This window comes from Nycticebus coucang, chromosome 21 (genome assembly GCF_027406575.1).
Source record: "Nycticebus coucang isolate mNycCou1 chromosome 21, mNycCou1.pri, whole genome shotgun sequence".
In the NCBI taxonomy this organism is placed as follows: Eukaryota; Metazoa; Chordata; class Mammalia; order Primates; family Lorisidae; genus Nycticebus; species Nycticebus coucang.
The window spans coordinates 900,479-972,567 of NC_069800.1; positions in this window are offsets into that span (position 1 = coordinate 900,479).

The window sequence follows — 72,089 nt, forward strand, 5'->3', positions numbered from 1 at the left end:
TAGCCAGCATGGGTAGCCTCTGGTTCCAGGTACTTGGGAAGCAAAGGCAGAATGATCACTAAGTTCAGGAGATCAAAGCTACAGTGAGATATGACTGCACCACTGTACCCCAGCCTGGGCAACAGAGAAAGACTGTAGCTTAAAACAAACAAACAAACAAAAATGAAAACAAAGAAAACTCTGACTTGAAGATGTAAGAGGTACAAAGCTTTCAAAGCTACTGTAGTGAAAGAGCTTCTAAATTATTTGAACACAAGCATGGACAGAAACTTCAGATATACCACTTATTTGAAATCAAAGTTTCAAAACAAGTAAAAACACTGTATATTATTCAGAAAGGATTTGAATGCTTGTGCAAAATTCTCTGCTAAAAGCTGAAGATTTAACAAGACAAACGTTGTCCTATCAAGAACTTTACCACTAATGAAGTAGTCCCTTAATGCAAGGCAGCAAAAAGTTATTTAATGCACTTGTTATCGGCCACTTGCAGGAGATCTGCAATGTAAGGATCATCTGGTGGGGAGCTGAATGTGAACTGACTTCAGAGGAAGGAACTGGTTCACCGATTTACATATGCTGATGCCTAAAAGCAATGCTTCTTTTCTTGCCACCTAAAAAAATAAGTGAGTGTCTTAAAAAATTACGAAGATGAACAATGCCTCAGAATCAAATAGTCCTGGTTAATGTTTTGTTATAAAGTATGTCTCTAGTTCATATTATATACTGATAAAGTATTTTCTTCTTTATATGTAAATACCCACCCCTGTCTTTACCCAAACAATGCATTCTTGACAACCTCAATAAGACATGGTTATAAAACAACTTTTATATATCTGCATTTTTAGCATATACAGCCAGACCGCATTGCTACACTTCACAAATGTTTTTTTTTTGTTTGTTTGTTTTGTTTTTTACAAAATGAAAGCTTGTGGCAACTGCAGGAAACAAGTCTATCCATGCCATTTTCCAATTGCATGTGCTCATGTTTCTGTGTTGTATTTTGGCAATTCTCACAATTGTTCAATTTTTTTCCTTATAATTTCTGTAATGGCGACATTTGATGCTATATTGTAAATGTTTTGGAGAGCTAAGAAGCAGGGCCATATAAGACAGTAAAATTAATTGATACATGCTATGCACATCCTGACTTCTCCCCTGGCCATTCCCCTGCCTCTTTCCCTTTCCTTGGGTCCTATCCCCACAAACACAACCATACTGAAATTGTTGGCTCTATAATGGCCTGTAAGTGGTCAAGGTAAAAAAGTTACACATCTCTTTAAGTCAAAAGCTGGAAATGATTAAATTTATTGAAGAAGGTATGTCAAAAGGCAAGATGGGCTAAAAGCCACACCTTTGCCACAGAACTGTTAGCCAAGTTGTGAATGCAAAGAAAAAGTTCGTGAAGAAAATTAAAAGTGCTACTTCACTGAATACACAAATGTTCAGAAAGCAATGGAGAAATGATCTGTGTGGACAGATCAAACCAGCCACAATATTCCCCTCACCAAAGCCTAATCCAGAGCAAGTACTCCCTTGGTTTCTATAAAAGCTGAGAGAGGTGAGAAAGCTGCAAAAGAACATTTGGAAGCTAGCAGAAGTTGGAACACGAGTTTTAAAGTAAGAACCCAACCCCATAACATAAAAAAGCAAGTTGAAGCAGCAAGTGCTGATGAAGAACCTGCAGCAAGTTATCCAGAAGATCTAGCTAGGATCAATGATGAAGGTGGCTACACTAAACAGATCAGTGTAGATGAAACAACCTTCTACTGGAAAAAGATACTATCTATGACTTTCATAGTTAGAGAAGTTAACGCCTGGCTTCCAAGGGCAGACTAACTTTCTACTAAATGGGTAACACAGCTGGTAACTTTAAGTTGAAGCCAGTTCTCACTTACTATTTTGAAAATTCTAGGTCTCTTAAAAATTATGCTAAATCGACTCTCTCTATGCTGCTACACTGTATAAATGAATGCTGTATAAATGAACGACAAAGCCTAGATGATACACATCTGTCACAGCATGGCTTAGTGAATGTTTTAAACCCAATAGGAAAACCTACTGTACAGACAAAAAGTTCCTTTCAACATATTACTATTCATTGATCATGTACAAGGATTTGAATATTATTTCCATGCTCGCTAACACAACATCCACTTTGCAGGCCATGGATCAAAAAATAATTTCAACTTTAAAGTCTTATTATTTAAGAAATACATGTATCTCATAAGGCTATAGCTGCCAATGACATGACTTCTCTGATGGATCTGAACAAAGTAAATTGAAATCTTCTAGACAGGATTCACCATTCTAAACAGTAAGAACATTCATAATTCATGGGAGGTGGTGAAAATATCAACATTAACAAGAGTTTCAAATAATTTCATTCTAAGCCTCATGGATATCTTTTTTCTTTTATATGTTGGTTCTTTTATTATTTTCTTTATCACTGTGAATTTATACTTTTTTTTTATTGTTGGGGATTCATTGAGGGTACAATAAGCCAGGTTACACTGATTGCAATTGTTAGGTAAAGTCCCTCTTGCAATCATGTCTTGCCCCCATAAAGTGTGACACACACCAAGGCCCAACCCCCCCATCCCTCTTTCTGCTTTCCCCACCCCATAACCTTAATTGTCATTAATTGTCCTCATACCAAAATTGAGTACATAGGATTCATGCTTCTCAATTCTTGTGATGCTTTACTAAGAATAATAACTTCCACTTCCATCCAGGTGAATACAAAGGATGTAAAGTCTCCATTTTATTTAATGGCTGAACAGTATTCCATGGTATACATATACCACAGCTTGTTAATCCATTCCTGGGTTGGTGGGCATTTAAGCTGTTTCCACATTTTGGCGATTGTAAATTGAGCTGCAATAAACAGTCTAGTACAAGTGTCCTTATGATAAAAGGATTTTTTTCCTTCTGGGTACATACCCAGTAATGGGATTGTAGGATCAAATGGGAGGTCTACCTTGAGTGCTTTGAGGTTTCTCCATACTTCGTTCCAGAAAGGTTGTACTAGTTTGCAGTCCCATCAGCAGTGTAAAAGTGGTCCCTTCTCTCCACATCCACGCCAGCATCTGCAGTTTTGAGATTTTGTGATGTGGGCCATTCTCACTGGGGTTACATGATATCTCAGGGTTGTTTTGATTTGAATTTTTCTCATATATAGAGATGATGAACATTTTTTCATGTGTTTGTTAGCCATTCGTCTGTCGTCTTTAGAGAACGTTCTATTCATGTCTCTTGCCCATTGGTATACGGGACTGTTGGCTTCTTGCATGTGGATTAATATGAGTTCTCTATAGATCCTAGTTATCAAGCTTTTGTCTGATTGAAAATATGCAAATATCCTTTCCCATTGTGTAGGTTGTCTCTTTGCTTTGGTTATTGCCTCCTTAGCTGTGCAGAAGCTTTTCAGTTTAATGAAGTCCCATTTGTTTATTTTTGTTGTTGTTGCAATTGCCATGGCAGTCTTCTTCATGAAGTCTTTCCCCAGGCCAATATCTTCCAGTAATTTTCCTATGCTTTCTTTGAGGATTTTTATTGTTTCATGCCTTAAATTTAAGTCCTTTATCCATCTTGAATCAATTTTTGTGATTGGGGAAAGGTGTGGGTCCAGTTTCAGTCTTTTACATGTAGACATCCAGTTCTCCCAACACCATTTATTGAATAGGGAGTCTTTCCCCCAAGGTATGTTCTTGTTTGGTTTATCGAAGATTAGGTGGTTGTAAGATGTTAGTTTCATTTCTTGGTTTTCAATTTGATTCCAAGTGTCTATGTCTCTGTTTTTGTGCCAGTACCATGCTGTCTTGAGCACTATGGCTTTGTAGTACAGACTAAAATCTGGTATGCTGATGCCCCCAGCTTTATTTTTGTTACTAAGAACTGCCTTAGCTATACAGGGTTTTTTCCAGTTCCATACAAAACGCAGAATCATTTCTTACAAATCTTGAAAGTATGATGTTGGTATTTTGATAGGAATGGCATTGAATAGGTAGATTGCTTTGGGAAGTATAGACATTTTAACAATGTTGATTCTTCCAGTCCATGAGCATGGTATGTTCTTCCATTTGTTAATATCCTCTGCTATTTCCTTTCTGAGGAGTTCATAGTTTTCTTTATAGAGGTCCTTCACCTCCTTCGTTAGGTATATTCCTAGGTATTTCATTTTCTTTAAAACTATGGTGAAGGGAGTTGTGTCCTTAATTAGCTTCTCATCTTGACTGTTACTGGTGTACACAAAGGCTACTGACTTGTGGACATTGATTTTATATCCTGAAACATTACTGAATTTTTGATGACTTCTAGGAGTCTTGTGGTTGAGTCTTTGGGGTTCTCTAAGTATAAGATCATGTTGTCAGCAAAAAGGGAGAGTTTGACCTCCTCTGCTCCCATTTGGATTCCCTTTATTTCCTTGTCTTGCCTAATTGTATTTGCTCAAACTAATTGTTCCAGTTATAAGAGGAAAAGCTTTCAGTTTTACTCCATTCAGTAAAATATTGGCTGTTGGTTTGTCATAGATAGCTTCAATCAGTTTTAGAAATGTGCCACCTATGCCTATACTCTTCAGTGCTCTAATTAGAAAAGGATGCTGGATTCTATCAAATGCTTTTTCTGCATCTATTGAGAGGATCATGTGATCTTTATTTTTGCCTCTGTTAATATGGTGGATAACGTTTATGGACCTGCGTATGTTAAACCAGCCTTGCATTCCTGGGATGAAGCCTACTTGATCATGATGAATGACTTTTTTGATGATAAGCTGTAATCTACTGGCTAGGATTTTGTTGAGAATTTTTGCATCTATATTCATGAGTGAGATTGGTCTGAAATTCTTTTTGTTTGTGTCTTTTCCTGGTTTTGGTATCAGGGTGATATTTGCTTCATAGAATGTGTTGGGGAAGATTCCTTCTTCCTCAATTTTTGGGAATAATTTCTGCAGTTCAAGAATAAGCTCTTCCTTGAAGGTTTGATAGAATTCTGGAGTGAAGCCATCTGGACCAGGGCATTTTTTGGTTGGAAGATTTTTTATTGTTTCTTTGATCTCAGTGCTTGAAATTGGTCTGTTCAGGAGCTTGGCTGAGTCTAGGGAGAGGGTGTGATTCCAAATATTTATCCATTTCCTTCACATTGTCAAATTTCTGGGCATAGAGTTTCTGGTAGTATTCAGTGATGATCTCTTGTATGTCTGTGGGATCAGTTGTTATTTCCCCTTTATCATTTCTGATTGAGGTTACTAGAGATTTTTCTTTTCTGTTCCTCCTTTGTCTGGCCAATGGTTTATCTATTTTATTTATTTTTTCAAAAAACCAACTCCTTGTTTCATTAATTTTCTGAATGATTCTTTTGTTTTCAATTTCATTGATCTCTGATTTGATTTTGGATATTTCTTTTCTTCTACTAAGTTTAGGCTTAGATTTTTCTTCTTTTTCCAATTCCATAAGATCACTTGTGAGATTGTTGATGCACTCTCTTTCTGTTTTTCGAATGTAGGCATCTAAAGCGATGAATTTTCCTCTCAAAACTGCTACTGCAGTATCCCACAGGTTTTGGTAGCTTGTGTCTTCATTGTTGTTATGCTCAAGGAAGTTAATGATTTCCTGTTTTATTGCTTCCTGCACCCATCTGTTATTCAACAGAAGATTGTTTAATTTCCATGCCTTTGGGTGGGGTCGAGCATTCTTGTTAGAGTTGAGTTCCACATTTAGTGCCTTATGGTCTGAGAAGATACAAGGTAAAGTTTCAATTCTTTTGATTCTGTTGATATTTGTTTTGTGTCCCAGGATATGATCAATTTTGGAGAATGTTCCATGCAGTGATGAGAAGAATGTATATTCATCATCTTTGGGATGGAGTGTTCTATATGCGTCTATCAAGCACAGTTGTTCTAGGGTCTCATTTAAATCTCTTATATCCTTGTTTAATTTCTGTTTAGAGGATCTGTCCAGCTCTGTAAGAGCAGTGTTAAGGTCTCCTGTTATTATGGTATTATCAGATATCATATTGCTCAGACTGAGTAAGGTCTGTTTCAAGAATCTGGGAGCATTTAAATTGGGTGCATAGATATTTAGAATTGAAATGTCTTCTTGTTGTATTTTTCCCTTGACCAATATAAAGTGACCATCTTTCTCTTTTTTGACTTTAGTTGCTTTAAATCCACATGTATCTGAAAATAAGATGGCAACTCCTCTTTTCTTCTGAATTTCATTGGCCTGAAAAATTGTCTTCCAACCCTTGACTCAGAGCTTTAATTTGTCTTTTGAAGCCAGGTGTGTTTCTTGCAGACAGCAAATGGATGGCTTGTGTTTTTTAATCCAGTCAGCCAATCTATGTCTCTTCAGTGGGGAATTCAAGCCATTAACATTTATTGAGATAATTGATAAGTGTGGTAGTATTCTATTTGTCTTATTTTGTGAGAGTCCATTGCTTAGTTTTATCTTTTGCATCAGTGTGGAGGTTATGTTCTGTCCTTTAATTTCTGAGTTCTTACTTTGCTGCTGATCCATTGTGGTGGTCAGTGTGCAGAACAGGTTGAAGTATTTCCTGTAGAGCTGGTCTTGTTGTGGCGAATTTCCTCAATGTTTGTATATCCATAAATGATTTGATTTCTCCGTCAATTTTGAAGCTTAGCTTAGCAGGGTACAGAATTCTAGGCTGGAAATTGTTCTGTTTAAGTAGATTAAATGTAGATGACCATTTTCTTTTTGCTTGGAAAGTTTCATTAGAGAAGTCTGTGGTCATTCTGATGGATTTACCCACGTAGGTCAACTGGCGTTTACTCCTGGCAGCTTGAAGAATCTTTTCTTTTGTCTTGACTTTGGACAGGTTCGTCACAATGTGTCTTGGAGAAGTTCGGTTAGAGTTGAGGCGACCTGGGGTCCGATATCCCTGTGAAAGCAGTGTGTCAGAATCTTTGGTGATATTTGCGAAATTTTCTTTTATAATATTCTCTAGTATGGCTTCCATTCCTCTGGGGCATTCTTCTTCCCCTTCTGAGATTCCTATAACTCGTATGTTGGAACGCTTCATAAAGTCCCATAATTCTGACAGTGAACGTTCTGCTTTCTCTCTCTTCTTTTCTGCCTCTTTTACTATCTGAGTTATCTCAAAAACTTTGTCTTCTACCTCGGAAATTCTTTCTTCTGCATGGTCTAACCTGTTGCTGATACTTTCCATTGCATCTTTAAGTTCCCTAATTGACTGTTTCAGTTCCTTCAGTTCTGCTATATCCTTTTTATATTCTTCATATCGTTCATCTCTGATTTGATTCTATTTTTGGATTTCCTTTTGGTTATTTTCCACTTTATTAGCAGTTTCCTCCATCATTTCTTTCATTGTTTTCAACATGTGTATTCTAAATTCCCTTTCTGTCATTCCTAACATTTCTTTACAGGTGGAATTATCTGCAGTAGCTACCTCATGGTCCCTTGGAGGGGTTGTTCTGGACTGGTTCTTCATGTTGCCTGGAGTTTTCTGCTGATTCTTCCTCATGAGTGATTTCTTTTATCTGTTTCCTTGCCCTAATTTTCCTTTCACTTCCTCTTGCTCTTTAAGTTCTCGTGCCTGTGGACTAAGGGTTACAGGACCAGAAGGGTGAGAAGGTTGAAGAGCAAAAGAGGGATGAAAGAAAGGAGGACTGAGTGATAAGAAAAAAAAGAAAGATAGAGAAAGGAGAGGGGGTGGGTAAAAGGAATATTGACAAAAAGAAGAGGCACAGAAAGAGGGAGACAGAGCAATATAGGTGTACAGTAGGGTACTTTGACACAACCTTAAAAAAACCCACCTTCTGGGGGTTCCCAGTTGGGTGGTTCCCTTGAGGTCAGCAGCTCTTTGCTAACCTGATCAGACACAGTACCCCACCTCCACCAAGTAGAGAGGAAAGACAAAAATGCTATAAATCAAACCAAAACAAGCAAACAGAAAACTTTATGGGATAAAATTGGGTGAAAAACCAAATAATAGCGGTAGAAACACTAGCAAAAATGAAGTTCTAGTTATTGAAAAAGGCAGCAATGGGAAATTATAATTAAACTAGAAAAATTGAGAAAGAGAAAGGATCTGTATGGAAAAGGTTGAAATTAAAAGACAAAACAACGTCAACAACATCAAAATAAACAAAAAAAACAACCAAACCAAAAAAAAAAAAAAAACACAACCAAAAACAAAGCAGTATGTATATGTTATTGAATATTGTCTGGGCAACACGTGGTCTTCTGGGGTATGAGATGTTAATCACAGTTGTGATACGACTGGAGGCTGCCGATTTCTCAAACCCCAGCAGGTAGACACCCTAAATCTCTCTTCAGCCCACTTAAAATGCACTTTGAATTTGTAAACTTGCTGAGCAGAAGCTTTCCCAGGAAATTGCTTGTCACTGGAATCACTGCTGAAGTGGCTATCCACTTACCCAGTGTGCCAAAACCGGTCTCACTCTGCCCCTGAGGGTTAGGGCTGCAAGGAGGCTCAGAGCCCACCCTTAGGCTACTTGGTCACTGGGTTACCAGCTCCCACCCGATTCTAGCTCTGTGACTCTGAGGGTGGATCTTGCCAGGGCAGATCACTCACAATGGCTTCCTGTGACCCACTATTAGCCAAACACTATTAGCTCCGTCTGGCTCAGCGGCTCAGACTGGGGCCCTAGACAATGGCCAAAGTCCTCCACACTCCCGCTCAGGCTCTCCCCATGGCAGTTCAACTGAGTGCCAAGTCCAAAGACACCAAAACAGTTCACAGGTAAGGCCTTTCCGGTTTGCAGTCTCGCTGCTAGTGAACTTACAGCTGCGGGTGGGTTTAGATGGATTGAACACACGCGACCACTTGTTGTTTTTCCACTGTTTTAGTCCTCCTCTTGGGGTCCAGAAGTCTCTCACTAACTCCCTGTATCCTCACAGGGGTGATGATAGGCAGATACCACCAGCCAGAGATGCCTGGAGTCCTATCTCCCCAGACTCACAGTGCCCAGATGCAAGGAAGCTGTTACTCGGCCGCCATCTTGCTCCACCTCTGCCTCATGGATATCTTTGAGGGGTTCAAATGTCAGAGGATGAAGCCACTGTAGACATGGAGGAAAATATAAGAAAACTAGAATTAGAAGTGGAGATTGATTATATAATTAAATTGAGGCAATCTCATGATAAAATTTTAATGGTTGAGGAGTTACTTCTTATGGATGAGCAAAGAAAGTAGTTTTTTGAGATGGAATCTACTCCTGATGAAAATTCTGGGAGCACTGCTGACATGACTACTTAGAAACTTATTATAGAAACTTAGTTTATAAAGCAGAGGGAGTGTTGAAGAGGATTGAGTCCAATTCTGAAATAAATTTTCTTGTGGATAAAATGCTATCAAAGAACCCTGTCATGAAAGGAAAAGTCAATTCATGCAGTACACTTCATTGCTGTCTTACTTGAAGAAATTACCACAGATACCTCATCTTTCAGCAACTAACACCCTGGTCAGTCAGCAATATTCATAATGAAGTCAAGATCCTCTACCACCAAAACAGACTGTTAGCAATAAAGCCTTTTTGAGGTGAGGGCGGAAAGGGACAGGTTCCCAGTCCATCACCCAGGTTACAGTATAGTGGCATCATCATAGATCAAATTTGTGGGTTCAAATTAATACATTTTCTTGGTTACTCCTTTCTACAAATCTTGCTCTCTGTTCTTGGTAACCTTTTCTTTTCTTTTTTTTTTTTTGTAGAGACAGAGTCTCACTTTATGGCCCTCTGTAGAGTGCCGTGGCCTCACACAGCTCACAACAACCTCTAACTCCTGGGCTTAAGCGATTCTCTTGCCTCAGCCTCCCGAGCAGCTGGGACTACAGGCGCCCGCCACAATGCCCAGCTATTTTTTGGTTGCAGTTTGGCTGGGGCTGGGTTTGAACCCGCCACCCTCAGTATATGGGGCCGGCGCCTTACCGACTGAGCCACAGGTACTGCCCCTTGGTAACCTTTTCTATGAGTGGCTTCCCCGCAGATTTCTAGGTTCCTTCCACAACAGGGACCTAATTGACACAGGGAGTTTTAGGGACACTTCTGCAGACATCGAAAATACCCATGACAAATCCAGGTGTATTACTAGCAGAGCCTGCAACAAATATTTCTTCTCTTTATCTGCCACCAATTCTGGTTACCTAGGAAAAAATACCTTCTTACATCCTGCTTTGGGGATGGAGAGATAAGAATGAATATGAATCACTAAATCCTGGCGAGGGTCACAATAGTCCAGACAGATTTAAATCCTCCATGGACAAAATCATGGATTCAGCTTTCCCCACCCAGGGATCCTTGCCTTCCCCCATACCCTCCTTCCAAACATTGTGGCTATACTCTAAATTGCTAGCAAAAAAACATAAAAGATTAGGTTTGGGAATCCCACCACATACACCTTAGAAATTAACCATCTACATAACTCTGGAGACTTGACGTCTGAAAACCAGTAGATTTTTTTTTTTTTTTTAGGAAGGAGATAAGTTTAATTTATTTTTCTAAAAAAAGCTACTTTTGAAAAATTTATTTTTTCCAAAGTCTCAAAAACAGACAATATTTATAAGTAAAAGAGAGGCTAATTTCAAGAAACCAATCATGTCAAATCTTATAGACAATAGAAAAAGATACGCTTCAATTTAATTTTAATAATTTAATTTAATTTTGATCAAGGTACATTATTTGAACAATAATTTTTAATTCAAATTGTTAATATGTTATTTAGGATACTGCATCCTCATTTACAAGTGAAATATGTTTGTAATTTCCCTTTATAATTACATATTTTCTCCAATTTTAATATCAGGTATATCCAGAAGAAGTAGAATGATTTTGAAGTATTTGAAACCAGTACATTTTAGTTTACAAAAACATCCCCTAAATCTGTATGCTTTAAAAAAGCAAACAAATCCCCCAAACAACCAAGAAACCCCTTCACAGGGAGGTATCTCTGAACCTTTCCTCATTTAAAGCATACTAGCTGAGCCTGAAAGGCAGAGGGGAAGTTTGCAAAGGTGCTGGGAAAAGACTGGCTATCTTTCTACTCTTGGGGGAATTTTTGTTACAAAGAGAACTATCATTCTTACACCGAGAGGGCATTTTAATTTTTAAATGAATCCATCAGTTGCGAGCAGCATCAAACAGTCATCCTTGACCAGCTGGGCTCAAGCTGTCCCCTGGCTAATTTGGGGTTTGCAACTTTAGGCCGGGCTGGTGGCGAGTCCCCACGCTCTGAGTGGGTGGGATCCACATCCTCCCGCTGCCACGCGAACTCCAGCAGCGCTTGGTCCTGCCAGGTGGGAAGGCCCAGAAGACGCGGGCCAAGGCGCAGCACCTGCCTGGCCCACCCACCCCTCCCCCCCAGCCTCGGGACTCACCTGAAGCTCCTGCAGCTGTTCCTTCCTTCTGCAGCCACATGGCCCGCAAGAAGCACCTTCCTAGTAGGTTCTTTCCGCCGCCACCGGCTCTGTGGGTACAGTCCTTTGAAACAGCGCCACAGAGGATCCCGCTGCACAGAGGCAGCGCTCCTGGTAACCAGAGTGACGGCCCAGGCGGCACAAGTAGGTGAAGGCGAGCCGGCCCACTAGCGCTGTGCTTGGCCCCAGCCCAGAATGCAACAGCCCGGTTGGCGCGAGGACACAGCGCCCCCTGGCGACTGGCGGCTGGCTAATCTGAAACCTCAGAGGGTACCCGAGCCGGCATCTTTCAATCAGCAAAGGGTGTGGGTCGCCTGTGCGGAGGTGAAAACACCGCCCCAGCTCAAAAAATCTTTTTACAAAGCTAATATCTGCCCATAAATGTGAGCAATTTGTTTCACACAATCAAAAGAAAGTGAATGTTTTCCTGCATGCATGTAATAACCGTGCAGAATAAATACCCTAGACCCTTCAATCTTTGCTCACATGAGATAGTGTCCAGGCCAATCACTTATTTGGCTACCTCCTTTATTGTAGTTTCTTGGTTTTCTTAGTAAATCTTTTTTTTTTTTTTTTTGCCAGGGTTGGGTTTGAACCCACCACCTCCAGTACATGGGGTTGGCACCCTACTCCTTTGAGCCACAGGCACGGCCCTTCTTAGTAAACCTTATACTCAGAAATGATCATGTTAGATTAGGACTGAGTACTGGTATATACCTACTTCCCTTGACATATCCACACAGAACACTAGATGTCTGTCAACAGAGCTTGTTATCATATTAGCCTTTTTAGCAACTGAGTCTATATTCTCCACTGAATAAACAAGCGCGATCCTTTTTCTATGGTGTATAGGTTTGTAATATACCTGTAGATTATTCATTCACATCCTCCTGAATTCAAACAGGAGGTTTCCAGGGCAGAGATCAAACTTATTCTAATTAACATTCTAAAAATGATCTTTTTTATAGTGAAATAATAGAGAAATTATTAACTCATGGTGCTTCAGTAAGGACTAAATCAATCCCTCTTCCTGCTTTCTTTCTCTTTCTCTTAACTGAAAGCCTCTCCACTCAACCTCCAGTCCCAACCCATCTCTAAAAATAGCCGGGCTTTGTGGCAGGTACCTGTAGTCCCAGCTACTTGGGAGGGAGAGGCAAGAGAATCGCTTGAGTCCAAGAGTTTGAGGTTGCTGTGAGCTACAAATGCCACAGCACTCTACCGAGGGTGACAAAGTGAAACTCTGTCTTAGAAGAAATATATATTATCATACCATGATTACTTGCATGAAAGTTTATAATCTGTAACAAAATGATTCTGATTTCACTATAATATATATTCTAATTTCTGTGGCTTTTCCCACAATATTTTTATTAAAAAGCAACTTTATGACTTTGTATATTCTGGCCTGCTCTCACGATTTTTTTTTTTTTAGTTTCTCGTATGATATTTTAGTAACATTTATTTTATGAAATAAACCATCAGCTGATGGTTTTTATCACAACATGCCTTAGTACTTGCTTGCAAATTCAAGACTTGACTGTATATGCTTGGGTTTATTTCTGGGTTCCCTGTTTTTTCTGATTTGGGTTTCAATTTCTGTTTTCCATTTCAATTTTTATGCAAGTAATATAGTGTTAAAATAGCTTTGCAATATGACTTCATCTTTTTCTTTCTTTCTCATGATTGATTTGAGAATTCAGGACATTTGTTGATTCTGTACGAAATTTGGCATATTTTTAAAATTATTTTTAGTGGCATATAATACATGCACATATTTATAGGGCAAAATATAATGTTTTATTCATGCATAATACTATAATGATTAGACCAGGGCATTTAGCGTACCCATTACTTTAAACACATTATCACTTCCTTTGGATGGGAATATATAATCCTCCATTTTCTACCCATTTTGAATGATATATGCTTGTTAACCATAGTCATGCTACTGTGCAATAGAACAGCAGGAATTATTCTTCCTATCTAACTGTAACTTTGCACCCATCTCCCAAGGCATCTCCTTGCCCTGCCTCTATCAAACATCAGGCAGCCACTGTTCTACTTCCTACTTCTAGGAGATCCATGTTTTTAAGATTCTGCCATGTTTGTCTTTCTGTTCTTGGCTTATTTTATGTAACATAACATCCCATGGGATTATTCATGTTGTCACAAATAGCACAATTTCATTCTTGTTTAAGGCTAAATAATATTTCACTGTATATACATACACATATACATATACATATACACTAGATTTTCTTCATCCTTTCATCCATTGTTAGAAAAATAAGTTGATTTTGTATCTTTGGTATAATGTATAGTAATTCAGCAGACACGGATTTACTGATGTTTCTTTGGCATACTGTGTTTATTGTCTCTGGATATATGAACATTTTAATAGTGTGATAGCTGGATCACATGGTAATTCTACTGTTTTCCATAATTTTATTTCAGTTTCTATCAATTTAAATTACTTCAAAGTGTATAAAAGTTCCTCCTCCTCATGCATTCCAGTAATTGTTATTTTTTTGTTTTTTTTTTCAGTAGTTATTCTAATTGGGGTGAGATAAAGCATCTCATTTTATTTTTTTTTTTGCATTTTTTTCTGATAATTAGTGTTGCTCAGAATTTTTTCATATATGTGGAAGTTATTTGTGTATCTTATTTTGAGAAATGTCTGTTTAGGTCTTTTTCATATTTTTAACCAGATATTGGGGGGCTTTTGGTTTTTATTTAGACAGAGTCTTATTATTTCACCCTCCATTGAGTGCCATGGCATCATAGCCAAAAGCAACCTCAAAGTTTTGGGCTTAAGCGATTCTCTTGCCTCAGCCTCCCAAGTCGCTAGGACTATTGGTGCCCACTACAACACTTGGCCATTTGGGGGTTGTAGTTGTCATTGTTGTTTGGAACGCCCAGGCTGGGTTTGAACCGGCCAGCTCTGGTGAATGTGGCTGACATCCTAGCCACTGAGCTACAGGCACCAAGCCTTTTTTTTTTTTTTTGCTATTGAGTGTTTGAATTACTGAAAGTAATCCATTGTCAAATGCATAGTTAGCAAATATTTTCTCTTATTCATTATCTTTTCACTTCAAGGTTGTTTCCGTTTTATGCAGAAGTTTTTAGTTTGATTTAATCCCACTTGTCTATTTTTATTTGAGGTCCTATTTTTATATCTTTAATCTATATTGAGTTCATATGTCTATATATTGAGAAATAAGATTCTAGTTTTATTCTTTTTCATATGGATGTTTAGTTTTCCCAGTAGTATTTATTGAAGAGAAAATCCTTTCCCCAGTGTGTATACTTGAGGTCTTTTTATGAAGCAGTTGGCTGTAAGTGTGTGGGTTTCTTACTGTGTTCTCTATTCTCTTCCTTTGGTTTATGTGTCTGTTTTATGCCAGGGCCATGCTATTTTGACTACTCTAACTTCGTGGTATATTTTGGAGTCAGGTAGTGTGATGCTTCTAGTGTTCTTTCTAATGACAGTTGCTTTTTCTATTTGGGGTGTTTGTGGTTTCATATAAATTTTAGGAATTTTCTTCTTTCTATTTCTTTGAAAAATGTCATAGATATTTGGAGTGGGATTACACTGAAAGTCTAGATTGCTTTGAGCATTATTGTCAATTTGACAATATTAATCTTCCAATCCATGAACACAGAATACCAGTTCATTTATTTTATTATCTTCAATTTATTTCATCAGCATTTTATAGTTTTCTGTGTAGAGATCTTTCATTGCCTTGGTTAAATTGATTTCTAGGTATTCATGCAGCTATTATAAATACAATCTCTTTTTTGATTTCTTTTTAGATAGTTTGATACAAGCATACAGAAGTTATGCTACTTTTATATCCTGCACATTTACCGCATTTGTTTAATACCAATTATTGATTGTTTGAGTCTATTGGGTTTCCTTTTTTTTTTTGTTTGTGACAGAGTCTCACTTTGTTGCCCACCCTTGGTAAAGTGCCGTGGTGTCACAGCTCACAGCAACCTCCAACTCTTGGGTTTCAGCAATTCCCTTGCCTCAGCCTTCTGAGTAACTGGGACTACAGGTGCCCGCCACAACACCCGGCTTTTTTTGTTGTTGTTGTAGTTGTCATTGCTGTTTTAGCTGGCTGGGCCTTGGTTTGAAGCTGCAACCCTCAGTATACAGGGCCAGTGCCCTACCCACTTAGCCACAGGTGCTGGCCAAGTTTTGTGTGTTTGAGTATGTGGGGGTTTTTTGTGTGTTTTTTTGTTTTGTTTTGTGCTTTTACCTGACTGGGGCCAGGTTCGAACCTGTCAACCTCGGTGTATCTGGTCAGTGCCCTGCTGACTGAGCTATGGGCACCACCTGAGTGTATAGGGTTTTCTACAGATAAGATCATGTCCTCGGTAAAAACTGACAATTTGATTTCCCCTTTTTCAATTTAGATGCTTTTGATTTCTGTCTCTTGTGTAACTACTTTGGGTAGCATTTCCAGTATTACGTTGAATAAAATATTATAAAGTGGTCATACTTGTCTTTCAGCTTTGTCCAGTTCACTGTCATGCTAGTGGGTTTGCCCAATGTGGTTTTTATTGCATTCAGGTCTATGCCTGTTCTAATTTTTTGAGAGTTTTATCAAGAAGTTTTTATAATTTTTTTCAGATGCACTTTATTTATATATTTAATTTTTTGAGACAGAGTCTCACATTGTCACCCTTGATAGAGTGGCTGGTGTCATAGTTCACAACAACTTCAAACTCTTGGGCTCAAGCGATGCTCTTGCTTAAGCCTCCCAAGTAGCTGGGACTACAGTTGTGGTGCCTGCCACAACACCTGCCTATTTGTAGAGACCAACAAGGTCTCACTCAGGCTCAAGCTGGTCTCGAACATGTGAAATCAGCCAATCCACCCTCCTGGGCCTCCCAAGTGCTGGGATTACAGGTATGAACCACCGCACCTGGCCCCAGATGCACTTTCTTTCTTTTTTTTTTTTTTTTTGTAGAGACAGAGTCTCACTTTATCGCCCTTGGTAGAGTGCCATGGCGTCACACAGCTCACAGCAACCTCCAACTCCTAGGCTTAGGCGATTCTCTTGCCTCAGCCTCCCAAGTAGCTGGGATTACAGGCGCCTGCCACAACACCCAGCTATTCAGATGCACTTTCTTTATCTGTTGCAATGTATATGTGGGATTTTTGCCCCTGATTCTGTAGCTAGAATGTATCATTTTTATTGATTTACATGTTTGCATGTCTGGTATGACTGCTACTTGCTCATATGAAATGATCTCTTTAATGTGCTGTTGAAGTTGACTTGGTAGTACTGTGTTAAGATTTTTGCATATACCTTCAGCAGGGAAATTGGCTTGTAGTTTTCTTTTGTTGCTTTCTCCTTATTTTGGTTTTCTGGCCTCAAAGAATCAGTTTGGAAAAATTTCCTTCTCTTCAATTTTTAAAAATAGTTTGAGAAGAATCATTTAGTGCTTCTTTGGTAGAATCCAGCAGCGAAGTCATGAGATCTTTTAGATTTGGGTTTATGCCCAATTTCCTTTCCACTGGATATATTTGCCATCTTGGGATCCTTGGATCATGTGGTAGTTCTATTATTTTTTTCAGGAACCTCCATACCATTTTTCATGATGGCTTTAATACTTTGCACTGCCACCCACAATGTGAAAGAATGCCTTTCGACACATCTACACTAGCATTTGCTATTTTTTCCCTTAAAAAAATTATTCTACTTGGTATAAGGTGACATTTGATAGTGGCTTTAATTTGCATTATGGTCCTTGTGGTGTCCTAGTCCTGTGCCACAGCCTGTGCCACAGTCTGCTGGGCTCACTCCATCACTTTCACCTGGGGGGACTCTACCCGCCACCCTGGGAGACCTGGGAGGGCAGCCGAGAGCTCTTGGAAGGTGTCTCTCTACAATTTCTGTCTTCACTGCTTCCACCCTGTGCCTCAGCATCTTTCTCCAGAAATGAGCACGTTCCTTGAATGGCTGACAGGGAAGTCATGAAGAAGTGCCTGTGTCCTTCCTTGGGTGCTGGCCAGCTTATGCCGTCCTCCTGGAAGATGGCTGTCTAGGCTGCCCAAGAGCCCCAGAAAGAAGGAAGTCCCCACTATAACTTTCAGGAAGGAGAAAAGTGTTTTGAGTAAAGGCCCCCAGTATGCCATGCTTACCATTCCCTGCTAGGCCCTGGAGCTCTGCAGGGTGGGAGAGGGTCTCAGATTCTGGGTGCCCACACCCCTTGGCTGTCTGTGAGGCCCCTGGCTCAGCAGGTAGCTACTTTCCATTTCTGGTAAACTGTTCCCAAGGCCTGACCTGGCTTGTTATCCATCTGGGCTGCCTGCTGGTTCCGCCTCCTCCATGGTGGGCCTCACCTCAATATGCCTCCCTGGGTGCATGGGGGGACTCTTAGGTGGTGCCCTCATTCACTGAATGTCTCCTGAACAGGTGGAGCACTGTGGACCTCTCAGCAGGAGCAGGTGCTTGGTAAAAGCACTCAAGAAGGGGTCACATGGCCCAGCAGTGAGCATGCTCAGATGTGGGGAGACATGGTGTCCAGGCTCTTGAGAACCTTGTCCCACCCATGCAGGGTCCCTAAAAAGTCAACCATTTTCCTTTGCAGTATAGGCATCATGTGCTGGGGGCACACAGGGGCCACTACACTGGGCAGGGCTCAAGTGAAACAGGGCTTGGCTCCAACCTTAGCGATGACACTCCTGTACACTTGCATCAGCAGAGGCCCCTCATTGGAATCAGCCACGGTGGATGGAGAAAATGCTGCTGGCCCTGCTGGCCTCCCACACTCTTACTAAAGGTCTGGCCTCCAGGAACCCCTGCCTGTATCTCTTGGCTGAAGAACTGTGCGGGATTCCTTGGAGGGCACCATGTAAGGGCACCAAGGTGGGCCTGTCAGAAGAGTGGGGCCTGTCATGGCTCACCGTCGTTTCTCCTCACAGCTGTGGCTCCTGGTCCCAAGAGCATTGTTCACTGGGACTGGCATCACTGCACCTGTGTGGTGGATAGCAAATCTGGAAGCATCTGGCCACCTGCACAATGTTGGACACGCTGAGGAAGGGCTCTGGGCAGCCCCCACACAGAGCTCTCCTCACCAGCTCCTTCTGGCCAGGCTGTGAGGCAGAGTCCACTGCCAGGTGCACAGCGACTTAGCACGTGGAGGTGTATGGCAACAGGATAGGCGCTGACAGGTGCTCATTCTGCCTCTCTATGCTCAAGGTAGGCACTGCCGCTTGCTGGATGCAGTGGGTAGATGGCTTGGGCTCTTCTTCACTGAATCTACCAACATGGCAGAGTTATTGCTGTAGCCTGTGAAGGACAAAATTATGGCACCAGCCAGGAGACAAAATCTTCTGTGGTGACCAGTTCACCAGGCTATGGAGTTGGTGGTTCATATAGCAGCTAGGAAACATGGCTAAAGATTAGAAGCAATGGAAGGGGAGGGAGAGGGGAGGGGATGGGGTGGGAGGAATTATACGGGATAGTAGGGGGACCACACCTATGGAGCACATTGCAAGTACAAGTTGGATCTATCATGCGTAGAACACAAATGTCCTAATGCTATAATTGGGTAAATGAGGTGAAAGCTATGTTGATTAGTATGACGTAAGCTCTCCAATTTGTACAAATAATCAACACATTGAAAATGGCATAGATGTATTTATGATCTATGTACAAAACACTTAATTAAAAAATTATAATACAGATTTTAAAAAAAGAATATACGTGTCAGTTTGTGTAAATGGGCAGCTTCCCTGTGACTGTTGTACCTCTACATCTATATGAAAATAATTGCTGCTTCCCAGCAGCTTTGGGCTTTCTGACTTCCTGCACTGAGTAAAATTCTCCAGGAAGCTTAACTAGCCATCCGACATATTTACCAAATATGAATTAAGACCTCCAGTATAAAGTTATGGGACAAAGTCTATGTGAATTACATTAGATGTGAAATAGAAAAATTAGTATGAGCTATTCTAAACAATGTAAACCTAATTATTTTTTGAGTTTTTTATCCCATTCTTTTTATTAATGAACATAATGTGAAAATGTTTTGTTAAATTCTTTCAAGTTTAAACTGGCATACTTGATACGAAAAGTATGTATCAACCAGAATAAAGAGGTCTGTTCAGTTTTGCTTTTAAATTTCTTTAAAGAATATTTTCTGTGCAGTAGCCTTGCATTAGATTTGTTACATTTCCTTGTAAATATGTTCTTTTTGATACTATTATCAATGAAATTGCTTCCATAATTTCATTTCAGTAATTCTGATTGCTAGTATAAAACTACAAGTGAATTTTGGGTATTCCTCTGGTATTTTGAAAACTCGCTGAACTCATTTATTAGTTCAAGTAGGTTTCTGTGAATTTCTTACAAACTTTTACACTAATGTGAGTGTTATCAACATGAAAAGACAATTCTTACTTCTTTGTTTCCAGCAGGGAGAATTTATTTTTCCTTTTATATTGTACCTTTTCTGAATACTATGTCCAGTTTCATGAAAATAGAATAATAATGTTTTCCTCAGATATCAAGATGTGTTTACCTTAGAGGAGTAAGTGTGTGGATTTTTCACTGAATACTTTTAGTAGGTCTAGAAATTTTGTTCTATTTCTAGTTGCCAAAGAGCTTAATCATGAGGGCAATGGATTTGTAGAATTCTCTTCTGTTTCCAAACAAGAGATCTCTTTGTTATGATTTTTTGGGTACTGGATTGATTTTATTGTTCAGATATAAACCCCATTACATTAGTGTGGTACAGACTATCGCTGTAGGAGGTCAAAGTGGAGGACAAGAGTATAATGAGCTCATTTAATGGAGCTCTGGCCCATGCCTTTCAAGAAGACATCTATACGTGGATGAGGAATTAAGGCTTTTTCCTTAATGAGATTGATATTAAGAGATGTGTGAGTGGTTGAGTAGGAGTACTGCCCAAGTACCAGCGATCCACATTTGATTCATCCTTGCTTCTTTTAATGGTGCCTTCTTCCCGAATAACAACACATTTCTACTCTCTACAGAAGAAGTGTAATCATTTTTCTGCCAGAGACCTGGCTTCTGCAGATGGCATAGAAACTTGAATTTTAGACAGATTAGATATAATTCAGAGGGGTAAGGTAAAATTGAGGGGCATGGTAATATGTGATGAATTATTTTTCTCAGAGAAAGGTTTTCAGGCAATTTTGTTGCCTGAAATTTCTGGATCACATGTGGCAACAGGAAGCCTGAATGGACGTGTAGCTCCCTGGGTAAATCTCACTGACCTCTTGCAGGGTCACTTAATTGAGATCCCAAACAAAGTCTGGCTCCATTTTCAGTGTGAATATAAGGACATTCCCTAGTATGGTTCTCTCTCTTTTTCTGACCTAAGGACCAATTAATGAAAGTTGATAAATTTGCCTCAAATCCATCATTTTTTTGATGGTTGTGGGTCACAAAGAGGGGGTGCCTGGTCTCCCTGGTAATACCCTTCCAACTGCCCTGATTGGCTGATACTCTGATGTTACCTTCCATCCCAACAGTGAGCAGCTCAGTCCCTGGAAGACAACGCAGTTTTGGGTGTCTCTTATGGGCTCCCGAGCTGAAACAGCTTCAATTGGGAGGGGAGAAGCTGTACCCTCCAGTAACAGCTACTTTCAGGTGAGAGGGGGACTATCCTCAACTTCTCTCTGGCAATTAAGTAACTGCCACCTGGCCACAGGGTCCTAATTGGGCCACCAAAGCAGCCACACTCCAGTTCCCTGCCCACCCCATGTCTCCTGGATTCAGCCTGGGATCCAGTGAGTTCACTCATCTGTCTTCACCTACTAGGCATATTTATGCTAATCATGCTGCCTCTTTGGCCCTTTCAGAGGCTTGTGGTCTCTCTGCACTACCTTGAAGAAAATTGTCATATTTGTCTGCCATGACGACTCCCTCAATTCAGGACAGTTCCCCTCTGAGAGACAGAGGGAAAAGCTCAGCTCATTCTGTGTCCGTGGGCTTTTTCCCTGAGCAGCCTGCTTTAGGTGGCTTCTGTACATGGCAACTGATGGGAGAGACCTCATGCTGGGCACATGCACTCAGGTCCTAAACAAACTCACCATGCCAAGAGAGAGGTGGGACCCAAATGAACTATAATTCTTCAGGACAGAACTCACAGAAACATTGGTGGTATTAATGCAGAAGGAGGCCCGTGTTGTGATCCCGCCAATGCTAATGGTTGGTGGGCAGCTGAGAAGAGAAGGATAGTGTTCAAGATCCCACAAGAGTGAGATTCTGGGAAGGGCAGGTGGGGAGGATGAGGAGATGCAGCTGAAGGAGGGGGAGGAAGTGGCTGAGGTGGACATGAGTGAGAAGGAAGTGAAACCAGAGGAAGAAGAGAAGGAAGGTTATGGGAAAAGCAGGGGAAGTGGAGGGGGAGGAGGATGCCATATTCACAGTGCAACTTGACTTCAAGAGAGACTGTTAATTACCTACAGGTAGTCCCTTCTGCTCTCATAAAGCAAAAGTTTAATGAAATCGGTCAATGGAGCTCTGGCCCATGTCTTTGAAGAAGACATCTATATGTGTATGAGGAAATGTGGCTTTTTCCTTCGTGAGACTGATGTTAAGAGATGTGTGAGTGTTCAAGTAGGGGCACTGCCAGAGTCCAAGTAATCCCCACTTTTTAATTGCTTGAATCTCCTTGTTAACACCTGTGAACAGGTAGGCTGAATGGTTGTCTAGCTCCTGTGTAATCTCACTGGTCTCTTGCAGGGTCACTTAATTGGGATACAAAATAATGTCTGCTTCCATTTTCAGCGTGAATATAAGGACCTTCTCTAGTATAGTTCTCTCTCTTTTTCTGACCTAAGGATAAATTAATGACAGTTGATCACTGTCTCAAATCCATAGTTTTTTTGATGGTTGTGGGTCACAAAGAGGGTGTCCCTGGTCTCCCTTGTTAACGCCCTTTCAATAGCCCTGATTGGCCAATGCTCTCATGTTACCTTCCATCACAACTGTGAGCAATTCACTCTGTGGCAAACTCAGCAGTGTTAGGTGTCTCTTATGGGCTCTTGAGCTGAGGTGGCTTAAATTAGGAGGGGAGAAACTGTACCCTCCGGTGACAGCTACTTTCAGATGAGAGGGGGATGGTCTCCAAATACTCTCTGGGTGTTCAGTAACCACCACTTGGCCACAGGGTTTTAAGTGGGCAACCAAAGCAGCCACACTCCAGGTCCCTGGCTCCCATGTCTCCTAGATTCAGTCTGGGATCCAGTTAGTTGTTCACCCATCTCTGTTCACCTACCAGGGCTACAGTAGGTGAATCCTATACCCACCTACTGTATGCTGCCTCTTTGATACTTTCAGGGGCTTGAAGTCTCTCTGCACTGCTTTGAAGCACACTCTCCTGTCTAGCTGCCCTTCCATCCTTCAATTGTTTCTCCTCTGAGACAGCAGGAACAGCACCCCAGTCACTCGTGTACACATGGCTTTGTTCCCAGAGCAGCCTGCTTTAAGTGGCCTCTGTAGGTGGCCAGTGAGGTTAGAGTCTACGAGATCCCCACATTGGGGTCCTAGACAACCTCAGTGTCCCGTAAGTGTGGCTGGATGTTAACAAATCAAGGATCTTTAAGGTGAAAGTGATAAAAAAAAAAACAAAAACATTAGCTGTTTTGATGGAGACAGAGTCCTGTCCAGTGATCCTGCTCATGTTAAGTCATTACTGGAACTATGAGAAGGATGGTGCCTGTGATCCCATTAACAGTGAAATCTCAGTAATGGGAAGAGGAGGAGGAGGTGGAGGAGGAATGATGTACTTTTAAATATCATGGAGAAGGAGTATTAAATGCAACATACTTTTAAACCTGGTGATGGAGGAGAAAGAGGGAGAGGAAAGGAAGGAGGACAGGGAGAGTAGGTGAGGAGGGAAGAGGAGGAGCAAATGGAAGAGGTGGAGCTGGATGAGGTGAAGGCAGCTTAAGAGAAGGAGAAAGTGGGGGGAGGAGGACCATAAACATACTTAATGTCCCAAAGGATAAGGACAAGTCAAATTTCTTGAGGGCAGAGTCCACAAACGCATTAGATATTTGAATGCAAAGAAAGGCCTGTCCAGGTATCCTGCTAATGCTAATTGTGTGCTGGGAAGACAAGAGGAGAAAAATGATATCTGCGCTCCTAACAACACTGAAATCCTTGGAAGCACGCAGAGGTCGCCAGGATATTAGAGGAATGAGAACCTTGAGAAGGATGTTGAAGTTATGTTTTCATAGAATGTGTGGAATACCTTTATTCTGTTGTTATGCAGGAAAAGGGGTGGGTAAGTCTCTGGAGGAAGGAGGACTTCATGTGTCTTATTTAAATAGCTCCAGTTGGTTTAAGACGAGAGTACATTTTAAGAGTGAGAAGTGATATTCAAATCTTGGATAAGTATTTGGCGATAATTGGAAGCTATCAGAGCACTTATGGTACCCATTTATGGTTCTATACCACATGGCAGTGGAGAAATCCTTACATAAAGGCTACAGGCATTTTCAGAGCATTAGTTAATGAAATTTAGATGGTTAGAATGGACATGAATGGGGCGGCGCCTGTGGCTCAAGGAGTAGGGCGCCGGTCCCATATGCCGGAGGTGGCGGGTTCAAACCCAGCCCCAGCCAAAAACCACCAAAAAAACAAAAAATGGACATGAATGGTCAATATTCCAAAACTAATTTTGTTGGATAAATGGCGGCAATTGGTGTTGAAATAGAAAAAGGAAAAAGAGAAGAGGAGAGAGAGGGGATGGAGGGTATGGGAGGAGGGAAGGTATTTGGGGGGACCTCACATAATGTATATGATGCAATGGTACATTTCAAAACTATTAAGAAATGAGTATAATTGTGAAGGACGTGTTACTTAGTTCAATGTAAACATTTCACTTTGTATATTGAAGCAGTACCCTGAACCTCATCAATGCATCAATGTACAAAGTTATGATTTAATAAAAAATAATTTAAAAAAATTAAAAAGGAAAAAGAGTACTAAAAATTGTAGACACTGTGTACTAAGTGTATCACAGCTTTCTCATTTTGTCCCTTAACCATGGAATGAATTTAGTGCTTTCCTCTTCACTTCCTTATCTATAGCAGTAGTTTCTACACATTTTCATTGCATACCCTATCAGTAAAACAAGTTTGAGCCTGAATCTCTTCAAACCTTGTATATTTACCTGTGTGTGATATTATCATATATAAAATATATAATAATATACATTTGAAACAGAAACATTAAATAAAAAGTATTTTGTCTACAGAACCCTCTTTACCTGATTTGAAGACCACTTTAAGTTGCCTCCTTTTTTTTTTTTTTTTTTTTTTCAATTTTTGACCATGGCCAAGTTTGAAACCAAAATCTCTGGTACATAGTGCTGGTGTCCTACTCCTTTGAGCCACAGACACCACCTGTTGCCTCCTTAGTTTTTAAGAAAGTTGATGCATCTCTGCGGATCTCCAAACTGGGAAGCCCCCATTATTGTGGGATGCAGTGCCTGCTAAAAATAACACCTTTCAGTATGTTTTTTTTTTTTTTTTTTTGAGACACAGTCACACTCACTACCAGGTACTATTGTTTTTGTCCTTGCGGAACATTTAGTAAAGCACAGATACCTGTTCATTTGGATTTGTCTCTTCATGTAGATTACTAGACAATCTGGTGCCTGCTTCTCTAATACAGTAACATTATGTCTATTGAATATAACTCTGGTTATATGCTAGGTAAGTGATGAATAAACATTTCTCTATTGACCATTTCAGAATGGAAAAAAAAGCTTGTAATAAAATAATAAGTCAAAGACTGCATACAAAGATTGAAGTCACCCTGTTGAACAAACAGAAGAACTGAAGGCACAACATCAGCCGGGGAGCCACTCTCCCAGGTATGGTGACTGGGTGGAATGTACGTTTTCTCATTCAGAAATGCCTCCCAATATAGCAGAATAGTAAAGCAGATCTCCGCTAATCACAGACATTTGAGATGGTAAATCATACAGCACTAAATGCTGTCCTTTCCTAGTAAGCTTAGGGTCCAGCAGGACTATAGGCTGCAAACAGGGAGAAGAAAAATGCTACAGAAACATGCACATGGAATGTCTCACTGTGACCCAAACTTGAAGAGAAATAAAAAAAAATTACAAGAGGAAATCAGTACTGACAGGAGATATTTAATATCTTTTGGAGGCATTTCATCATTGGTTAGAAGATTAGGTTACCTCTTAAGTTTTATTTCATCTCTGAAATACTTCGTTTCAATTACACTATACAGAATATTCTGTGTCCTCTATGGCCACATAGTGGCAGATTGAGGCTTCCTGAGTTCTTGTGTACATGAGTTAGATTACCGTGGACTCCCTGGAGGGAAGCTTTCTAGTTTATAACTGCTACCAAAAAAATAGTATAAGATGGGGACACAGAGGGTACTAAGGGCAGCACTGCCCTTTGCAGGAACACAGCATTGACTCCATGCATACTTTCATCTTTCCTCTATGGTGACAGCCCAGATATGCATTTTCAGCCAGATATTTAGAGAAGCAGACACTTCAGTCTTGTGGAGAGATTGGCACATGGAGGCAGGAATGTTACATGTGAACATTATTGTTACAGAGTGAGCCCAGATTTCACCCTGCATAAGAGACCTTTTTATTTTCTCAATTTTCCTCTGCTTTACTTTTGACCCACTAGTATCCTTATTCTCAATTTGCTTTGCTCCTGTGAAGTAGATATTAATAATTAATCTAGGCCCAAACCTTGGGGTCACTGGTTAGCTTTCTAGTACCCAGGTTAGTTGTGTTTTGCTTCATTTTCTTTTGGTTTTTGTTCTGAGTTTTTTAAAGGATTTATGTTGAGAGGACACTTTTTTTCCTGAATTGATAACTTTATTTATCTTTTCAAAACATATTTTATTTTATATTAAATCAAACTGTGTACATTAGTGCATTTATGGGGTACAATGTGCTGATTTGATATACAATGTGGAATGCTAACATCAAACTTGTTAACATAACCATCACCTTCCTTACTATTTGCTGGGTAAGACATTTATCCTCTGCTCTTAATAGTTTTGAAATGTACCATTGCATTATGCACATTAGGTGAAGTCCCACTGAATACTTTCCCACCTCCCAGCCACTCCCCTCCCTGCCCCTCTCCTCCTCTTGCTTCCTTCTTTCTAGATTGTTTTCTTTTCTCATTAGTATGAATGTTTAGGTGATTGTATATTGTATATACCACCAGCAGTGTACAAGTGTTCCCTTCTCTCCACTTCCATGCCAACATCTATAGTTTTGGGATTTTATGATGTGGGCTAATCTTCCTGGAGTTAGATGATATCTCAAAGTGGTTTTAATTTGCATTTCTCTGATGATTAAACATGATGAGCATTCTTTCATGTATTTGTAGGTCATGAGCCTGTCTTCTTCAGAGAAGCTTTTGTTAAAGTCTCTTGCCCACAAAGAAATAGGGTTGTTGTTTCTCTTATTGATTAGTTTGAGTTCTCTTTGGATTCTAGTTATTAGACCTTTGTTGGAAATATAACCTGCAAATATCTTCTCTCATTCTGAAGGAGGCTGTCTGCTTGCTTTACTTACTGTTCTCTTGACTGTGCAGAAGCTTTTTAGAGTGATGAGATCCCGTAATATATTTTTGGTACTGCTTCAATTGCCGGGACAGGGAGGTCCTCATAAAAAATTCTCCCAGGCCAATTTCTTCAAGTGTTTCCCATGCGCTCTCTTCTAGTATTTTTATACTTTTAAGACTTTCATGTCTTAAGTTTAAATCTTTTATTCAGTGAGAATCAATTTTTGTTTGATTATTAAACCTTTGTCAGAGACATAACCTGCAAATATCTTCTCCCATTCTGAGGGCTGTCTGCTTGCTTTACTTACTGTGTTCTTGGCTGTGCAGAAGCTTTTCAGTTTGGTCAGGTCCCAGTAGTGTATTTTTGAAGCTGCTTCAATTACCCGGGGGGTCGTCCTCATAAAATACTCACCCAGACTGATTTCTTCAAGGGTTTTCCCTGCACTCTCTTCTATAATTTTTATATTTTTATGTCTTAAGCTTAAATCTTTAATACAGTGAGAGTCTATCTTAGTTAATGGTGAAAGGTGTGGGTCCAGTTTCAGTCTTCTACTGGTTGCCAGCTAGTTAAATTGAGCACCATTTGTTAAATTGAGAATCCGCAGAGAATTCAAACGTATGAGCAATAAAAGAACAAGTGATCCCATAGCAGGTTGGGCAAGGGACTTGAAGAGAAACTTCTCTGAAGACGACAGGTGCATGGCCTACAGACATATGAAAAAATGCTCATCATCTTTAATCATCAGAGAAATGCAAATCAAAACTACCTTGAGATACCATCTAACTCGAGTAAGATTAGCCCATATCACAAAATCCCAAGACCAAAGATGTTGGCGTGGAGAAAAGGGAACACTTCTACACTGCTAGTGGGAATGCAAATTAATACATTCCTTCTGAAAAGAGATTTGGAGAACACTCAGAGATCTAAAAATAGATCTGCCAATCAATCCTATAATTCCTCTACTAGGCATATAGCCAGAAGACCAAAAATCACATTATAACAAAGATATTTGTACCAGAATGTTCATTGCAGCCCAATTCACAATTGCTATGTCATGAAAAAAGCCCAAGTGCCCATCGATCCATGAATGGACTAATAAATTATGGTATATGTACACCATGGAATATTATGCAGCCTTAAAGAAAGATGGAGACTTTACCTCTTTCATGTTTACATGGATGAAGCTGGAACATATTCTTCTTAGTAAATTATCTCAAGAATTGAAGAAAAAGTATCCAATGTACTCAGCCCTACTATGAAACTAATTTATGGCTTTCATAGGAAAGCTATATCCCAGTTATAAGAATACGGGGTTGGGCGGCGTCTGTGGCTCAAGGAGTAGGGCGCTGGTCCCATATGCCGGAGGTGGCGGGTTCAAACCCAGCCCCGGCCAAAAAAAAAACACACACACACACAAAGAAAAAGAATACGGGGAAGGGGGAAAGGGAGGGGAGGGAGGGGGGATGGGCAGAAGGAGGGTGATTGGTGGGATTACACCTGCGGTGCATCTTACAAGGGTACACGTGAAACTTAGTAAATGTAGAATATAATTGTCTTAACACAATAACTAAGAAAATGCCAGGAAGGCTATGTTAACCAGTGTGATGAAAATGTGTCAAACGGTCTATAAAACCAGTGTATGGTGCCCCATGATCGCATTAATGTACACAGCTATGATTTAGTATTAATAAAAAAAATAATAAAAGTAAAAAAATTTTTTTTGAGTCTTCTATAGGTCAGCAGCCAGTTCACTCTGCACCATTTGTTAAATAAATTCATTCTTTCCCAAGCCCCACAGATTCCTTCACAACCTGGCCCTCACAGTTCTAATCCCTCCACTGTCAAAAATCTCCTCTCCACTCAGCTACAGGCACACAATAACATTACTGTGGTCTAGACTTTGTCATCATCACAACTTTACCAACTAGATTCTCAACACTGAAACTTCCATTTGACTGCAAACTTTACTCTAACCAAATTACTTCCGGTCCTCACTATGCTCTTTAATCCCTGTCTCTCTCCAGGTTCACAATCCATTGGCTTCCTATGTTTCACTTACACCCATAATCTTGATCTTAAAATTTCAGTGATCTTGATTCTAGTATCGGAGATTCTTTCACCACCTGCTGAACCATGACCAACTTTAGATAGGGCTCATCGCGTCCTTTTTTTTGTTTTTTTTGCTCTACAACTACTGAGTATAATGCTAAAAATAGCAAGATAAACCAAGAAAGTATATGATTTCCAAATTTTTTGAGTATCGATTACTTTTATGAGCAAAGTAATCATGATAACAGAAAAAAAATTAAAAAATGTGATTAGGGAAATAAAACTTTGGGCATTGACATTAGGCCACTTGTATCTATAACTATTACTATCCAAGTTTCTACACACATCTATAAAATATTACCTGAGTCTTCAGAAATAAATTAAAACATTATCCAATACAGGTATCTATTCCTATTTACCTATCTTTCTATCTACCGACCAATTGATCTTAGAGACATGGTTTCACTGTTGCCCAAGGTGGGTGTGCAATGGCTTGATCGTAGCTCATTGTAACCTCAAATTCCTGCACTCAAGCCATCTTAGTCCCTCAGCCTCCTAAGTAGACAAGACTATAGGCACACACCACCACACCCAGATAAATCTTTTCAAATTCAAATGTCTGGGAATGAAAATCCAAAGTCCTGTTTCAGTCAACAGTTGTAGTATCTTTAAAAGTTTAAGTGTGTATAATTTGTTTTCAAAAGGAATGGGTGCGATGGGAGAGGAGTGCTGTCTTTGTGTACACTAGCAGAAAGGAGAGGTAAGGACTCACAGTAATTGGGGGAGGAGTGCTGACTGGATGCACACTAGCAGCAAGTGGATGTGAGGACTCAGGTGTAATGGGAGAGGAGTACTGTCTTCATGTACACTACAAAAAAGGAAAGGTGAGGACTTGGGTGCTCTGGGAGTGGACTGTTGTCTGGGTGCACCCTAGCAGAAAGGGGAGGTGAGGTCTTGGCTACATTGGGAGAGGAATGCCTCTTGGATGTACACTAGCAGAAAGGAGAGGCTAGCGTTGGTAGAGGAGTACTGTCTTGATGTACACTAGCAGAAAGGAGAGGTGAGGACGTAGGTGCTCTGGGAGAGGAGTGCTGTCTGGATGCACACTACAGAAAGGGGAGGAGAGGATTTGGGAACATAGAGAGAGGAGTGCTGACTGGATGTACACTGGCAGAAAGAAAAGGTGAGGAGTGCTCTGAGAGTGGACTGTTGTCTGGATGCACTCTAGCAGAAAGGGGAGGTGAGGACTTGGCTGCATTGGAGAAGGGGTGCTGTCTGCGTGCACACTAGCAGAAACGAGTGGTGAAGACTTAGGTGCGCTGGGAGTGGAGTGCTGTCTGAATGCACATTGCAGAAAGTGAAAGTGATGACTTGGGGGCATTGGGAGACAAGTGCTGTCTAGATGCACACTAGCAGAACTCTCCTTTCTGCAAGTGTTTATCCAGACAGCATTCCACTCCCAGAGTACCCAAGTCCTTACATCCCCTTTCTGCCAGTGTGCATCTAGACAGCACTCCTCTGTCAATGCACTGGAGTCCTCACCTCTCCTTTCTGTCATTGTGCATCCAGACAGCAGTCCACTCCGAGAGTTCCCAAGTCCTCACCTCTCCCTTCTGCTGGTATGAATCAAGACAGCACTCCTCTCCAAGAGTACCTGAGTCCTCAACTCTCCTTTCTGCTAGTGTTCTTGCAGAGAGCACTCCTCTTCTAATGCACAAGAGTCCTAACCAACTCTTTCTACTAGGGTACATCAAGACAGCACTCCTCTCCCAGAGCACCCCAGTCCTCCAGACAGCACTACTCCCCAGCCAAGTCCTCACCTCCCCTTTCTACAGTTGTGCATCCAGACAGCATTCCTCTCCCAGAGCACAGCTCTCCCTTCTGCTAGTGTGGATCCAGACTGCACTTCACTCTCAGAGCACCCAAGTCCTCAACTCCCCTTTATGCTAGTATGCATCCAGACAGCATTCCTCTACAAATGCACCAGAGTCCTCATCTCCCATTTCTACTAGGGAACATCCAGAGTGCACTACACTGAGAGATCACCTGACTCTTCACCTCCCCTTTCAGCTAGTGTACATCCAGACAGCATTCCTCTACCAGCATACCCGAATCCTCACCTACCCTTTCTGCTAGTGTGCATCTAGATAGCACTCCCCTCCCAGAGCACCTGAATCCTCACATCCCCTTTCTGCCAGTGTGCATCCAGTGGGCACTCCTCTCCTATGTCCTCAACTCCCCTTTCTGTAGTGTTTAACCAGACAGCACTCCTCTCTCAGTACCCAATACCTCACCTCTTCTTTCTGCCAGTGTGTATTCAGATAATACTCCACTTTGCAATAATATAGAGAATGCCACTGTGTCTTCTGTGTCTCACTCATGATGTAGAAAATACCTTTCCTGCAAACCAATTGATAAAAATGAGTAAGAAAAATGTATATACAACACATTTATAAAACAAATTTTCTCCATTGATATCTTTCATTGTCTCTAACAGATTCCCTCCCAAAATCAACTTTTGAATATGGGGGACAAAACTTAACTTTGTAAAATTGGATCTATTTCAACCAGTCTCTGTTTATATAAATACCCTACACTGTTGAATCTGTTCTATTTTTATTATCTATATCTTGCATACAAAGAGAATATTGAGAGCCTGCTTGACAGAGAAAAACCAAAGTGATAATGGAAACTAAGAATAACAAGACAAACATAAATATAGGATTGGGAGGACTGGTGCAGTCATGCTCATCATCAATCTAAAGCAAAGAAATCAGCTTTATTATATAGAGAAAGTTACAGTTGTTTGTGCAGAGACAGTGTGACCAAGGAAAAATATCTTTGACTTTATGGGGTTGTGTCCATGCTAGGAAAAAGGTTACAAACAAGTTAATAAAAAACAATCTAGTCCATTACAATCATATGTTTCATCACAAGACTTCTGTAGAGTGAGGTAAAAGGTAAAATCTTCCTGGGAGAGGATGAAAAACAAGTTGAAGAAAAACATGATGTTCTTGAAGGACGAGAGTAGCTGGGGTCATTCTTAGAAAATTTCCAAGTCGTGGGGGACCACACAACCTCATGACTGTTCTCCACCACAGACCAGTAAATACCCAACTGAAAATAGTAATATCTTCCAGGTCTTTGAAAAATACCAGGCGCACTTTCACATTGTGAAAAAACAATAAATATCATGTAAAATTCATTGTACAAAAAAACCGGGTTCTCATTTCTATAGTAGATAAATACAGATAGCATTCTCATTAATGAGGTTCCTTTGTGATCACTAATATCATCTTTTTAACACCTAAACATTTACACATTGTTTAGTATTTAAGTTTATAAATGGAACCTTCTAAAGTGACAATATTGTCACTGTCAAGAGCAATATTTTCCTAATAAGTTATCAGTTATTTGCATATCTCTTCTATGTGTATATGAAGCATCACTATAAAGTAGTATGTAATGTATGTATGTATGTACGTATGTATGTATGACATATTCATAGAATAAAATTTTTTTGGCCAGACTCTGCACACATAGGTCAGAGTTTAGGATGCTGGCCGCATGCACCTGGGCTGCTGGGTTTGAACATGGCCCAAGTCTGCTAAAACAAAAATGACAACAGCAGCAAAAAAAAAAAAATAATAATAATAGTAATAATAAAAAATAGGTAGGTAGCTGTAGTCCCAATTATTTGGGAGGCAGAAGCAAGAGAACCACTTAAGCCCAAGAGTTTGAGGTTGCTGTGAGCTGTAAGGACTCTACAGGGCGACATAGTGGACATAGTGAGAGTCTGTCTAAAAAAAAAAAAAAAAGCAGCAGGCCCCTCCTCTACGGTTTTGTCAGCAGCTTGTAAATGCTGACAAAACCCAATTGACAAATAATTATTCCTGAACTGAGGGAGGCATCCAAAAGGAGAGCCACTCAAAACCACGGGAAGCTGGGCAAACTGTTGGACAATTGAAAGGAAGGGATCCTGCCTGGGAAACAGACATTTCAAACTACCCAAAAGGGTGGGTACCTTTCCTCCAGGTGTTGGAGGGGGCTGGCGATTCAGGCTGTGCCACAAACCAGCGGGTGCCGATCCAAAAGGGAAACTCTGAACCATAAAACTCAGAATAAGTCTCCCGAATGCTCCAACCACGGGAACCAGCTACAACTACTGAAGCTGCGGACCCGGATTTCGCTGCTAAAGCTGCAAACTTAGCTTCAGCCCCAGGAACCAGCTACAACAGCTAAAACCGCAAACCCGTCAATGACTGTGGGAACTCAGCACCACTCCCTCTACAGCTGATTGCAGTCGCCAGTTTGCAGGAGAACCTGGGAACAGAGTGGAAAGACTTGAGAAGTGTGGACACCTGCACTGAGTGGGAAGGTCAGTCGCAAGTGCTGTCTGGAAAAGAACAGCCAAGGTTACACAATTCTTAGGTGACAAACTTTTACAGAAATTCCAAAATGGCGATGGGCCATGGAAGGTGGTTACCATGGTAACAGTATAAACTGTAAATCAGGTATAAGCCTCAGAACCACTCACAGTGCCACCTGGTGTACAGAAAGTATATTGCAGTATGAATATATTCCTATGAAAGTTGATCCCTACAGCAGACATATAGATATATATAGGTATATTTCTACACGCAACAATATTTTTGTAGTTGGTGCCTTTTTTTTGTTTTGTTTTTGGTCTTCATTTTTTTGTTTGTTTTGTTTTTGTCTGTTTTTTCCTCACCATTTTCTTAGAGGAGATTTCGATAATTTTTTATTATTACTTTTAATATAGATATATTTTTTATTTCTATGTCATCTAATTTTAATTTCTTCTTTCTTCTCTTTTAACATTCCTACTACCATCACTTTTTTCTCTCTTTTTTTCCTTTCTTTCAATTATTTTACGATTATCACTATTTTTATTGCAGTTCTATATTGCTGTTGTTGTGGCTGTTACCTGTATGTCTATGTGTTTCTGTCTGTCTCTGTATCTATGGGCCCGTGTGCCTGGTAACCTTTGTATCTGTTTATTTGTTCATTTGGTTTCAATGAGCTTGGTGTTAAGACCTGCAACCCTGAGCTCCTAGCACTCCCCTCCACTCTCATTCTGTGATCTGGAGACCTGCCCCCCCACAGGAGTCCAGATTCTTGGGTGAACTCTTGAGAGGTATAGACAGGACCTGGACTGTAACTGACCAGTGCTGACTCTGTAGCAAAGGAGCGAGAAGATGACGGTTGGCTAAGAGGGAATTACATTGGAGCGGTGGTGCCCCGAGTGCAGAGCAACAGCCATCTTCAACAATAACAAGGCCGCCCCCCAGATATCACATAGCCTCTCCTCCTGCCTTCCTGGGCAACCAGATGAGGCCGAGCATCTTCTCAGATGGCAACCACCATGGAACAGACCTGGGACTGAAACACAGGTTCCGTGAGTAAAGGGTTTGCCTGAGGCGACACTGACCAGGGTGGAACATGGGGACTAGAAAACACACCCGCAGAGCCAGGAAACTCCCAGGGTGGGGCTGATCCAGAGGACCGCTTTACTGAGCCTAAGACGCACCTGGCCCTCAGAGGATAACCAGCCTATAGACAAAGGAGGCCAAGAGGCTGCAGCCAACAACAGATCGTGCTGCGAATACAAACCCGCAGGACTAAAGACAGGGCCTGAGGCACAGGTTCTGGGAACACAAATCAGCTTCTACTCTGCAGTGGAATCTAGCAGGGTCAGAAACAAACTCCCACAGGGTTGTTCCGTTCACCCAGTAACATAAACTAAGGGTGGGGCTGGAACTGAGTGAACAACTCCAGCCTCCATCAAGTGCCCAAGGTTGACAGGCCACACCACCCACTGCTGGATAAAGACAGAGAGTAGCGGCCTAGACGAGCAGACACAGACTACCCTGTGACTTAGGCAGGTGCAAACCCCAGGAGTATCTGCTTACTGTAGACAACTGACTGGGTCACAGCCCTGTGGGGCTAGCAGTGACTGGGTGTGACAGAGCTGCAAGGTGGGGAAGGAGGCATCAATCTTCCCAGACTGATCTATTTACTGGTGGCTCTTCCTGACTCCACGCAGCACTGGAGCAAGCCATATTAAAGCAGTCCACAGACCCCTGTGATCCAGTTCCTAGGGACCTCATGAACTCTCCCACCCGAGGCAGCTGCTGACTGAGACAATTGATTTGGACATTTTAAACTGAGCCTCTCACCTGGGGACTATCCAGGTGGTGCCCTGGGTGTGTGGTTGTAGGAAGGTTTGATTTTCCTTTTCCATTTTTTGCCTGTGGTGGGTGGGGTGACTTAATTGCTGGTATTTCTCCACAGCTGAGACTTCAACCCAGAGTAACTGTTTCACTAGGGTCAAATAGAAACCAGCTGAAAACAAGACAAAACCACTTAGCCCGTCTACACCAAACAGGGCCCCAGTTTCTCAGGCCACAGCACTGTACGGGTCCTCGACAAAACACCAGGGGAGAAATCAAAGGGAGTAAAAAATCATGGGATGGAATCAGAGGAAAAACTCTAGTAACATGAATAACCAGAATAGATCAACCCTCAAGGAAAGATACGGCAGATGTAATTGAAGATCCCATTCACAAACAACTGGCTGAGATGTCAGAAATCGAATTCAGAATTTGGATGGCAGACAAGATTAACAAAATGGAACTAGGAATTTGTGGAGAAATTCAAAAGCTATCTCAAGAAATTAACGAATTTAAAGACAAAACCACCAAAGACTTAGACACACTGAAGCAAGAATTTGCAGCCCTCAAAGATATGAAAAATACAGTAGAATCCCTTAGCAACAGAATGGACCAAGCAGAGGAAAGGATTTCTGACATTGAAGATAAAGCCTTTGAACGCTCCCAAACTCTCAAAGAGGAAGAGAAATTGAGAGCAAAAATGGATCACTCTCTCAGAGAGCTCTGGGATAACTCAAAGAAGGCAAATATCTGACACACAGGAATTCCTGAAACAGATGAAGTGGCCTCACTGGATGCAGAGGCCCTTCTGCATGAAATTATGAAAGAGAATTTTCCAGACATACCTAGAGAACCTGAAATTCAGATAGCAGACAGCTTCAGAACCCCAGCACGACTCAACCCCAATAAGACATCCCCCAGGCATATCATGATTAACTTCACTAAAGTTAATATGAAGTAGAAAATTCTCAAAGTGGCCAGGCGAAAGAAAACTATTACCTTCAAAGGGAAGAACTTTAGAATGACTGCAGATCTCTCTGCTGAAATTTTTCAAGCCAGAAGAGGGTGGTCATCAATGTTTAATCTCCTAAAGCAAAATAACTTTCAACCCCAGATCTTGTACCCAGCTAAACTGAGTTTCATTTATGATGGAGAAATTAAATACTTTAATGACATTCATATGTTGAAGAAATTTGCCATAACCAAACCAGCTCTTCAGGATATTCTCAGACCTATCCTCCATAATAACCAACCCAATCCTCTACTACAAAATTAAACTCACTCAGAAACTTCTGATCAAACTCCAACTTCCACAATGGCAAAATGATTAAAAATGCCCACTGGACTTTCGAAAAACTCAATACCCCAAATTTCACCAAACTTATCAATACTCTCCATTAATGTGAATGGCTTAAACTGCCCTCTAAAGAGACATAGGTTAGCTGACTGGATACAAAAACTCAGGCCAGACATTTGTAGCATACAAGAGTCACAACTTAACTTAAAAGACAAATACAGACTCAGGGTGAAAGGATGGTCATCCATATTTCAGGCAAATGGTAACCAGAAAAAAGCAGGTGTTGCAATTTTATTTGCAGATAAATAGGCTTTAAACCAACAAAAGTAAGGAAGAAAAAAAATGGTCACTTCATATTTGTTAAGGGTAAGACTCAATATGATGAGATCTCAATTATTAATATCTATGCACCCAACCAGAATGCACCTCAATTTATAAGAGAAACTCTAACAGACAGGAGCAACTTGATTTTTTCCAACTCCATAATAGTCGGAGATTTTAACGCTCCTTTGGCAGTGATGGATGGATCCTCCAACAAAAAGCTGAGTAAAGAAATTCTAGATTTAAACCTAACCATCCAGCATTTAGATTTAGCAGACATCTACAGAACATTTCATCCCAACAAAACTGAATACACATACTTCTCAACAGCCCATGGAACTTACTCCAAAATCAATCACATCTTAGGTCACAAGTCTAACCTCGGTAAATTTAAAGGAATAGAAATTATTCCATGCATCTTCTCGGACCATCATGGAATAAAACTTGAGATGAGTAACAACAGGAATCTGCATACTCATACAAAAACATGGAAGTTAAATACCCTTATGCTGAATGATAGCTGGGTCAGAGATGAGATCAAGAAGGAAATTGCCAAATTTTTGGAACACAATGACAATGAAGACACGAACTATCAGAACCTCTGGGACACCACAAAGGCAGTTCTAAGAGGGAAATTTATAGCACTGCAAGCCTTCCTCAGGAGAACAGAAAGAGAGGAAGTAAGCAACTTAATGGGACATCTCAAGAGAAGATGGAAGAAATGGAAATGGAAGAACACCCCAACCCCAAATCCAGTAGAAGAAAAGAAATAACCAAAATCAGACCAGAACTAAATGAAATTGAAAACAAAAGAATACTACAACAGATCAATAAATCAAAAAGCTGGTTTTTTGAAAAGGTCAACAAAATAGATAAACTTTGGCCAACCTAATCAGGAAAAAGAGAGTAAAATCTCTAATCTCATCAATCAGAAATAACAAAGATGAAATAACAACAGACTCCTCAGAAATCAAAAAACTCCTTAATGAATATTACAAGAAACTTTACTCTCAGAAATATGAAAATTTGAAGGAATTGACTGTTACTTGGAAGCAAGTCACCTTCCAAGACTTAACCAAAATCAAGTGGAAATGTTGAACAGGCCCATATCAAGTCCGGAAATAACATCAACCATACAAAAGCTCCCCCAAAAGAAAAGCCCGGGACGAGATGGTTTCACGTCAGAATTCTACCAAACCTTTAAAGAGGAATTAGTACCTATATTACTCAACCTGTTCCAAAAGGTAGAAAAAGAAGGAAGACTACCCAACACATTCTATGAAGCAAACATCACCCTGATCCCCAAACCAGGAAAAGACCCAACAAGAAAAGAAAATTATAGGCCAATATCACTAATTAATATAGATGCAAAAATATTCAACAAGATCCTAACAAACAGAATCCAGCAACATATCAAAAAAATCATACATTATGACCAAGTTGGTTTTATCCCAGGGTCTCAATGCTGGTTCAATATATGTAAATCTATAAATGTAATTCAGCACATAAACAAATTAAAAAACAAAGACCATATGATTCTCTCAATCGATGCAGAAAAAGCTTTTGATAACATCCAACATCCCTTCATGATCAGAACACTTAAGAAAATTGGTATAGAAGGGACATTTCTTAAACTGATAGAGGCCATCTACAGCAAATCCACAGCCAATATCATATTGAATGGAGTTAAATTGGAATCATTTCCACTCACATCAGGAACCAGACAAGGCTGCCCATTGTCTCCATTGCTCTTTAACATTGTAATGGAAGTTTTAGCCACCACAATTAGGGAAGAAAAGGCGATCAAGGGTATCCACATAGGGTCAGAAGAGATCAAACTTTCGCTCTTCGCAGATGATATGATTGTATATCTTGAAAACACTAGGGACTCTACTACAAAACTCTTAGAAGTGATCAAGGAATACAGCAGTGTCTCAGGTTACAAAATCAACATTCATAAATCGGTAGCCTTCATATATACCAACAATAGTCAAGTTGAAAAAATAATTAAGGACTCTATCACATTCACAGTAGTGCCAAAGAAGATGAAATACTTGGGAGTTTATCTAACAAAGGACGTGAAAGATCTCTATAAAGAGAACTATGAAACTCTAAGAAAAGAGATAGCTGAGAATGTTAACAAATGGAAAAATATACCATGCTCATGGTTGGGAAGAATCAACATTGTTAAAATGTCCATACTACCCAAAGCAAAATATAATTTCAACGCAATCCCCATGAAAGCTCCACTGTCATACTTTAAAGATCTTGAAAAAACAATACTTCATTTTATATGGAATCAGAAAAAACCTCAAATAGCCAAAACATTACTCAAAAATAAAAACAAAGCAGGAGGAATCACGCTACCAAACATCAGACTATACTACAAATCGATAGTGATCAAAACAGCATGGTACTGGCACAAAAACAGAGAAGTAGATGTCTGGAACAGAATAGAGAACCAAGAGATGAATCCAGCTAATTACCGTTATTTAATCTTTGACAAGCTAATTAAAAACATTCAGTGGGAAAAGATTCCCTATTTAACAAATGGTGCTGGGTGAACTGGCTGGCAACTTGTAGAAGATTGAAACTGAACCCACATCTCTCACCATTCACCAAGATAGACTCTCACTGGATTAAAGATTTAAACCTAAGACATGAAACTATAAAAATACTAGAAGAGAGTACAGGGAAAACGCTTGAAGAAATAGAGATGGACAAGTTTTTTATGAGAAGGACCCCCCCTGGGCAATTGAAGCTGTTTCAAAAATACACTACTGGGACTTGATCAAACTAAAAGCTTCTGCACAGCCAAGAACACAGTAAGTAAAGCAAGCAAACAGCCCTCAGAATGGGAAAGGATATTTGCAACTTATGTCTCTGACAAAGGTTTAATAACCAGAATCCACAGAGAACTCACGCATTAGCAAGAAAAGAACAAGGGATCCCGTTGCAGGCTGGCAAGTGACTTGAAGAGAAACTTCTCTGAAGAAGATAGGCTCACGGCCTTTAGACATATGAAAAAATGCTCATCATCTTTAATCATCAGAGAAATGCAAATCAAAACTACTTTGAGGTATCATCTAACTCCAGTGGGACTAGCCTACATCACAGAATCCCAAGACCAGAGATGTTAGCGTGGATGTGGAGAAAAGGAAACTCTTTTGCACTCCTGTTGGGAATGCAAATTAATACATTCCTTTTGGAAAGAGATATGGAGAACACTTAGAGATCTAAAAATAGATCTGCCATTCAATCCTGTAATTCCTCTGCTGGGCATATACCCAGAAGACCAAAAATCACAACATAACAAAGATATTTGTATCAGAATATTTATTGCAGCCCTATTCATAATTGCTAAGTCATGGAAAAAGCCCAAGTGCCCATCAATCCATGAATGGATTAATAAATTGTGGTATATGTACACTATGGAATATTATGCAGCCTTAAAGAAAGATGGAGACTTTACCTTTTTCATGTTTACATGGATGGAGCTGGAACATATTCTTCTTAGTAAAGTGTCTCAAGAATGGAAGAAAAAGTACCCAATGTACTCACCCTTATTATGAAACTAATGTAGGACCTTCACATGAAAGCTATAACACAGTTACAACCTAAGAATAGGAATAAGGGGGAAAGGGAGGGGAGGGAGGGGGGAGGTAGTTGGAGGTAGGGGGATTAATGGGATTACACCTGCGGTGCATCTTACAAGGGTATATGTGAATCTTAGTAAATGTGGAATGTAAAGGTCTTAGCAAAATAACTAAGAAAATGCCAGGAAAGCTATGTTAACTAGTGTGATGAAAATGTGTCAAACAGTCTATGAACCAAGTGTATGGTGCCCTATGATCATACTAATGTACACAGCTATGATTTAATATAAAAAAAAAAGAAAAAGGAAAAGAGGGAGACAAGATGGCTGACTGAAGACAGCTTTCCACAGAGTCTCCCATCCAGAAGGAGAGTTAAAGAACAAATTTAGCAAGTAACCTGGCGGATTAGAGCTGCACCAAGAGAGAAGGTTGAAGAATGCACATAAACCATGCTAAGGTGAGCTGCGACCCCAAGGATATAAAAAAAAGCTACAAAATCCATCACGAAGTGGAGGTGAGTTCCCTCCACCATGAGAATGTCTTAGAGTACTGCATTAACAAACGAGCAGAGTTCAAAAGTTCTCCAATTAAACTCCACTGGAGAGACCCTCTAAAATCTACTAGGGTCCCATGGCACTCCCCTGCCAGGCATAAAACTGTAAAACTGTATATATTCTCTACCTGCAATTCTGAGCTCCCAGCACTCCCCTCCATTCTCACCCTGAGGTCTGGAGGCCTGTCCCCCAGTAGTCCAGATTCTTGGGTGTTTTCTCAAGAGGTGTGGACAGGGCCTGGACTGCTTATGGTCAGTGCTGATTCTGTGGCATGGGAGTGAGGAGAGGATGGTTGGCTGAGAGGGAACCACACAGGAGTGGTGGTGCCCCAAGGCACAGAGCAGCAGCCATTTTTGGCAACAATAGGTCTCACCCCTGGATATTCCGGAGGCACACCCCCTGTCTCTCTGGGCAACCAGAGGAGCCTGGGCATCTTCTTAAGTGACAACCACTGGTGGAACAGATTTTGGATGGAACCTCAGGCCCTGTGAGTAGAGGGTTTACCTGAGGCCGTACCAGCCTGGGTGGAGTGCAGGGACTAGAAAATGCATGTGCAGTGCTGGCAGACTTTCAGGGCAGGGTTGACCCAGAGAACCTCTTTACTGAGCCTAAGATACACCCATCCCTCAGGGGATCATCAGCCTAGACAAAGGAGGGTGGGAGGCTAGAACTGACAGCAAACCCTGCTGCAAATACAAACCTGCAGCAGCAAAGACAGGGCCTGAGGTGCAGGTTCTATGAACTCAAAACAGCTTCTCTTCTGCAGAATAATTTAGCTGGGACAGAAACAAATCCTGCAAAGTTGTTCTGTTCTGTGAGTAACATCAATCAGGGGCAGGGCTGGAACTGGGCCCAGCCTCCATCAAGTGCCCAAGCTTGTCAGGCCTCACCTCACCCTGCTGGATAGTGGCAGAGAGCAGTGGCCTTGTTGAGGAGACATAGATTTATGTGTGATTCAGGCAGGTGCAAGCCCCTGGAGTATCTGCTCATTGGAGGCAACAGGGTCACAGACCTGCGGAATTATCAGTGACTGGGTGACAGAGGTGCAAGGTGGGGAAGGAGGCATCAACCTTCCCAGAGTAATCTATTTGCTGGGTGGGTCCTCCTGACCTCACGGAGCACCAGAGCAAGACCCTTATGATCTAGTTGCCATAGACCTTTTAAGCTCTCTCACCTGAGACAGATGCTGACTGAGACAATTGATTTGGACCTTTTGAACTGAGCCAACTGCCCAAGGCCTATCCAACTGGTGTCCTGGGTGTGTGGTTGTAGGAAGGTTTGATTTTCCTTTTCCAATTGTTGCCTGTTGAGGGTGGGGTGACATAACTGCTGGTATTTCTCCACAGCTGAGACTTCAACCCAGACTAACTGTTTCACTAGAATTGGACACAGACCAGCTGAAAACGAGACAGAGCCACTTAGACCCACCACACCAAACAGGTCCCCAGTTTCTCAGGCCGTAGCACTGTACGGGTCCTTGACAAAACTCCAGGGGAAAAGTCAAACAGTGTAAAATAATCATAAGGTGAAATCAGTGGAAAAACTCTGGTAACATGAATAACCAGAGTAGATCAATCCAGGAAAGATATGGCAGATGTAACTGAAGAGCCCATTCATAGACAGATAGCCAAGATGTCAGAAATCAAATTCAGAATTTGGATCGCAAACAAGTTTAATAGAATGGAGAAAAATTTGGAATTAGAAATTCGAGGAGCAATTCAAAAGTTAGAATAAGAAATTTGAGGAGAAATTCAAAAGGTGTCTCAAGAATTTAACGAATTTAAAGACAAAACCACCAAAGATTTTGACACATATAAGCAAGAATTTTCAGTCCTCAAAGACCTGAAAAATACAGTAGAATCTCTCAGTGACAGAGTGGAGCAAGCAGAAGAAACGATTTCTGACATTGAAGACAAAGCTTTTGAATGCTCCCAAACTCTCAAATAGGAAGAGAAATGGAGAGCAAAAACAGATCATTCTCTCAGAGAGCTCTGGGATAATTCAAAGAAGGCTAATATCCACCTCATTAAAATCCCTGAAAGCGATGAAGTGGCTTTGCAAGGCACAGAGGCCCTTCTCCATGAAAGTAAGAAAGAGAATTTTCCAGACATTCCAAGAGATTCTAAAATTCAGATAGTAGGCATTTTCAGAACCCCAGCATGACTCAATCCGAATAAGACATCCCCCAGGCATATCATAATTAACTTCACTAAAGTTAATATGAAGAAGAAAAATCTGAAAGCAGTCAGACATCAGAAAATGCTAACCTACAAAGGGAAGAATATTAGAATGGCTGTAGATCTGTCTGCTGAAACCTTTCAAGCCAGAAGAGGGTGGTCATTGACTTGTAATATCCTAAAACAAAATAACTTTCAACCCTGGATTCTGGATCCAGCTAAACTGAGTTTCATTTATAATGAAGAAATTAAATACTTTAATTACATTCACATGTTGAAGAAATTTGCCATAACCAAACCAGCTCTTTAGGATATTTTCAGACCTATCTTCCATAATGGCCAGCCCAATCCTCTACCACAAAAGTCAACTCACTCAGAAACTTTTGATCAAACTCCAACTTCCACAATGGTGAAAGGATTAAAAATGCCCACTGAACTTTTGAAAAACTCGATACCCAAGATTTTACCAGACCTATCAATATTCTCCATTAATGTGAACGGCTTAAACTGTCCTCTAAAGAGGCACAGATTCGCTGACTGGATACAAAAACTCAGGCCAGATATTTGCTGCATACAAGAATCTCATCTTACCTTAAACAATATAGACTCAATGTGAAAGGATGGTTTTCTATATTTCAGGCAAATGGAAATCAGAAAAAAGCAGGTGTTGCAATTCTATATGAAGATACAATAGGCTTTAAACCAAAAAAAGTAAGAAAGGATAAGAATTGTCACTTCATATTTGTTAAGGGTAATACTCAATATGATGAGATTTGAATTATGAATATTTATGCACATATTTTATGCACCTCAATTTATAAGAGAAATTCTAACAGACATGAGCAACTTGATTTCCTCAAGTTCCATAATAGTCAGAGATTTCAAAACTCTTTTGGCAGTGCTGGATAGATCCTCCAATAAGAAGCTGAGCAAAGAAATTTTAGATTTAAACCTAACCATCCAATATTTGCATTTCACAGACATCTACAGAACATTTCATCCCAACAAAACTGAATACACATACTTCTCATCAGCTCATGGAACATACTCCAAAATCCATCACATCTTAGGTGACAAGTCTAACCTTAGTAAATTTAAAGGAATAGAAATTATTCCTTGCATCTTCTCAGACCACCATGGAATAAAAGTTGAACTCAGTAACAACAGGAATCTGCATACTCATACAAAAACATGGAACCTGGGGGGAGAGACAAGATGGCAGACTGAAGCCAGCTTTCAACAGAGGCTCCCATCCAGAAGGAGAGTTAAGGGACAGGAATTTAGTAAGTATCCTGGTGGACTTGAGCCACACCAAGAGAGAAGGTTGACGAATGCACATCAACACTGCTGAGGCAAGCTGTGATCACAAGGACACAAACAAAAGGTACAAAATCCACCACCAAGCAGATGGGAGTCCCTCTCCCCCATGAGACCAGCTCAAGAGCCCCACAATTAAACAAACGGGCAGAAATTAAAGGCCCTCCCACTACACTCCACGGGAGAGACCTTCTAAAAACTGGACCTACCTCCCCTACTAGGGTGCCATGGCGTTCTCCTGACAGGCATAAAACTGTATAAAACTTTAAAAATCCTTTGCCAGCAACCCTGAATTCCCAACAATCCCCTCCCGCTCACTGAGGTCTGGAGGCCTGTCCCCCAGGAGTTCGGATTCTTGGGTGATTTCTCAAGGGGAGTGGACAGTCCCAGAGTTGCAACTGGTCAGCGCTGACTCTGAGACACGCGAGCGAGGAGAGGGCACTCTGCTGAGGGGCAGTCAAGCCTTGGCAGCACTTCCCTGCAGTGCGGTGCAGTAGCCCTCCCTGGGCAAAAATACTGCTGGGCACAAAACTGAACAAAACTCTAGCTTCCCCGCTGAGCGCCCAGCACTCCCCCCCACTCTCACTCAGGGTCTGGAGGCCTGTCCCCCAGGAGTTCGGATCCTTGCGTGATTTCTCGAGGGGAGTGCACAGTGCCCGAGCTGCCTCAGGTCAGCGCTGACTCTGAGACACGTGAGCGAGGAGAGGGCACTCTGCTGAGGGGGAGTCAAGCCTTGGCGGCACTTCCCTGTGGTGCAGTGCAGCAGCCCTCCCTGGGCAACAATATGGCCGGGAATAAAACTGAATGAAACTCTAGCTTCCCCCCAACTCTCACTCGGGGTCTGGGGACCTGTCCCCCAAGAGTTCGGATTCTTGGGAGATCTCTCAAGGGGTGTGGACACAGCATAAACTGCGGCCGCTCAGTGCTGACTCTGGGGCACGAGACAGAAGAGAAAAGGGTCGGCTGAGTGCTCACACCAGAGCGGCAGTTCCCTGGAGGGAAATCAACAGCCGTTTTTTCTTTAACAGCAAAACGGCTCACTTCTGGATATTCTGAAGCCACACCCCCTGTCTCCCTGGGCAACCAGAAGAGGCCACCAGTGAGCAAAGGATTTCCTGACACTGCTCACAAACCCGGGAAGCTTCCAGGGCAGGGTCGACCCAGAGAGGTAATTGGACAAAAACCTCAAGCAGCAAAGAGGACACAAACCTCCAGCAGCAAAGACGTTTGAACTCAGAACAGCCCGTCTTCTGTAGGCAATTTCAGCAGAAACAGAGACAGAATCCTGCAAAGTTGTCTGTTCTGTTCTGTTAGCAACATCAATCAGCAACGGGGCTAAGCATGAGTGAACACCTCCTTCCCATCACCTGCATCAAGCACTCAAAGATGTCAGGCCCCATCTCCTCCTGCTAGATAGCGGCAGACTGCAGGGGCCTGGCAGACTTCCTTGCAATTCAGGCAGGTGCAAACCCCTGGAGTATCTGTTCACTACAGGCAACTGGGTTAGCCATCTGCAGAGATAACAGTGACTGGGTCCGACGGAGAGGCAAAGTGGGGAAGGAGACATCAACCTTCCCAGACTGCTCTATTTGCTAGGTGGCTCCTCCTGACTCCAAGCTGCACTGGAGTAAGCCATATCAGAGGAGTCACCAGACCCCTGTGATCCAGTTCCCAGAGACCTCTTGAACTCTCCCACCCAAGACAGGTGCTGATTGAGACAATTGATTTGGATCTTTTGAACCGAACTAATAGACTGAGGACTTTTCAGGCGGTGCCCCGGGTATGCGGTTGTAGGAAGGTTTGATTTTCCATTTCCAACTGGTGCCAGAGGTGGGCAGGTGGGGTGACTGAATTGCTGATTTTTCCACATAGCTGAGACTTCAAGCCAGAGTAAACGTTACAATAGGTTCGAACAGAAACCAGCTGAAAACAAGACAGAACCATTTAGCCCCACTGCACAAGACAGGGCCCCAGTTTCTCAGGCCACAACACTGTATGGGCCCTTGATAAAGCCCCAGGGGAAAAATCAAAGGGAGTAAAATAACCATGGGGCAGAATCAGCGGAAAAACTCTGGTAACATGAATAACCAGAATAGATCAACCCCCCCAAGAAAAGATACGGCAGATGTGATTGAAGATCCCATTCATAAACAACTGGCTGAGATGTCAGAAATCGAAATCAGAATTTGGATTGCAGACAAGATTAATAAAATGGAATTAGGAATTCAAGGAGAAATTCAAAAGTTGTCTCAAGAATTTAACGAATTTAAAGACAAAACCACCAAAGACTTAGACACACTGAAGCAAGAATTTACAGCCCTCAAAGATCTGAAAAATACAGTAGAATCCCTCAGCAACAGAATGGAGCAAGCAGAAGAAAGGATTTCTGACATTGAAGATAAAGTCTTCGAACACTCCCAATCTCTCAAAGAGGAAGAGAAATGGAGAGGAAAAACGGATCACTCACTCAGAGAACTCTCAGATAATTCGAAAAAAAGCAACATACAAATTATTGGGATTTCTGAGAATGATGAAGTGGCCTCGAAGGGCACAGAGGCCCTTCTGCATGGAATTATGAAAGAAAATTTTCCAGACATTCTCTAGAAGCTGAAATTCAGATAGAAGACAGTTTCAGAACCCCAGCACGATTCAACCCCAATAAGTCATCCCCCAGACATATCATAATTAGCTTCACTAAAGTTAACATGAAAGAGAAGATTCTCAAAGCAACCCGGCGAAAGAAAACTATTACGTACAAAGGAAAGAATATTAGAATAACTGCAGATTTCTCTGCTGAAACTTTTCAAGCTAGAAGAGGGTGGTCATCAACTTTTAATTTCCTAAAGCAAAATAACTTTTAACCCAGGATCTTGTATCCAGCTCAACTGAGTTTCATATATGATGGAGAAATTAAATACTTCAATGACATTCATATGTTGAAAAAATTTGCCATAAGTAAACCAGCTCTTCAGGATATTCTCAGACCTATCCTCCACAATGACCAACCCAAACCTATACCACAAAAGTAAACTCACTCAGAAACTTCAGATCAAACTCCAACTTCCACACTGGCGAAAGGATTAAAAATGTCCACTGGACCTTTGAAAAACTCGATACCCAAAATTCCACCGGACTTATCAATACTCTCCATTAATGTGAATGGCTTAAACTGTCCTCTAAAGAGGCATAGGTTAGCTGACTGGATACAAAAACTCAAGCTAGGTATTTGTTGCATACAAGAGTCACATCTTAACTTAAAAGACAAATACAGACTCACGGTGAAAGGATGGTCATCCATATTTCAGGCAAATGGTAATCAGAAAAAAGCAGGTGTTGCAATTTTATTTGCAGATACAGTTGGCTTTAAACCATCAAAAGTAAGGAAGGACAAGAATGGTCACTTCATATTTGTTAAGGGTAATACTCAATATGATGAGATCTCAATTATTAATATCTATGCACCCAACCAGAATGCACCTCAATTTATAAGAGAAACTCTAACAGACATGAGTAACTTGATTTCCTCCAGCTTCATAATCGTCGGAGATTTCAACACTCCTTTGGCAGTATTGGATTGATCCTCCAGCAAGAAGCTGAGCAAAGAAATCTTAGATTTAAACCTAACCATCCAATATTTAGATTTAGCAGACATCTACAGAACATTTCATCCCAACAAAACTGAATACACATACTTCTCATCAGCCCACGGAACTTACTCCAAAATTGACCACATTTTAGGTCACAAGTCTAACCTCAGTAAACTTAAAGGAGTAGAAATTATTCCTTGCATGTTTTCGGACTATCATGGAATAAAACTGGAATTGAGTAACAACGGGAATCTGCATACTCACACAAAAACATGAAAGTTAAATAACCTTATGCTGAATAATAGGTGGGTCAGAGATGAGATTAAGAAAGAAATCTCCAATTTTTTGGAACAAAACGACAATGAAGACACAAACTATCAGAACCTCTGGGACACCGCAAAGGCAGTTCTAAGAGGGAAATTTATAGCACTGCAAGCCTTCCTCAAGAGAACGGAAAGAGAGGAAGTTAACAACTTAATGGGACATCTTAAGCAACTGGAAAAGGAAGAACATTCCAACCCCAAACCCAGTAGAAGAAAAGAAATAACCAAAATTAGAGCAGAATTAAATGAAATTGAAAAAAAAAGAATTATACAACAGATCAATAAATCAAAAAGCTGGTTTTTTGAAAAGGTCAATAAAATAGATAAACCTCTGGCCAACCTAATCAGAAAAAAAAAAGAGTAAAATCTCTAATATCATCAATAAGAAAAAACAAAGATGAAATAACAACAGACTCATCAGAAATCCAAAAAATCCGTAATGAATATTACAAGAAACTTTATTCTCAGAAATATGAAAATCTGAAGGAAATTGACCAATACTTGGAAGCACGCCACCTTCCAAGACTTAACCAGAATCAAGTGGAAATGTTGAACAGACCCATATCAAGTTCAGAAATAGCATCAACTATACTAAACCTCCCTAAAAAGAAAAGCCCGGGACCAGATGGTTTCACGTCAGAATTCTACCAAACCTGTAAAGAGGAATTAGTACCTATATTACTCAACCTGTTCCAAAATGTAGAAAAAGAAGGAAGACTACCCAACACGTTCTATGAAGCAAACATCACCCTGATCCCCAAACCAGGAAAAGACCCAACAAGAAAAGAAAATTATAGGCCAATATCACTAATTAATATAGATGCAAAAATATTCAACAAGATCCTAAAAACATAATCCAGCAACACATCAAACAAATCATACATCATGACCAAGATGGTTTTATCCCACGGTCTCAAGGCTGGTTCAATATACGTAAATCTATAAATGTAATTCAGCACATAAACAAATTAAAAAACAAAGACCATATGATTCTCTCAATTGATGCAGAAAAAGCTTTTGATAATATCCAGCATCCTTCATGATCAGAACACTCAAGAAAATTGGTCTAGAAGAGACTTTTCTTAAACTGATAGAGGCCATCTACAGCAAACCCACAGCCAATATCATATTGAATGGAGTTAAATTGGAATCATTTCCACTCAGATCAGGAACCAGACAAGGCTGCCCATTGTCTCCATTGCTTTTCAACATTGGAATGGAAGTTTTAGCTACCACAATTAGGGAAGAAAAGGAGATCAACGTAATCCACATAGGGTCAGAAGAGATCAAACTTTTTCTCTTCGCAGATGATATGATTGTGTATCTGGAAAACACTAGGGACTCTACTACAAAACTCCTAGAAGTGATCAAGGAATACAGCAGCGTCTCAGGTTACAAAATCAACATCCATAAATCGGTAGCCTTTATATACACCAACAACAGTCAAGTTGAAAAAGCAGTTAAGGACTCTATCCCATTCACAGTAGTGCCAAAGAAGATGAAATTTTTGAGAATTTACCTAACAAAAGACGTGAAAGTTCTCTATAAAAGAGAACTATGAAACTCTACGAAAAGAAATAGCTGAAGATGTTAACAAATGGAAAAACATACCATGCTCATGGCTGGGAAGAATCAACATTATCAAAATGTCCATACTACCCAAAGCAATATATAATTTCAACGCACTCCCTAATAAAGCTCCACTGTCATATTTTAAAGATCTTGAAAAAACAATACTTCGTTTTATATGGAATCAGAAAAAAACTCAAATAGCCAAGACATTACTCAGAAATAAAAACAAAACAGGAGGAATCACACTACCAGACCTCAGACTTTACTACAAATCGATAGTGATCAAAACAGCATGGTATTGGCACAAAAACAGAGAAGTAGATATCTGGATCAGAATAGAGAACCAGGAGATGAATCCAGCTACTTACCGCTATTTGATTTTTGACAAGCCAATTAAAAACATTCAGTGGGTTGGGCGGCGCCTGTGGCTCAACGGGTAGGGCGCCGGTCCCATATGCCGGAGGTGGCGGGTTCAAGCCCAGCCCCGGCCAAAAAAAAAAAAAAAACATTCAGTGGGGAAAAGATTCCCTATTTAACAAATGGTGCTGGGTGAACTGGCTGGCAACCTTCAGAAGACTGAAATTGGACCCACACCTTTCACCATTAACTAAGATAGCCTCTCATTGGATTAAAGATTTAAACTTAAGACATGAAACTATAAAAATAGTAGAGGAGAATGCAGGGAAAACCCTTGAAGAAATTGGTCTGGGTGAGTATTTTATGAGGAGAAACCCCCAGGCAATTGAAGCAGCTTCAAAAATACACTACTGGGACTTGATCAAACTAAAAAGCTTCTGCACAGCCAAGAACACAGTAAGTAAAGCAAGCAAACAGCCCTCAGAATGGGAGAAGATATTTGCAGGGTATATCTCTGACAAAGGTTTAATAACCAGAATCCACAGAGAACTCAAACGCATCAGCAAGAAAAAAAACAAGAGATCCCATCGCAGGCTGGGCAAGGGATTTGAAGAGAAACTTCTCTGAAGAAGACAGTCTCACAGCCTTCAGACATATGAAAAAATGCTCATCATCTTTAATCATCAGAGAAATGCAAATCAAAACTACTTTGAGATATCATCTAACTCCAGTGAGACTAGCCTATATCACAAAATCTCAAGACCAGAGATGTTGGCGTGGATGTGGAGAAAAGGGAACACTTCTGCACTGCTGGTGGTAATGCAAATTAATACATTCCTTTTGGAAAGATATATGGAGAACACTCAGAGATCTAAAAATAGATCTGCCATTCAATCCTGTAATTCCTCTGCTGGGCATATACCCAGAAGACCAAAAATCACAACATAACAAAGATATTTGTACCAGAATGTTTATTGCAGCCCAATTCATAATAGCTAAGTCATGGAAAAAGCCCAAGTGCCCATCGATCCACGAATGGATTAATAAATTGTGGTATATGTACACCATGGAATACTATGCAGCCTTAAAGAAAGATGGAGACTTTACCTCTTTCATGTTTACATGGATGAAGCTGGAACATATTCTTCTTAGTAAAGTATCTCAAGAATGGAAGAAAAAATATCCAATGTACTCGGCCCTACTATGAAACTAATTTGGGGCTCTCACATGAAAGCTATAACCCAGTTACAACCTAACAATACGGGGAAGTGGGACAGGGAGGGGAGGGGGATCGGTGGGATTATACCTGTGGTGCATCTTACAGGGGTATTTGCGAAACTTGGTAAATGTAGAATGTAAATGTTTTCGCACAGCAACTGAGATAACACCGGAAAGGCTATGTTAACCATTGTGATAAAAATGTGTCAAATGGTCTATGAAGCGAGTGTATGATGCCCCATCATCACATCAATGTATACAGTTATGATTTAATAAAAGAAAAAAGATGAATAAAAAAACAAACATGGAAGGTAAATAACCTTTTGCTGAATGATAGCTGGGTCAGATATGAGATTAAGAAGAAAATTGCCAAATTTTTGGAACAAAATGACAATGAAGACACGAATTATCAGAACCTCTGTGATACCGCAAAGGCAGTCCTAAGAGGGAAATTTATAGCACTGCAAGCCTTCCTCAAGAGAACAGAAAGAGAGGAAGTTAACAACTTAATGGGACATCTCAAGCAACTGGAAAAGGAAGAACATTCCAACCCCAAACCCAGTAGAAGAAAAGAAATAACCAAAATTAGAGCAGAATTAAATGAAACTGAAAACAAAAGAATTATACAAAAGATCAATAAATCAAAAAGCTGGTTTTCTGAAAAGGTCAATAAAATAGATAAAACTTTGGCAAACCTAACCAGGAAAAAAAGAGTAAAATCTCTAGTTTAATCAATCAGAAATGACAAAGACAAAATTACAGACTCCTTAGAATTTCAAAAAATCCTTAATAAATATTACAAGAAACTTTACTCTCAGAAATACAAAAATCTGAAGGAAATTGACCAATACTTGGAAGCACGTCATCACCCAAGACTTAGACATAATCAAGTGGAAATGTTGAACAGGCCTATATCAAGTTCTAAAATAGCATCAACCATACAAAATCTCCCTAGCAAGAAAAGCCTGGGACCAGATGGCTTCATGTCAGAATTCTACCAAACCTTTAAAGAGGAACTAGTACCTATATTACTCAAACTGTTCCAAAATATAGGAAAAGAAAGATGACTACACAACACATTCTATGAAGGAAACATTACTCTGATCCCCACCAGGAAAAGACCCAACAAGAAAATTATAGACCAATATCACTAATGAATATAGATGCAAAAGTATTCAACAAGATCCTAACAAACAGAATCTAGCAACACATCAAACAAATTATACATCATGACCAAGTCGGTTTTATCCCAGGGTCTCAAGGCTGGTTCAATATACATAAATCTATAAATGTAATTCAGCGCATAAACAAATTAAAAAACAAAGACCATATGATTCTCTCAATTGATGCAGAAAAAGCTTTTGATAATATCCAGCATCCCTTCATGATCAGAACACTTAAGAAAATTGGTATAGAAGGGACATTTCTTTAACTGATAGAGGCCATCTACAGCAAATCCACAGCCAATATTGTATTGAATGGAGTCAAATTGAAATCATTTCCACGCAGATCAGAAACCAGACAAGGTTGCTCATTGTCTCCACTGCTCTTTAACATTGTATTGAAAGATTTAACATCACAATTAGGGAAGAAAAGGCGATCAAGGGTATCCATATAGGGTCAGAAGAGATCAAACTTTCACTCTTTGCAGATGATATGATTGTATATCTGGAAAACACCAGGGATTCTACGGCAAAACTCCTAGAAGTGATCAAGGAATACAGCAGCGTCTCAGGTTACAAAATCAACATTCATAAATCGGTAGCCTTTATATATACCAACAATAGTCAAGCTAAAAAAACAGTTAAGGACTCTATTCCATTCACAGTAGTGCCAAAGAAGATGAAATATTTGGGATTTTATCTAACAAAGGACGTGAAAGATCTCTATAAAGAGAACTATGAAACTCTAAGAAAAGAAATAGCTGAAAATGTTAACAAATAGAAAAACATACCATGCTCATGACTGGGAAGAATCAACATTGTTAAAATGTCCCTAATACTGAAAGAAATATACAATTTAAATGCAATCCCTATTAAAGCTCCACTGTCATACTTTAAAGATCTTGAAAAAAATAATACTTTGTTTCCTATGGAATCAGAAAAAACGTCGAATAGCCAAGACATTAGTCAGAAATAACAACAAAGCAGGAGGAATCATGCTACGGGACCTCAGACTATGCTATAAATTGATAGTGATCAAAACAGCATGGTACTGACACAAAAACAGAGAGGTAGATGTATGGAACAGAATAGAGAACCAAGAGACGAAGCCAGCTACTTACCACTATTTGATCTTTAACAAGCCAATTAAAAACATTCAGTGGGGGGGGTAAGGCCTTGGTGTGTGCCACACCTTCTGGGGGCAAGACATGATTGCAAGAGAAACTTACCTAACAAATGTAACCAGTGTAACCTGGCTTATTGTACCCTCAATGAATCCCCAACAATTAAAAAAAAAAAAAAAACATTCAGTGGGGAAAAGATTCCCTATTTAACAAATGGTGCTGGGTGAACTGCCTGGCAACCTGTAGAAGACTGAAACTGGACCCACACCTTTCACCATCAACTAAGATAGACTGGATTAAAGATTTAAACTTAAGACATGAAACTATAAAAATACTAGAACAGAGTGCAGGGAAAACCCTGGAAGAAATCGGTCTGGGCGAGTATTTTATGAGAAGGATCCCCCAGGCAATCGAAGCAGCTTCAAAAATACACTACTGGGACCTGATCAAACTAAAAAGCTTCTGCACAGCCAAGAACACAGTAAGTAAAGCATGCAAACAGCCCTCAGAATGGGATTACATGTTTACAGATTATGTCTCTGACGAAGGTTTATTAACCAGAATCCACAGAGAACTCAAACATATAAGAAAGAAAAGAACAAGTGATCCCATCACAGGCTGGGCAAGGGATTTGAAGAGAAACTTCTCTGAAGAAGACAGGTGCATGGCTTATAGACATATGAAAAAATGTTCATCATCCTTAATCACCAGAGAAATGCAAATCAAAACTACTTTGAGATATCATCTAACTCCAGTAAGATTAGCCCATATCACAAAATCCCAAGACCAGAGATGTTGGAATGGATGTGGAGAAAAGGGAACACTTCCACACTACTGGTGTGAATGCAAATTAATACATTCCTTTTGGAAAGATGTTTGGAGAACACTTAGATATCTAAAAATAGATCTGCCATTCAATCCTATAATTCCTCTACTAGGTATATACCCAGAAAACAAAAAATCACATTATAACAAAGATATTTGTACCAGAATGTTCATTGAAGCCCATTTCATAATTGCTAATTCATGGAAAAAGCCCAAATGCCCATTGATCCATGAATGGATTAATAAATTGTGCTATATGTACACCATAATATATTATGCAGCCTTAAAGAAAGATGGAGACTTTATCTCTTTCATGTTTACATGGATGGAACTAGAACATATTCTTCTTAGTAAAGTATCTCAAGCATGGAAGAAAAAGTATCCAATGTATTCAGCCCTACTATGAAACTAGTTTGTGGCTTTCATATGAAAGCTATAACCCAGCTATAACCTAAGAATATGGGGCAGAGGGAGATTGAGGAGGGGGAGGGGGATGATTTGTGGGATTACACCTATGGTGCATCTTACAAGGGTACATGTGAAACTTATAAAATGTAGAATATAAATGTCTTAACTCAATAACTGAGAAAATGCCAGGAAGTGTATGTTAACCAGTGTGATGAAAATATGTCAAAAGGTCAATAAAACCAGTGTATGGTGCCCCATGATCTCATTAATGTACAAAGCTATGATTTAATAATATATAAATTTATCTGTCAGGCCACTCAAGTTCTATCCAAGCAAACAAGTAGCTTTCCTTGCTATTTAAAATGACATCAAAATAAAGTGTCTGTAACCAGAGCATATATCACATATTGGTTTGTATTATATTGTTGGGTAAGCATTTTTATTTGGCTTCTTTCTGTATTGCTAAATTGTTTAGGGCTTTTTTGCCCATTTTTTTTTCCAGGTTGTATCTCTTTGTTTGGGTAAGAATGCACTGGTGTCATCATAACTCACTGCAACCTCAAACTCCTGGGCTCAAGCAATCCTCCTGACTCAGCCTCCTGAGCAGGTGAACTACAGGCACTTACTATTATACTCAGCTAATTTTTCTAATTTGATACAGATGGGGTTTCACTCTTGCTTAGTTTGGAACATGGTTTCAAGGAATTCTCCTGGCTTGGCCTTCCAAATTGCAAAGATTACAGGCAGGAGGCACTGGGTCTGATTCTGTCATAGCACAGTCAACCGTTTGTATTTGTAGGATTCACAGCTATAGATTCAATGAACCACAGATCAAAAACATTTTGGAGAGGGTCGGTGCCTATGGCTTAAGTGGCTAAGGTGCCAGCCACATACAGCAGAGCTGGTGGGTTCAAATCCAGCCCAGGCTTGCCAAACAATGACAACTGCAACCCAAAAATGGCCAGGTGTTGTGGCGGGGCCTGTAGTAACAGCTACTTGGGAGGCAGAGGCAGGAGAATTGCTTGAGCCCAGGAGTTGGAGGTTGCTGTGAGCTGTGATGCCCCAGCACTCTACCCATGGTGAAAGCTTGAGGCCTGAGGCTCTGCCTCAATTTTCTAAATTATATATATATAAATTTGGGAGAAAATGTTTTATCTATTGAGCATATGTTGCATCTCATTCCTGACACCACTTTTCAGGGCCCAGGACTGACCAGGTCTAGGGCCTGGCTTAACTAGGTTCCGGACATGGACCACTAATTTACCTTGCTCAGGTCTGTTAGGTGCCTGAGGGCTATCTACTTTAGCTGCAGAGAGAGAGTGTCTTAGAGAGAGTAAATCAGTCTTAGAATAGATAGATCTTAGTCTTTAGCAGAGCTTGGTAATCTTCAGCAGAGAGACTCGTGCTGGCGTTCTGCAGGCAGAAGAGATAGAGTCAGAGTAAGCGAGTTCATGATAGAATGTGCATGCTCCTGACTGCCTTCTCCTCCAGCCTAATATAAGGCTGATCTCGTGCCTCTCAACACCACAGGTGTAGAGACTGCCAATTCATCACTGCTCTCATCTGGCGAGCTCTCATGCTTATTAGGAAAGCTAAATCCCTCTCCACACCCTTTCCACCAAGGTGCTCAGTTTTTGCGCTATACAGGTATTTCTTGTGACTCTCACTCCTCCTAGCCATAGGCTATATGGGCTGCTACAAGCATGTACAAACATTTTTTCTTGTCATTGTCCTAAACAATATTGTATAGCAACAATTTACATTGTACTGTTACCAGTAGTGTAGAGATGATTTCCAAAGTACCTGGGAGGATGTTCCTAGGTTATAAGCAATACTATGCCATTTTATATTCAGGTAATCCTGGAATCAACATTCCATGGCTACTGAATGTTGGGGTCCTGCCCCAGGGGCAGAGTCCACTAAGACCTGTGGAACCAGCATAATCAACTGAAGAAATACAAAGTTAGGAACAATGATAAAGAGACAAGAGACACAGAATAGAATGTTCAAAGGTGGGAACTCTGGTGACCACTACCCATTTGTGGGTTCCTGGGGATGGTGCAGAGCATTTTCTCCACTCTGCTTTCATTGAAATCTATTTTCCCAGAGGGTAAGCTGAGGGAGGGAACAAAGACACAGGCAGTTTCTGTGAGTGAGGATATCAGCTCCTATCATTATTATTTTTAACTTTAAGTGTCTGAGAAGTCTTGAGAAATCCAAAACCTGAGCCTTGTGTGGGGGCAACCTCCTGTCTGAAGTCACACACACAGATTCCTAGGGAGGTGTTAAACTTCGCTAGTTCCCTAGGGAGTAAGACACCACTGGTGTCAATCTCCTCTGAGTTGATGAGAGACAGGAATTTTCTTCTCATCACCCCAGAGGATCTTGCTCTACAATAAGGGATATAACCTCTTTTGCCCACAACTCAGGGCTCCAGCTGTTCTCTTGATCGCTGCCCCAGCCAAATGCAAATCTCCACAATGGGCACCTGCTTTGTCTGTTTAATAGGCAGGAAATGACCCGGTTAATGTATCTTTCTAGGTCTTGACAGAGCTTCTTCTAGGGCCATTGTTTTTTCTTCAGAGTGTTCACAGACCCAGCAGGGATGTTTGTAAGCTGTATCCCCAACAGGCTAGAATTTTAGAAAAGGCAGAAAGCTTGCTAGCAATGGCTAGCTTAAATGTAAACTAGGTGAAATTTCTTTGTTCTCATTCAGCTTACTTTTTAATTTTTCTCTTTTTCTGGGGGTGCTTCCCCCTGCCAAGAATGGGGTTGTTGGTCCTATTCTGCCAGCAACTGAGGGACAACAGTAGAAATCCAGCTTTTCTTCCTTTACCATGGGTATGTTATACTGGAGGTGGCAGCATAAGTTAACAGGTAGATTAAACAGAGCTCAGGTAGAGAAGCAGAACTGTATCATCCAAAGACTTTTTCTTAAAACCTCATCAGATTAAGAGTGCACACAGGAATACTTAAGGGAAGAGCCATCTCTTGATGTACTCACATTACTAGTAAGAATGATTTTATAAGTTTGAAACCAATTTTCCATTATTAATTGTTAGTTGATTAGAAATATTACTGAAGGGCAGCGCTTGTGGCTCAGCGGGTAGGGCGCCGGCCCCATATGCCGAGGGTGGCGGGTTCAAACCCAGCCCCGGCCAAACTGCAACAACAAAAAAAGGAAATATTACTGAAATAGGGAACAGAGTCGGGACAAAGGGAGACAGTAATAGAGGACCGATTCAGACACAACTTCCTGGCTTTGAGAGCAAAGGGCATAGCAACGTCACTTTAAAATTTGAAATCCTGGGTGTTGAAAAATATCTCTCCTCTCCCCACAGTTGCAGCAGGGCAGCTGGCTAGATGCCTTGAGGCTGTTTTCTGCCAGGCCAGGTCTGTGTGCTCTGGGGGAGTGATTTTGGGGAGTTAAGACTGTGGAATCTTTAAACTTTGTCCAACACAGGAAGACTTGCTCCAGAACAGATAAGAAGAAATATCTCTTTTCTTCTGTCACCTTAATTGGGCCAGAGGAGTCTATCTGCCTGGTCACAAGGCTGACAGAGTATTAAAACATCACATCTAAGCTGTGTGACTGTGAGTCAGCTAAAATTTGGTCCTTGAGTCAGCCTCTAATTGGCTATCTTATCCAGACTGTTTGTATTAAGAACACATAACTTAAAACAGTAAAAAGTAGCAAGAAAATCCACGCAACAAATGCAATTCATTGTAGAGTTAGTCTATTTAGTAGAAATGCAAGAGCATGGTAGGATTGTTTGCCTTGCCTTCACGATATTTATGATTGTAACACTAATATTTTGTTCTCCTGACTATAGCCTTTTCTCCTACATGAGGAATTACATCTGTAATATTATCCTCATTTTTGCTAAACATCTTGATTATTTTGCAGGAGGAATTTGTAAAGAAAATAGATGGATTATGGAAAATGACTCAGGAAGCACAAAACCATCTAAATCAGAAAATCAGCAAAAAAAATCACTCATTCATGGCAAGAATGAAAAGGTTTTCTTATTTTGTGGAGATTGACATTACTGACTAATATTTGTAGCTAAAAGAAAATAACTAGATTTATCCTTCAATAGTGATTTCTTACCAGGGAAAAGGAGGGATTTCAAATGATAAATCAGAAATTTTAAATGTATAAGTTGACAGAAAGGGTATCAGGATTTTATAAAACAAAATTTAACAAAAATTCTGTAGGTCGAGAGAGATTAAAGATGGTGGCTGAGTAACAGCTTCCCTGCAACTGGGAACAGCGAGTCTGGGGATACAAGACTCCAGAAATCTCTGGCCGGTGGGATCTGCTTATAATCATCCCTTTGAGGATAGAGGGAGCCAGCAAGGGACTTCTGGACCCCAAAAGGAGGACAAAAACAGTGGAAAACTGGCAAGTGGTTGCGTGTGTTTGACCAACCTAATCACACCGGCAACGGTAACTACAAGCAATAGTGAGACTGCAAACCAGAAAGGCCTTACCTGTGAACTGCTTCGGTGTTCTTGGACTTGGCACTCAGTTGAACTGTCTAGGGGAGAGCTTGAGCAGGAGTGTGGAGAACTTTGGGCATTGTCTGGGGCCCCAGACTGAGCCACTGAACTGGGCGCAGGAAGCCATTGTGAAAGAACTGTCCCGGCAAGCTCTGCCCTCAGGGTCTCAGAGCAAGGATTGGGTGGGTCAAAGTAACCTACTGACTGAGCAGCCTAAAGGCAGGGACTGAGCTGCCTTACAGCCTTAATCCTTAGGGGCAGAGTGAGACGGTTTTGGCACAATGGAGCCTTGGGCTGTTGCCCTGGGTAGAGTGCCGTGACGTCACAGCTCATAGCAACCTCAAACTCCTGGACCTGGTGCCATCCAGACCTCCATAAGAGCTGTGCAACAACCCCCGACTGGTGACCTGCACCTACCGGGCCTCCACATTCCCTGACCAGGAACTGTGAGATCCACGCAACCCAGCATCCTCCCTCCTGTGTCCTCCCAGCTTCCACACTAGCACATTCATCTGGACAGGGACTCTGGTAGCTGCGTGCCCTTTGGAGCCCTCCCTGCCTCTGCTCAGAGCTCTTCTCCTGGCCAGAAACTGCTGGAGCCTTGGGCTTTCTGTGCTAAAGTCACTGGGTGCCTGGCACTCCCAGAACTGTGTGCACCACCCCCAGCCATGTTGCTGGATCTGGGTGTGTCACAAACTGGAGCTGCTTCCACAACCAGAACTCCCTAGCTAGAGCAGCCCCAGAGGAAGATCCAGCAACAATAGAGTGATCCCTCTGAGGTCTAATCTTGGAGAGACACCTCCCCAACTCTGAGGACAGCCAGAGGAAACAGTGAAAAACAATCATGAGGGAAAATCAACAGAAAAACTCCGGCAATATGAATAATCAGAGTAGATCAACTCCCCCAAGGATCAATGGGGCAGAAACATACAAGACCCCATGCACAAACTAATAGCTGAGATGTCAGAAATTGAATTCAGGATCTGGATAGCAAATAAGATCAAATTAGAATTCCAAAAGTTATCTCAAGAATTCAACGGATTCAAAAACCAAATGACCAAAGACTGCAACACATTGAGACAAGAAGTTGCATCCCTCAAAGATCTGAGAAACACAGTAGATCCCTTAGTAACAGAATGGACAAAGCAGAAGAAAGGATTTCTGACATCGAAGACAAAGCTTTCAAATGCTCCCAAACCCTCAAAGAAGAAGAGAAATGGAGAGCAAAACAGACCACTCTCTCAGAGAGCTCTCAGATAATTTGAAGAAAACCAATATTCATCTTATAGGGATCCCCGAAAGTGACGAAGTGGCTTCACAAGGCACACAGTCTCTTATCCAAGAGATTATGAAGGAGAACTTTCCAGACATGCCAAGAGATTCTGAAATTCAGATAGCAGACAGTTTCAGAACTCCAGCACAACTCAACCCAAATAAGACATCCCCCAGACACATCATAATCAATTTCACTAAAGTTAATATGAAGGAGAAAATTCTGAAAGATGCCAGACGAAAGAAAACCATTACCTAAAAGGGGAAGAATATCAGAATAATTGCAGATCTCTCTGCTGAAACCTTTCAAACTAGAAGAGGATGGTCATCAACTTTTAATCTCCTAAAACAAAATAACTTTCAACCCAGGATCCTGTACCCAGCTAAACTGAGCTTCATTTATGATGGAGAAATTAAATACTTCAATGACATTCACATGTTGAAGAAATTTGCCACAACTAAACCGGCTCTCCAGGACATTCTTAGACCTATCCTCCATAAAGACCAGCATAATTCTCCACCACAAAAGTAAACCCACCCAAAAAATTTTTGATCAAATTCTAACTTCCACAGTCGCAAAAGGATTAAAAATGTCCACCGGTCTCATCAATACTCTCAATTAATGTGAATGGTTTAAATTGTCCTCTAAAGAGGCATAGGTTGGTGGACTGGATACGAAAACTCAAGCCAGATATCTGCTGCATCCAAGAATCTCATCTTACATTAAAAGACAGATATAGACTCAAGGTGAAGGGATAGTCATCTATATTCCAGGTAAATGGACAGCAGAAAAAAGCAGGCATTGCAATCCTGTTTGCAGATGCAATAGGCTTTAAACCAACCAAAATAATTAAGGATAGGGATGGACAATTCATATTTGTTAAAGGTGATACTCAATATGATGAGATCTCAATTATTAATGTTTATGCACTCAACCACAACGCACCTCAATTTATAAGAGAAACTCTAACAGACACGAGCAACTCAATTTCCTCCACTTCCATAGTAGTTGGAGATTTTAACACCTCTTTAGCAGTCCTGAATAGATCCTTCAAAAAGAAGCTAAGGCAAGAAATTTTAGATTTAAACTCAACCATTCAACATCTGGAGTTAACAGACATCTACAGGACATTTCATCCCAAAAAACTGAATACACATTCTTCTCATCAGCCCACAGAACTTACTCAAAAATCGACCACATCCTAGGCCACAAATCTAACCTCAGCAAATTTTAAAAAATAGAAATTATTCCTTGCATCTTCTCAGACCATCATGGAATAAAAGTTGAACTAAATAACAACAGGAACCTGCATACCCATACAAAAACATGGAAGCTAAACAACCTTATGCTGAAGGATACATGGGTTATAGATGAGATTAAGAAGGAAATCACCATATTTTTGGAACAAAACAACAATCAAGATACGAATTACCAGAACCTCTGGGATACTGCAAAGGCAGTTGTAAGAGGGAAATTTATAGCCCTGCAAGCCTTCCTCAAGAAAACGGAAAGAGAGGAAGTCAATAACTTAATGGAACATCTCAAGCAACTGGAGAAAGAAGAACACTTCAACCCCAAACCCAGCAGAAGAAAAGAAATAACAAAATCAGAGCAGAATTAAACGAAATTGAAAACAAAAGAATTATACAAGAGATCAATAAATCCAAAAGCTGGTTTTTGAAAAGATCAGTAAAACAGATAAACCTTTGGCCAACCTAACCAGGAAAAAAAGAGTAAAATCTCTAATTTCATCTATCAGAAATGGTAATGATTAAATAACAACAGACCCCTCAGAAATTCAAAAGTATTCATCCTTACTGTATACTACAAGAAACTCTACTCTCACAAATATGAAAATCTGAAAGTAATCGACCAATACCTGGAAGCATGCCACCTACCAAGACTTAGCCAGAATGAACTGGAAATGTTGAACAGGCCTATATCAAGTTCTGAAATAGCATCAACTACACAAAATCTCCCTAAAAAGAAAAGCCCAGGACCAGATGGCTTTGCATCAGAATTCTACCAAACATTTAAAGAACTAGTACCTATACTACTAAACCTTTTCCAAAATATAGAAAAAGAAGGAATATTACCCAGCACATTCTACAAAGCAAACATCACCTTGATCCCCAAACCAGGGAAAGAGCCAACAAGAAAAGAAAATTATAGACCAATATCACTAATGAATATAGATGCTAAAATACTCAATAAGATCCTAACAAACAGAATCCAACAACACATCAAAAAAATTATACACCATGACCAATTTGGATTTATCCCAGGGTCTCAAGGCTGGTTCAATATACGTAAATCTATAAATGTAATTCAACACATAAACAAACTTAAAAACAAAGACCATATGATTCTCTCAATTGATGCAGAAAAAGCTTTTGATAATATCCAGCATCCCTTCATGATCAGAACACTTAAGAAAATTGGTATAGAAGGGACATTTCTTAAACTAATAGAGGCCATCTACAGCAAACCCACAGCCAACATCATATTGAATGTAGTTAAATTGAAATCATTTCCACTTAGATCAGGAACCAGGCAAGGTTGCCCATTGTGTCCATTGCTCTTTAACATTGTAATGGAAGTTTTAGCCATTGCAATTAGGGAAGAAAAGGTGATCAAGGGTATCCACATAGGGTCAGAAGAGATCAAACTTTCACTCTTCACAGATGATATGATCGTATATCTGGAAAACACTAGGGATTCTACAACAAAACTTTTAGATGTGATCAAGGAATATAGCAATGTCTCAGGCTACAAAATCAACACCCATAAATCTGTAGCCTTTATATATACCAACAATAACAAAACAGAACAAAGAGTCAAGGACTCTATTCCTTTCACAGTAGTGCCAAAGAAGACGAAATATTTGGGAGTACACCTAACAAAGGACATGAAAGATCTCTACAAAGAGAACAATGAAAGTATAAGAAAAGAAATAGCCGAAGATGTTAACAGATGGAAAAACATACCATGCTCATGGCTGGGAAGAATCAACATTGTTAAAATGTCCATACTGCCCAAAGCATATATAATTTTAATTCAATTCCTATTAAATCTCCATTGTCATACTTTAAAGATCTTGAAAAAATAATACTTTGTTTTATATGGAATCAGAAAAAAACCTCGAATAGCCAAAACATTACTCAGCAATAAAAACAAAGCAGGAGGAATCACGCTACCAGACCTGAGGCTGTACTATAAATTGATAATGATCAAAACAGCATGGTACTGGCACAAAAGCAGAAAAGTAGATGTCTGGAACAGAATACAGAACCAAGAGATGGATCCAGCTACTTACCATTATTTGATCTTTGACAAGCCAATTAAAAACATTCAGTAGGGAAAAGATTCCCTATTTAACAAATGGTGCTGGGTAAACTGGCTGGGAACCTGTAGAAGACTGAAACTGGACCACACCTTTCACTATTAACTAAGATAGACTCTCACTGGATAAAAGATTTAAACTTAAGACATGAAACTATAACAATACTTGAAGAAAGTGCAGGAAAACTCTTAAAGGAATTGGCCTGGGTGAATATTTTATGAGGAGGACTCCCCAGGCAATTGAAGCAGTATGAAAAATACACTACTGGAACCTGATCAAACTAAAAAGCTTCTGCACAGCCAAGAACATAGTGAGTAAAGCAAGCAGACAGCCCTCAGAATGGGAGAAAATATTTGCAGGTTTTACCTCCGATAAAGGTCTAATAACCAGAATCCAGAGAACTCAAATGTATTAACAAGAAAAGAACACGTGACCCCATCTCAGGGTGGGCAAGGGACTTGAAGAGAAACTTCTCTAAAGAAGACCAATGCAAGATCTACAAACACATGAAAACAAGCTCATCATCCTTAATCATCAGAGAAATGCAAATAAAAACTACTCTTAGATACCACCTAAACCCAGTAAGAGCAGCCCACATAACAAAATCCCAAAACCAGAAATGTTGGTGTGGATGTGGAGGAAAGGGCACACTTCTACACTGCTGGTGGGAATGCCCACTAATACGTTCCTTCTGGAAGGATGTTTGGAGAATACTTAGAGACCTAAAAATAGACCTGCCATTCGATCCTATAATTCCTTTACTAGGTTTACACCCAGAAGACCAAAAGTCACAATATAACAAAGACATCTGTACCAGAATGTTTATTGTAGCCCAATTCATAATTGCTAAGTCATGGAAGAAGCCCAAGTGCCCATTGACCCACAAATGGACTAGCAAATTGTGGTACATGTATACCATGGAATACTATGCAGCCTTAAAGAAAGGTCGAGACTTTACCTCTTTCATGTTTACATGGATGGAGCTGGAACTTATTCTTCTTAGCAAAGTATCTGAGGAATGGAAGAAAAAGTATCCAATGTATTCAGCCCTACTATGAAGCTAAATTATAGCTTTCACATGAAGAGTATAACCCAACTATAGCACAAGACTATGGGGAAAGGGCCAAGGAAGGGGAAGGGAGGAGGGAGGTTTTGGTGGAGGGAGGGTAATGGGTGGGGCCACATCTATGGTGTATCTTAGAATGGGTACAGGCAATTGCACTAATGTACACAACTATGATTTAACAATAAAAAAAATAGAACTATGGGGACTTCACCTCTTTCATGTTTACATGGATGGAGCTGGAACATATTCTTCTTAGTAAAGTATCTCAAGAATGGAAGAAAAAGTATCCAATGTACTCAGCCCTACTCTGAAACTAATTTAGGGCTTTCACAAGAAATCTATAACCCAGTTACAACCTAAGAAAATAGGGAAGGGGGAGAGGGACAAGAGGGAGGGGGGAAGATGGGCTGAGGGAGGGTAATTGATGGGACCACACCTACAGTGCATCTTACAAAGGTAAACGTGAGACTTAGTAAATGTAGAATGTAAATGTCTCAACATAATAATTAAGAACATGCCAGGAAGGCTATGTTAACCAGTGTGATGAAAATATGTCAAATGGTATATAAAACCAGTGTATGGTGCCCCATGATTGCATTAATATACACAGCTATGATTTAATAATGAAATGCAATGATGATTGGCATTATAACACTCACAAGGGACATAAATATTTTAAATCAAAGGGAGAGTCATGAGAGGTTATATTGCAGAAATTAAAAGATGAAAAGCAAAAACAAGCTCAGTGCCTGTAGCTCAGCAACTAGGGCACCATCTACATACACTGGAGCTGGCGGGTTCAAATCCAGCTTGGGCCTGCCAAACAACAATGACAACTACAAACAAAAAATGGCCAGGCGTTATGGCAAGTGCCTGTAGTCCCAGCTACTTGGGAGGCTGAGGTAGGAGGAAAAAAAAATTCTTTAGGTCAACACAAGCTAGTACTAGTAATATTAATATAAACAGGGTATGATTGGTGCTTTTAGTATAAATCGGTAGCTTTGACTGAAGTGAAAGAACCCTACCAAAGCCATCTTAAAAGTTTTGCTTCCCCCACCCCCCTGCCATTTCACTCAGTAAGTTTCACCTTTCAGGCAAGCCCAGGAAATTCCCTGGAATCATGAAACAACTGCCCACCAATCAGGGACACACCCCCACCTAACCAATCCAGAAGCGCCCCCTTTGTTTCAAGCTGTGCACGCCCACCCACTGCGCAGGACCATAAAATCCCCCTGTTTCAGAGCTCGGGGCTCCTGGCTCGGATCCCTTGTAACGGAGACCCTGGGAGCCCAAATTTGAACTTGCAATAAACAGCCCTTTTGTTTTTGCATTGGACTCAGCTCACTGGTGGTCTCTGTGGGGGATTTCAAGATCTGGGCACAACATTTGGTACATTGGCCGGGAAATCCCCCCAAGGACTCTTGAGGACTCCAACCCGAAGGGCTGTGGTAAGTGTCTGTCTGTCTTGTCTGCCGTGGTTGTTTTTGAAAATCTGGAAGGGACACAGGCCCTTCCCCCCCGAGATGTGGAACCCTCAGGGCATGGTGTGGACACAGGCCCTTTCCCCCACCCCCCCAGATGTGGAACCCTGGGGGCATGGTATGGCTTGTAGTTTTTGTGGGTTGCATGGCAGCATGGTCAGAGACCGTTGTCCTATTGTTTCTGTTGGCTGTGGATTTGTATGTCTTCAGTGTGTATGTCTCTTGTATTATGTTGGAATTTTAGTGTGGCTGAAGTCAGAGCCCAAAATTTGGGACTTGTGGTGAAAAAAAAAATGAGAGCTAAACTGATTACTTTTTTGCAGGGCCAAGTGGCCAACCTTCAATGTTGGCCGGCCTCCAGAGGAAAGTTTTCATCTCCCCCTCCCTGGCTGAAACCACTTCCCAGTCCCTAACCCCACAAACCTTTTGTGCAGCTTTACTCCATTTTGCAGGATAGTGCAAACTTTGCCCTACTTCATATCACCCCTTGCTGAATGTCTCCCCCTGTGGGGGTTGCGCCGGTGCTCTCCTTGGGGGCAGGCCGCCCCTTCTATGGCACGACTTCTCCCCCACCCCCTTTGCGTTAACCCTCCATCCCAGCGACAATGGGGCGAGGACACAGTGAGAGCGAGGTCGCACCTTTGGGCCTGGAGGACTTTTATTCTCTCCAGGGACGACTCAAAAAAAAAAGCCAAGTGAGCGCACAGGGTTGGTGGCCATGTCGGCTACCCACCCCACCCTTCTTGAAACACAGACAAAGAAGTCTAACACATGTGTGAGTCAAGGACTCTCATGAAAGCCGAGGCAGGGAACCACCTCCCCGGCCAGTGACCGCCGCCACAGGGCAGCTCCAGGATGGCTGAGAAGGCCTGGTGAGGAAAGAGCTTGGGGCCCCGCCCTTTGTGGGGTGGGCCCACCTCCCAAGTGTTACAGCATTGCTGCCAGAATCTCCATGCCTGGGTAAAGTTCAATAATAAAGGGCCTTTATTATTAGCCCTTTGCCATTAGCAATTTGTATAAATAGAAAAATATTTTTACAAACTGAATCTTTGTCAAAAGATTAGATTCTCACCTTTTAAACCTTCTAATTATCAGTTTGGCTGAATGAATGGGTGACTTCATGGTAAACTGGGATCCTGTTTCATAGAAAGTGAGTTTTTAAGAGTAAGAGAAATTAGAAAAGAGAATGGCATTGTGTAAAGAAAGAATCTTGTGTGATAAATTTTGTCCTGAAACAGAATGGTTGTGTAAAGAAGTGAAAGGCAGGGCAAAAGTTAAAGAAAATTTAGGAAGTTTGTAGATTGTCTGTGAAGGTTAAATTGCTCATAAAAGGGAATTTGTGAAGATGTTTTACATATGATCCAGTTGACTATGTATTTCCTTTAAAATCTTTTGGCTTCTAATTTTATTTGAAAAAATGTTTTAAGCCTTTGATATTTGATAAACCTTCCAAAATCAAAACTCTAAATCTGGGGCTTGGTGCCCATAGAGCAGTGGTTGCAATGCCGGCCACATGCACTGAGACTGGCGGGTTCAAACTTGGCCCAGGGCAACAACAACAACTTTAAATTTGGTCTTCTTGAATTATTTTTTTATTATTTTTTTTTAATTTTTTTTATTAAATCATAACTGTATACAATGATATGATTATGGGGCATCATACACTCACTTCATAAACCATTTGACACATTTTTATCACAGTGGTTAACATAGCCTTTCCGGCGTTATCTCGGTTACTGTGCCAAAACATTTACATTCTACATTTACCAAGTTTCGCAAATACCCCTATAATATGCACCACAGGTGTGATCCCACCGATTCCCCTCCCTCTACCCACCCCCCCCTTTCCCACTTCCCCCTATTGTTAAGTTGTAGCTGGGTTATAGCTTTCATGTGAGAGTCCCAAATTAGTTTCATAGTAGGGCTGTGTACATTGGGTATTTTTTCTTCCATTCTTGGGATAGTCTTCTTGAATTATTAAAACCACTGAAAGTCATGAGAAAAACTTGTTTAATTTGTTAAAAATATATAAGAAAATATGAAATAGTAATTAATTTTATGTAAATTATAGTTATATATATGTTCAGATGTATAAAGCATTGGCCTGTCCTAACATATAAGACATTAATCTGTCCTAACATATATTATTGGTAATAATTTTAATTCATCTAAGAGGAAACTTTTATAAAAAACACTTATACAAAAGTGTTTTTTATAAATGACCAAGTCCAAAGTTTGTCCTAAAAAAAGAAAAGAATATTACAAGAGGCCAATGAATTCTCTCTAATTCAAGTTACTGATGTTTTTAAAAATTGAATACCTTCAGACTAAAAGCAGATTTTTAGAACTTTCATTAAAAAGATAACATGTCTATAAGTATTACTAACTTAACTTCATAAAAAACAGAAATCAGTTACGTGGAACTGGGCTAGTTTGTTATGGCTTTTTGTTCGAAATATTGTTGATTCTGTCTGTGTTCTGTTTTGCAGAAGTCAAGAAAATAATTTTCTGTCTTTCGAGCTATTTGTAACTTTTCAAGCAATGTATGTACTTATGAGCAGAGTTTGAAACATGTATTTTTCCCTCTCCTTGATTTTTCTAGAATTTGAAAGCCAATTGTAAGTATTCTTAATTTCTGACCATACAGTTATTTGCATAAGTTCAATAAGAATCTGTTTTATTTCTGTAGAACATAATGAAGGCACTTGTTATTTTACCAAGGCTTTGGCTGGAATAATATTTCCAGAGGTGTCCAGACTGCATTAAAGAATTAAGGTTGACTTTATAAAGCCAATAAAAAAGCCCTTTGGAAAACTGGCCAGATACCCATTAGTAACATTTCCTGATCTGTGGTAAATAATGAAGGTTGCTTGCTGACAGGTCCGGGAATCGAAATGTGCTTGTGGACCTCAGGAGAAGAAGGATTTACCCAATGCATATGAGTATCTAATGGCACAGATGAAACCTGGGACTCTGAAAGGCTTTCAAAAAGTCCAGCCTGAGATTCCTTATAAAAGATTCCAGCAAAGCCAATTTTAAAGGAAAGAAGAGCCTAGATGGCTAATAATTAATTATTCTTACTGCACTTTATGCAAATAATCAGACCCCATATATTGAAAGTACAGTTTATTTTGGCAAATAAGTTAATTCTACTATAATTTGCCTTTAATAAAGAGAGAGATAGAAGAGAGAAAAATAGTTTAAAAAGGAGGAAAAAGAGGCTGTGGCCTACCTGTATTAAATTTCAGCCTTGTCTGTACTGTCAACTTGTAAAATGAGATATAATTATTTTACTAAATTGATCTATTAAATGGGACTAAGAGATTGGCTAAATAATATAAAATTATATATAATAATTATATTTGCTTTGAAGCCTTAAGACTCAACAAAAGTTACCTGTTGGCTACACTGGAAAACTTGTGCAGTATTAAATGTTATCTAAAATTTCTTAGTAAATGATATAACTGTAAACACTGCATTCTACTTTGCTGAATCTGCTGCCAGCAGAAGCCAAGTGTCCCACTTGTCTGAACTTAAAAGAGGCCATTTTCAGTGTAAGGCTGGCTCTAAGAAGCCAGAAGCTGTTTGCTTTCCAGTGAGACAGACCAGACATAGAAACAGTACACATGAACCAGGTTGCCACAGGGGTTCAAAACACCCATGATTTTTAAAGAAGTGCTGACTCGTGACCTCCAGAAATTCCTGACTGAGGAATCAGAATATGTGCTATTCCAATATGTCAATGACCTCCTTTCAGGACACCCTACCCAGGAGGGCTGCACCAGAGCCATGGACTGTCTTTTATGACATCTAGAGGTATTGGCTATAAAATGTCTAAGCAGAAGGCCCAGGTCTGCCAGCAGCAAGTGTGTTATCTAAGATTTACTGTCCAGCAGGGGTAGAAGTATCTAGGCATGAAATAAAGGCACGTCATTAATTGCCTCCCCACTTCCAAGAGCTGAAAGCAGGTTCGGGAATTCTTAGGCCCGGTCAGCTTCTGTCATCTTTAGATCCCCAACTTTTCCCTCTTAGCTAAGCCCTTGTATGAGGCAACTAAAAGAGCGAGAGCCCTTGGAGTAGGAAGGAAAATAAGAACATGCCTTCTCCCAGCTAAAGATGAGGCTGATAGCTGCACCTGCATTAAAACTGCCAGACTTAGCCAAGCCCTTTACTCTATATGTCTCAGAGAAAAAATAAAATGGAATGGGGTGTGTTAACCCAGCTGGTGGGTCCTGGCCGAAGTCTGCACCCTGTTTATGGGTCTTAGCCGCTACTGCTCTCCTTATGCAAGAAGGTAATAAGATGACTCTGGGCAGGATCTCAGAGTGAAAGTACTGCACTCTGTGGTCAACTTAATGGACATTAAGGGACATTTTTGACTCTCTAATGCAACACTCTGAACCAAGCCACACACCTTCCAGTCAGTGGAAGAGAGACTAAACATAACTATACACAAGTTATAGATAATGTGTACTCTAACAGACCTGACTTGCGTGACCAGCCCTGGACAGATGCAGACTAGAACTTGTATGTAGATGGAAGCAGCTACATGACAGCGCAAGGTGAGTGGCGGGCTGGGTATGCAGTGGTCACCTTAACAGAGACTGTGGAGGCTAAGCCCCTCCCTCAAGGGACATTAACTCAGAAGACTGAGCTAATTGCCTTGACTGGAACCTTAGAACTAAGTCAAGAGAAAAATTTAAATGCTTTTCTGACTCTCCAAGTACACAGGACATTGTACAAGGAGAAGGAACTATTAAATTCAGGGAAAAAAATAAAGACATTAAGTATCAGCAGGAGATAACTTCAGTTGTTAAAGGCAGTATAGAAACCCCAGGAAGTAGCAGTTATGCACTGTTGTGGACATCAAAGAAATGCTTCCACCATTGCTAAAGAGAACACTAGGGTTAGTACTGAGGCAAAAATGGCTGCATCCCAGCCCTACCAGGGTCACGAGTAGCTCCCCTCATCCATGGGTTCCGGAGCTCACCCCATCTACTCCCAGGAGGAAAAGGAATAGTTAGCAGCGAAAAGGAGCCAGGAAACAGAGAGAGGACAAATAAAGATGCCAGATGGACGAGTAAGGATCTCCCAGATTCTAGGAGGCACCATAGTGACAGGAGTATTCAATGTAGTTGCTGGGCCAGTACTTCTACATCTCCCACCTGACAGCCCTGGTCAAAACTGCAGTCTACAGTGTATCACCTGCAGCCAGTTCAACGCATGCCAAGGACCAGCAGTACCTCCAGGAATCCAGTCATATAGAGCAACGCCCTTTGAGGACTTCCAATCTTTTGTGACTGTACATCTTGTATCTCTAGAAGATCAAGAGTACCAAGTCTAGTTCTGGAATCAGAACC